Genomic DNA, 72089 nt, shown 5'->3' on the forward strand with positions numbered 1-72089 from the left:
TATTTAGTCAACTCTTCTCAAAATGTTTTTGAGACATCTAGCAGTTTCCATGCGTGCTCTTGGAACTTCTGTTTTGTAGTTGATGGCTGAGATTTTTCCTGTTGGCTACATGATCTCCATTCTCTCAGCTTTTCCAATATTTGCACAAACCACTAATCTTCCTAAAGGAAAACCCTTCATTCTCAGAATGAATAAAAGAGCTTTTGTTTCCCAACTGGACCTAACTGATACATTATCATTCCAGCATTCCCTCTCTCTTCCTCCCAACAACTTCAAAAATTCACAATAAGGAGTCTAATTTCCTGCTTATCAGAAAAGAAAACAGAGCCTCTGTGGAACACTTTGTGACATATTCTTAACCATAAATGCATCCATAGTCCATTTTAGGCATTCAGTCATGTCCTGCTCTTTGTGATCCCATAGACAGTAGCCTGTCCAGACAAGAATACTGGAGTAGGTTGCCATGCCCTCCTCCAGGGGATCTTCCCAACACAGGGATCGAACCCTGGCCTCCTGCATTGCAGGCAGATTCTTTACCGTTACCATCTGAGCCACCAGGGAAGCCCAAGAATACTGGAGTGTGTAGCCTATCCATTCTCCAGGGGATGTTCCCGACCCTGGAATCGAACTGGGGTCTCCTATGTTACAGGCAGATTCTCTACCAGCTGAGCTACCTGGGAAGCCCTATTTATTACCATAAATGTATTCACAGTCCATTTTAGCTGCTGACCTTCTGTATCAAAGGATGAGGTATTTCTTTTCCTGCTGAAGGTTAAATCTTCCATTAATCTGAGATCCTCCATATCCCTCTTTCTCTCTTCTAAATCTCTATTGTTTGTCTTTCTGCCTGGGATGTTTTATCTTTGCCTCTGTGGTTGCTTTTTTCTATCATTCAGTTCAGGTCAGCCACGCAGTCGTGTATGACTCTTTGTGACTCCATGGACTGCAGCACACCAGGCTTCCCTGTCCATCACCAACTCCTGGAGCTTGTTCACTCGTGTCCATTGAGTCGGTGACGCCATCCAACCATCTCATCCTCTGTTGTCCCCTTCTCCTCTTGCCTTCAATCTTTCCCAGCATCAGAGTCTTTTCCAATGAGTCAGTTTGTCGCATCAGGGGGACAAAGAATTGGAGTTTCAGCTTCAGCATCAGTCATTCCAATGAATATTCAGGATTGATTTCCTATAGGATTGACTGGTTGAATCTCCTTGCAGCCCAAGAGACTCTCAAGAGTCTTCTCTAACACTACAGTTCAAAAGCATCAATTCTTCAATGATCAGTTTTTTTTATAGTCCAACTCTCACATCTATACATGACTACTGGAAAAACCATAGCGTTAACTAGACAGACCTCTGTCAGCAAAGTAATGTCTCTGCTTTTTAACATGCTGTCTAGGTTGCTCATAGCTTGTCTTCCAAGGAGCAAGCGTCTTTTAATTTCGTGGCTGCAGTCACCATCTGCAGTGATTTTGGAGTTCAAGAAAATAAAGTCCCTCAATGTTTCTGTTGTTTCCCCATCTATTTGCCAGGAAGCGATGGGACTACATGCCATGATCTTAGTTTTCTGAATGTTGAGCTTTAAGCCAACTTTTGCACTCTCCTCTTTCACTTTCAAGAGACTCTTTAGTTCTTCTTCGCTTTCTGCCATAAGAGTGGTGTCATCTGCATATGTGAGGTTATTGATATTTCTCCCAACTATTTTGATTCCAGCTTGTGCTTCATCCAGTCCGACATTTCCTATGATACATTCTGCATGTAAGTTAAAGAAACAGGGTGACAATATAGAGCCTTGATGTACAACTTTCCTGATTTGGAACCAGTCTGTTGTTCCATGTCCAGTTTTAACTGTTGCTTCCTGACCTGCATACAGGTTTCTCAGGAGGCAGGTCAAGTGATTTGCTATTCCCATCTCTCTAAGAATTTTCCACAGTTTGTCATGATCCACACAGTCAAAGGCTTTGGCATAGTCAATAAGGCAGATGTTTTTCTGGAACTCTCTTGCTTTTTCGATGATCTAACAGATGTTGGCAATTGGATCTCTGGTTCCTCTGCCTTTTCTAAAACCAGCTTGAACATCTGGAAGTTCACAGTTCACATACTGCTGAAGCCTGGCTTGGAGAATTTTGAGCATTACTTTGCTAGTGTGTGAGATGAGTGTGATTGTGTGGTAGTTTGAACATTCTTTAGCATTGCCTTTCTTTGGGATTGGAATGAAAACTGACCTTTTCGTCCTGTGGCCACTGCTGACTTTTCCAAATTTTCTGGCATATTGAGTGCAGCACTTTCACAGCATCATTTTTTAGGATTTGAAATAGCTCAACCGGAATTCCATCACCTCCACGAATTTTCTTTGTAGTGCTATTTCCTAAGGCCCACTTGACTTCTCATTCCACGATGTTTGGCTCTAGGTGAATGTTCACACCATCGTGGTTATCTGGGTCATGAAGATCTTTTTTGTGTAGTTCTTCTGTGTATTCTTGCCACCTCTTCTTAATATCTTCTGCTTCTGTTAGGTCCATATCATTTCTGTCCTTAATTGTGCCCACCTTTGCATGAAATGTTCCTTTGGTATCTCTAATTTTCTTGAAGCGATCTCTAGTCTTTCCCATTCTATTGCTTTCCTCTATTTCTTTTCACTAATCACTGAGGAAGGCTTTCTTATTTATCCTTGCTTTTCTTTGGAACTCTGCATTCAAATGGGTATATCTCCTTTTTGCCTTTGCCTTTAGCTTCACTGTTTTCTTAGTTATTTATAAAGCCTCCTCAGACAACCATTTTGCCTTCTTACATTGTTTTTTTCTTGGGGATGGTCTTGATCATTGTGTCTTATACAATATCACAAACCTCCATCCATAGTTCTTCAGGCACTCTGTCTATCAGGTCTAATCCCTGAATCTATTTGTCACTTCCACTGTATAATTGTAAGGGATTTGATTTAGGTCATACCTGAATGATCTAGTCATTTTCCCTACTTTCTTCAATTTAAGTCTGAATTTGGAAATAAGGAGTTCATGGTCTGAGCCACAGTCAGCTCCCGGTCTTGTTTTTGCTGACTGTATAGAGCTTCTCCAACTTTGGCTGCAAAGAATATAATCCATCTGATTTGGGTGTTGACCATCTGGTGATGTCCATGTGTAGATTCTTCTCTTGTGTTCTTGGAAGAGGGTGCTTGCTTTCACGTTCTCTTGGCAAAATTCTGTTAGCCTTTCACCTGCTTCATTTTCTACTTGAAGGCCAAATTTTTATATCACACGAACATATAAATGTATCTCTATATTAAATACAAGCCCACAGACAACACACCACAGGCATCAAGTTGGCTAAATAATGCTATGAAAACAACCCCAAATCTTCAAAGTCTTAAACAAGAATGACTTTGCATCCATGCTGCATGTCTTAAAATCTCTGCTCATCCTCCTCTTTCAAAGATGGGGTGTGACAGAGGCATTTTTGTTTTAACAAATGGTTTCAGGGTTTAAAATTGCAGACAAAGAGAGTCTGAAGATCCCAGCATGAATTCTAAATGATTCTGCACAGAAGTCACTTGTCACTTCTTTTTTATTTTATGACCAAAGAAGTCACATAGCCATGTCTATATTGGGGGGAATAAGACAGAGGCTGGAATGAGAGACATTCTCAAATGACTGGTGAATGACCTTTCATAAATACACACATCTTTCTCAGCCCTACACAGGTGTCTGTTACATTTTGTAGTCAAATTGCTTCAGTGGTCAGTAGACTTCTGGTACACTGACACCCAGTTAGACCAGCAAGACAGGGCATTTGACTACTTCTCATGGTTTACAACTACATCTGTTTCCTTCCCAACAGATGACTATCCAGTGTTTCTGGAGACCAAATTCTAATTGTTGATAATTTCCTTTGGGAATTGTTAATTTCCATTGTGTTCTGGAATCCAGTGATGCTGCTGAGAAATCTGATGCTATTCTTCTTGATCTGTTGTATACAGTGTTTTTCTCTGCATTTTTAAAGGTCACTATCTTTATTCTAAGTGTCCTCATATTTGGGGATATAGGTTTTACTTTTATAGTTTTTTTTTTTTTTGAATGATGTGGGTCTTGTTTTAAATTTATTGTTTGGGGCACTTAGTGGCTCTTTTCACGTTGGGTTTTTTAAAATTATTGGATAATTTTCTTCTCTCTGTTTTCTTAGTTCTCTGGTTGTCTGGAATTCCTATTAATCTGAGAATGATGCTTTAATTTAATTCTCTTTCTTCTTTTATAACTTCAACTCAGTCTTTTTATTCAGTTGTCTGAGAACGTTTCCTTTATCTTTTAGCACTTCTGTGAAGATTTAATATCCTTCATATTCTTCAGTTTCAAGATTATTTATTCTATTAATGCTCCTTTTATAGCATTTGTTCTGACTTTATGACTGCACTCTTTTCTTTTACATTTTGGAGTATATTAATGGGTACATTAGTGATTCTAGTGAAGTTTTCTTTTCCTCTCTAGATTCTCTCTTTCATCTAATTTCTTTTTTTTACCTTCTGAACATTTTCTTTGCTTTCTGACCTTTATATTAGTGGCTTTATTTTAATCTTGGTTGTTAATTCCTTTAAAAGGGAAATGTTAAAATGTGTTTTAGGAAGTTATGTATGCACAGGCAGGTCTTTTGCCAAGAGGTAGATTTCCTCATGGAATGCTTAGGTAGGAATCTTAGGATTTTATCAGGAAAATGGCTGACTGTAAGTAATGACATGTTTTTGTTTTTTTCTTGTGGTCATCATTTCACCATGAGAAGTAGTCAAATGCCCTGTCTTGCTGGTCTAACTGGGTGTCAGCGTTCCAGAAGTCTACTTTAATCATTTATTGCTGCATGACCAATTAGCCACCATATCTGTGACTTAACAACCTTCATTATCTCATAGTTTGTGTGGTCAGGAATGTGGGTGCAATTGAGCTGGGACTTCTGGCTCCAGATCCCTCACAAGTAGGATCAGCAGTCATCCAGGTTTGCCCAGCATTGTCCAGGCATTAGCTGTAAAAGTCCTGAATCCCAGGAACCCCTCAGTCCTGGGGAAAACAGGACATCTGGTTACCTTACGAGTCTGTGGTCATCTTACAGCACGACTGGGGAGTTCTACTGGTAGCTCACTCACATGGCTGTTGGTGGGATTCAGCCCCTTACAAGCTGCTGGACAGAGGACTCCCTTAATTTCTAAGTGGACCTCTCCATGGAGCTTGCTTCAAAGACTGAGTGAACAGGAAGTCAAGAAAGTGTCTGCTGGAGTCTCAGCAAGACACACTCACAGTTCTGGTCACTTAATGATGGAAATGACTTCTCATCACTTCAGTGCAGTTCAGTCGCTCAGTCGTGTCCGACTCTTTGCGACCCCATGAACTGCAGCATGCCAGGCCTCCTTGTCCATCACCAACTCCCAAAGTTCACTCAGATTCACATCCATCGAGTTAGTGATGCCATCCAGCCATCTCATCCTCTGTCATCCCCTTCTCCTTCTGCCCCCAATCCCTCCCAGCATCAGAGTCTTTTCCAATGCGTCAACTCTTCGCATAAGCTGGCCAAAGTACTAAGCTTTAGCATCAGTCCTTCCAAAGAAATCCCAGGGCTGACCTCCTTCAGAATGGACTGGCTGAATCTGCTTGCAGTCCAAGGGACTCTCAAGAGTCTTCTCCAACACCACAGTTCAAAAGCATCAATTATTTGGTGCTCAGCTTTCTTCACAGTCCAAATCTCACATCCAACATGACTACTGGAAAAACCATAGCCTTGATTAGACAGACCTTAGTTGGCAAAGTAATATCTCTGCTTTTAAATATGCTGTCTAGGTTGGTCACAACTTGTCTTCCAAAGAGTAAGCATCTTTTAATTTCATGGCTGCAGTCACCATCTGCAGTGATTTTGGAGCCCCCCAAAATAAAGTCTGTTTTCACTGTTTCCACATCTATTTCCCATGAAGTGATGGGACTACATGCCATGATCTTCGTTTTCTGAATGTTGAGCTTTAGGCCAACTTTTTCACTCTCCACTTTCACTTTCATCAAGAGGCTTTTTAGTTCCTCTTCACTTTCTGCCATAAGGGTGCTGTCATCTGCATATCTGAGGTTATTGATATTTCTCCTGGCAATCTTGATTCCAGCTTGTGTTTCTTCCAGTCCAGCGTTTCTCATGACGTACTCTGCATATAAGTTAAATAAGCAGGGTGACAATATACAGCCTTGATGCACTCCTTTTCCTATTTGGAACCAGTCTGTTGTTCCATGTCCAGTTCTAACTGTTGTTTCCGGACCTGCATACAGATTTCTCAAGAGGCAGGTTAGGTGGTCTGGTATTCCCATCTCTTTCAGAATTTTCCAGTTTATTGTGATCCACACAGTCAAAGGCTTTGGCATAGTCAATAAAGCCGAAATAGATGTTTTTCTGGAACTCTCTAGCTTTTTCCATGATCCAGCGGATGTTGGCAATTTGATCTCTGGTTCCTCTGCCTTTTCTAAAACCAGCTTGAACATCTGGAAGTTCACGGTTCACATATTGTTGAAGCCTGGCTTGGAGAATTTTGAGCATTACTTTACTAGCATGTGAGATTATTGCAATTGTGTGGTAGTTTGAGCATTCTTTGGCATTGCCATTCTTTGGGATTGGAATGAAAACTGACCTTTTCCAGTCCTGTGGCCACTGCTGAGTTTTCCAAACTTGCTGGCATATTGAGTGCAGCACTTTCACAGCAACATCTTTCAGAATTTGAACTAGCTCTACTGGAATTCCATCACTTTCACTAGCTTTGTTCATAGTGATGCTTTCTGAGGCCCTCTTGACTTCACATTCCAGAATGTCTGGCTCTAGATGAGTGATCACACCATCGTGATTTTCCGGGTCATGAAGATATTTTTTGTACAGTTCTTCCATGTATTCTTGCCACCTCTTCTTAATATCTTCTGCTTCTGTTAGGTCCAGACCATTTCTGTCTTTTATTGAGCCCATTTTTGCATGAAATGTTCCCTTGGTATCTCTAATTTTCTTGAAGAGATCTCTAGTCTTTCCCATTCTATTATTTTCCTCTATTTCTTTGCACTGATCGCTGAAGAAGGCTTTCTTATCTCTTCTTGCTATTCTTTGGAACTCTGCATTCAGATGCTTATATCTTTCCTTTTCTCCTTTGCTTTTGGCTTCTCTTCTTTTCACAGCTATTTATAAGGCCTCCCCAGACAACCATTTTGGTTTTTTGCATTTCTTTTCCCTGGGGATGGTCTTGATCTCTGTCTCCTGTACAATGTCACGAACCTCATTCCATAATTCATCAGGCACTTTATCTATCAGATCTAGGCCCTTAAATCTATTTCTCACTTCCACTGTATAATCATAAAGGATCTGATTTAGGTCATACCTGAATGGTCTAGTGGTTTTCCCTACTTTCTTCAATTTAATTCTGAATTTGGCAATAAGGAGTTCATGATCCAAGCCACAGTCATCTCCCAGTCTTGTTTTTGCTGACTGTATAGAGCTTGTCCATTTTTGGCTGCAAAGAATATAATCAATCTGATTTCGGTGTTGACCATCTGGTGATGTCCATGTGTAGAGTCTTCTCTTGTGTTGTTGGAAGAGGGTGTTTGCTATGACCAGTGCATTTTCTTGGCAAAACTTGATTTGTCTTTGCTCTGCTTCATTATGTATTCCAAGGCCAAATTTACCTGTTACTCCAGGTGTTTTTTGACTTCCTACTTTTGCATTCCAGTCCCCTGTAATGAAAAGGACATCTTTTTTGGGTGTTAGTTCTACAAGGTCTTATAGGTCTTTATAGAACCATTCAACTTCAGCTTCTTCAGCGTTACTGGTTGGGGCATAGACTTGGATTCCAGTGATATTGAATGGTTTGCCTTGGAAACGAACAGAGATCATTCTGTAGTTTTGGAGATTGCATCCAAGTGTTGCATTTTGGACTCTTTTGCTGACCATGATGGCTACTCTGTTTTTTCTGAGGGATTCCTGCCCACAGTAGTAGATATAATGGTCATCTGACAGAATGTGGTCCACTGGAGAAGGGGATGGCAAACCACTTCAGTATTCTTGCCTTGAGAACCCGATGAACAGTATGAAAAGGCAAAATGATAGGATACTGAGTGAGGAACTCCCCAGGTCAGTAGATGTCCAATATGCTACTGGAGATCAGTGGAGAAATAACTCCAGAAAGAAAGAAGGGATGGAGCCAAAGCAAAAACAATACCCAGCTGTGGATGTGACTGGTGATAGAAACAAAGTCTGATGCTGTAAAGAGCAATATTGCATAGGAACCTGGCATGTCAGGTCCATGAATCAAGGCAAATTGGAAGTGGTCAAACAAGAGATGGCAAGAGTGAACGTTGACATTCTAGGAATCAGCAAACTAAAATGGACTGGAATGGGTGAATTTAACTCAGATGACCATTATATCTCATCACTTAGCCACATTTTATTCATTAGAAGTAAGTCTCCAGGCCCAGCCCACATGTGACAGGCTAGGATCTAGGACCCTTTGTTGCAGTGCTTGTACCTGGACAAACATCTATTCCAGCCACAAAATACACAGACACTATCAGTTCAGTTCAGTTGCTCAGTCAAGTCCAACTCTTTGCAACCCCATGAATCGCAGCACGCCAGGCCTCCCTGTCCATCACCTACTCCCAGAGTTCACCCAGACTCACGTCCATCGAGTCAATGATGCCATCCTCCCATCTCATCCTCGGTCATCGCCTTCTCCTCCTGCCCCCAGTCCCTCCCAGCATCAGAGTCTTTTCCAATGAGTCAACTCTTCTCATGAGGTGGCCAAAGTACTGGAGTTTCAGCTTTGGCATCATTCCTTCCAAAGAAATCCCAGGGCTGATCTCCTTCAGAATGGACTGGTTGGACCTCCTTGCAGTCCAAGGGACTCTCAAGACACTATAGAGGACTAAAAATAACTGTTCACTTGTGCAGTTCTGGCAAATTATGAACAATGAGATGTAAAAGACCAAAAACCCAACTGCCACTTCTGGGGAGCCAGGACCAAAATCGGAATACTGTGCATGCCCCCTCCATTCAACACCACTGAAGGGGTGGGCAAACCATGTAAGCCACTCCTCCAGCCCATCGGCTGAACTCACCTCTACCCCATCCTATATAAGAAACTAGCTAGTCCCCTTTTCCCTGGTGGCTCAGACGGTAAAGAATTTGCCCTCAATGTAGGAGACCTGGGTTCGGTATCTGGGATGGGAAGATCCACTGGAGAAGAGAATGGCTACTCACTCCAATATTCTGGCCTGGAGAATTCCATGGACAGAGGAGCCTGGCAGGCTATAGTCCATAGGGTCATAAAGAATCAGACAGGACTGAGCGACTTTCACTGCACTGAACTGCAGCCCCACCTTGGAGAGCAAACAAGTGAACCTGTTACTTGTTTTTGCTCCCTTCTGCTGCAGCAGGAGTCTCAGTAAGGCCTTTTCCGAATCTCTTGTCTGTCTTTGTATCAATTTCTGTTGATTAAGGAGGCCAAGAATGCTGGCTGGAAACATACATACAAGGGAGGAAGGGACCCACGAGGGCTTGGGTACTAGCAGGGGAGAATATTGTATGCTACACCAAAAGCTGCCTGCTGCAGAATCTATCTAATGAGGGAATGGAACAGTGCAGGGAGACTGCTACTTAATTCATATGAATTCAATCTGTCCCCCAAACAGTATCTCTAATTCCACTCCTTTTGCAGAGAGTGAAATACCCATATTCTGCAGAGGTCAGGAATGTGGTGTCATTGGCTGTGCAGGGTGTAGCATGAGATATAGGGGTAAAATGCATCTTATACAGATTTCAAAACAATCCTCCTGTTCATTGTTTCAACAGTGATCCTAACCTCTAATTTGCTTCATCCTTCAACTCTTGGGTCTTTCCAGGGTTCTGAAACACAAGATGGCCTGCCTAATCCCATTACCTATTCAGATTTCCTGTATAAGATATGTCAGTTTTCTCTCATCCAACTGCTTTATATTTGCATACATGTAATCCCATTCATGGGGAAACAGTGGAAACAGTGTCAGACTTTATTTTTTGGGCTCCAAAATCACTGCAGATGGTGACTGCAGCCATGAAATTAAAAGACACTTGCCCCTTGGAAGGAAAGTTATGACCAACCTAGATAGCATATTCAAAAGCAGAGACATTACTTTGCTGACTAAGGTCTATCTAGTCAAGGCTATGGTTTTTCCTGTGGTCATGTATGGATGTGAGAGTTGGACTGTGAAGAAGGCTGAGCACCGAAGAATTGATGCTTTTGAACTGTGGTGTTGGAGAAGACTCTTGAGAGTCCCTTGGACTGCCAGGAGGTCCAACCAGTCCATTCTGAAGGAGATCAGCCCTGGAATTTCTTTGGAAGGACTGATGCTGAAGCTGAAACTCCAGTACTTTGGCCACCTCATGTGAAGAGTTTACTCATTGGAAAAGACTCTGATGCTGGGAGGGATTGGGGGCAGGAGGAGAAGGGGATGACAGAGGATGAGATGGCTGGATGGCATCACTGACTCGATGGACGTGAATCTGAGTGAACTTCGGGAGTTGGTGATGGACAGGGAGGCCTGGCGTGCTGCAATTCATGGGGTCGCAAAGAGTTGGACATGACTGAGCAACTGAACTGAACTGAACTGAATCCCATTCTTTGCTTTCTATTGTTATTTATATTGGGCTTCCCTGGTGGCTCAAATGGTAAAGAATCTGCCAGCAATGCAGGAGACCTGGGTTTGATCCGGGTTGAGAAGATCCCCTAGAGGAGGACATGGCAACCCACTCCAATATTCTTGCCTGGAGAATCCCCATGGACAGAGGAGCCTGGCGGGTTACAGTCCATGAGGTCGCAAGGAGTTGGACATGACCGAGCGACTAAGCACAGCACAATCCTGTTTTTTGCCCTCTATTCCTTTCTATCTTAGTAACTTTGTTCTTGCAACTTTATACTTTTTATAAAACATCTTTAAAAAACTAAATATTTTTCATACTTTTTTCTTGGTATGCCATGCAGCTTTTGGAATCTTTGTTTCCTGACTAAGGATCTGTGGCCTCTGCATTGGAAGCACAAAGTCTTAACCACTGGACCACCAGGGAAGTTCCAATAATGATGTTTTAAGAGGAGATAGGCAAATACTTGTTCAGTCCTCTAGGTTAAATCAGAACGCCTATGATTTTCTTAAAAATCTCTGTGAGGCATCCTCTTCCCCCACCTCTCATGGTCATAGTTTTATTCATGAATCTTCAGTGCCTGGTCTAGTCACTAACACATAACAGATATTTTAAAATTAATAACTGGATGAAGCTAAATCAGCATGACCCTCTTGAGCATAATGTGACCCAAATTAATCAAGAAGAAATTTTGATGTAATGAAAAAACAACCTAGCAAACCAGTAAATGTCACCAACATATTGTCCTCAAGTCTTAAGAAGAAAAATGAGCAGGACATGAGAAATGCTGTAGAATGTTAGATCTGAGAAATCACAGACATTTGTTTTATTCACTATTGGATCCACTTATCAAGAACATTGACTGCCACACAGTAGTGAAAGTGAACGTTGCTCAGTCCTGTCTGACTCTTTGTGACCCCATGGACTATTAATTCTCCAGGCCAGAATACTGGAGTGGGTAGCCTTTCCCTTCTCCAGATCTTCCCAACCCAGGGATCAAACCCAGGCCTTCAGCACTGCAGGTGGATTCTTTACCAGCTGAGCCATACAGTAGGTGCTCAATAAATGTCCATTTTTTTGTGTGTATGGCTATGTAGTGACAGGAGTACACCATAAAACCAAGAGACTTGAATATAGAGTAAAAACAGCTGGGTTACTTCAAGCAAGGTACTCATCCCACTTAGCCTATCTTTTTTTTTTTTTAACTCTAAAGCAATGACTGTGATATTTGCCCAAAGATATTCACCATTTAAAGTATGAAATAGTGTCACAATTTTTGAATGTAATTGTTCCTCTGTGGACATTCTGAAATAAACTATGTCACTGAATATATACAAATTCAAGTGCCTAACTGGAATTTGTGAATGCATACAAATTTAATGAATTGCCAAATTCCATTTGAGCAATATGTTCTGATAACTTCTAACATAACCCTCAGATATTTGAATGCACTTCTGAATCTAATTTTGAGTCTTAAAATATTTTTTCCTTCCTAATGAATGGAAGATTTACTTCAAAAATTTGATACTACTAAATAGAAATTCCAAATACTTCAGATTGTGTTTAAGTCAGACATGGACAGCAAACTTTTTCTCTTTGAGGACTGAGTACATGTGCAGATGAGGAGAAGCAGTCATCATTCATAAGGATTTTACTGATAACATGCCACGAAGCAATGAGAGAGGCCCTCAAGTTGGCGAGGAGGCTACAGAGAAATTTATTCTTCCTCTGGAATAAACTATGTTTTCTAGTCATTAGAGCAAATCATCTCTTGTTACCCATCTAGGAGACTTGGTTCTCCCTATACCCAAGACCCTGATGCAATTCCTCTGCCCGGCTTCCATCCCTCCACACTGACCACTTGCTGACCTCAGCCATATAAGTCAAAGTTGGAGCTAATAAAAGTTGACAGATATCTAACCTCTTAATTGAATCTCTAAGCTTTTATTGACTTTCTCCCCTTCATCCCTCCACCTTTCTTCTTTCTATTTCTCTTATTTCAGAATGAAGTTTTCTTTTTATTAATTTATTTTTTATTAGTGAATACACAATACTTAGTTGTCTGACATCTCCAAAGTGGTAGTGACTGCACTATACATTAGCTTGAATGTTCATTCCCAGCTTCATAGGCCGGGAGAGAAATGGATGCACTTCGGCTAAACCAGGAAAGCTGATTGCTACCTGAAGAACTAATTCATCTTCATAGCAGATGGATGTCAAGGATATTCAAGAGGAGATACACCCAAGGTCATGCCAATTAGTTGTGGAGAAGAGCTTGACTAGAAGGTAATTTGAGATATAAACAGCCTTCATTTACCGGACCCAGATTCATAATGAACACCTTACGTAGGTGAAAGGCTTTGGAAAGACGTCCACCCTCTTCAAGGGTGTGAGGGCACCTGGCGATGAGGTCTTCATGAAATGACATGTCATCTGGAGGAATTATCAACACAGAGGGAACATAGGGATGTGACACTCTCTCTTTAACTCCTTTGCTGCTGGTTTTTTTTTTTTTTTTTTTTGTGCTTTTACTTGCTTTGTCAGATTCACCTTGGTGGCAAAAGCCAGGTGTTAATTTTCCCTAGTGCTCCAAAAGGAAACCACGCATGATGAAATGAAAGGTGTGAAACAGTTAGAATATATTTAGCCCCAACATTGGGAGGATGCTGAGGTCTGGAGGAAGTTGTGTGCACTACCACTTCAACAATCACTTTTTAAACTCGGACACCGGTATCCGGAATTCAGGCTTCCCTGGTGGCTTCGCAGCAAAGAATCTGCCGCCAATGCAAGTGACCCGTGTTTGATCCCAGTTCCATCTGTGTTCGATCTCCAAGGAAGATCCCTTGAATAAGGAAATGGCAACCCATTCCAGTGTTCTTCCCCGATAAATCCCATGGACAGAGGAGACTGGTGGGCTATACAGTACATGGGGTCACAAAGAGTCAGACTTGACTGAGCGACTAAACAACAACATTCCAGAGTTCACAGGCAACATCCCACAGATATGAATTCTCATCTCACAGAATGCAGCTAGCTGCACAGATCCTTAGTTCATACGATCTAACTTTTGGAAACTTTGATCCACTTTGTCAGATAGCTAGTTTCCAACCATTAGTGGTGAGTTCAGTTCAGTTCAGCCACTCAGTCGTGTCTTACCTTTGTGATACCATGGACTGCAGCACGTCAGGCCTCCCTGTCCGTAACCAGCTCCCAAACTTGCTCAAACTCATGTCCATCCAGTTGGTGATGCCATCCAACCATCTCCTCCTCTGTCATCCTCTTCTCCTGCCTTCAATATTTCCCAGGCTCAGGGTCTTTTCCAGTCAGTCAGTTTTTCACATTGGGTGGCCAAAATATGGGAGTTTGTTTCAGCATCAGTCCTTCTAATGAATATTCAGGACTGATTTCTTTTAGGATTGACTGGTTGGATCTCCTTGAAGTCCAAGGGACTCTCAAGAGTCTTATCCAACACCACAGTTCAAAAGCATCAAGTCTTCAGCGCTCAGCTTTCTTTATAGTCTAACTCTCACATCCATACATGACTACTGGAAAAACCATAGCTTTGACTAGATGGACCTTTGCTGGCAGAGTAATGTGTCTGCTTTTTAATGTGCTGTCTAGGCTGGTCATAGCTTTTCTTCCAAGGAGCAAGCCTCTTGTAATTTCATGGCTGCAGTCACCATCTGTAGTGATTTGGGAGCCCCAGAAATAAAGTCTCTTGCAGTTTCCATTGTTTCCCTATCTATTTGCCACGAAGTGATGGGACCAGATGCCATGATCTTCGTTTTCTGAATGTTAAGTTTTAAGCCAACTTTTTCAGTCTCTTCTTTCACTTTCATCAAGAGGCTCTTTAGTTCTTCTTCACTTTCTGCCATAAGGGTGGTGTCATCTGTATATCTGAGGTTATTGATATTTCTCCCAGCAATCTTGATTCCAGCTTGTGCTTCATCCAGCCTGGCATTTCACTTGATGTACTCTGCATATAAGTTAAATAAGCAGGTGATCCTATGCAGCCTTCACGTACTCCTTTCCCAATTTGGAACCAGTCTGTTGTTCCATGTCCGGTTGTAACTGTTGCCTCTTGACCTGCATACAGATTTCTCAGGAGGCAGGTCAGGTGGTTTGGTATTCCCATCTCTTGAAGACTTTTCCACAATTTATTGTGATCCACACAGTCAAAGGCTTTGGCATAGTCAATAAAGCAGAAGATGTTTTTCTGGAACTCTCTTGCTTTTGCGATGATTCAATTTATGTTGGCAATTTGATCTCTGGTTCCTCTGCCTTTTCTAAATCCAGCTTGAACATCTGGAAATTCACAGTTCACAGTACTGTTGAAGCCTACCTTGGAGAATTTTGAGCATTACTTTGCTACTGTCTGAGATGAGTGCAATTGTGTGGTAGTTTGAACATCCTTTGGCATTGTCTTTCTTTGGGATTGGAATTAAAACTGACCTTTTCCAGTCCTGGTGAGTAGTGGCATATGTTTGACATCAATAGGATGTGCGATCACTTTTATTTAGGCTAGAAATATCGTGTGGTGATGCTGCTCAGTGGCTTTACTGATGGTCAGGTTTGATATCCAAGTCTGTGCCAGATGGGGAAGTATATTCATGACCAGGTTGAAGGCCTTGAGTGTCCTTGATTTCCCTGGTATCATCCCAGAGCAAGTGTGAAACTTTGTCCAGGAAAGAAGATCACAGAATGTAGAACTTATCAGAGTAACTCTTCAAGCCCAGGAATGTAAAGTTTTACAAGAGCAACATTATCAGCAAGAACCTTTGTCATCGCCACCTTTTATAGACAACTCCCTGCTGTGTCTATAGCCCAACTCGTGGTTAGGTTTCTCCATGTTGCTGGGAGCTCTGAGGCTAATTTGATATTTTAAAAACTCTGTCACCATTGTTCTTATTTAATAAGTAACTAATCAGTTCTGCAGTCTGTTGTGCCCTGCTGTTGCTAGCAAAGCTAAAATTGGACACTTTGATTAATTTTTCTGTTTTTGAGCAATATGTTCTGATAACTTCTAATGTATTGACCCTATATTTGAATGCATGTTCTGAGTCTAATGCTGTGCCTTGTGGCAGGTGTTCAGTTATGGAGACAATACATTTCCAGGATGAAAATGTCATCGGTGTAGAACAAGCATGTAAAAACCTTTGCAAAGCCCAGAGAATGGATATCCAGACCATATGACGTTGAGCATATTTCTCTGAATAAATGTCCCAATAATAAAACATGCGATAGAATTTCAGGAAGACTTTCCAGAAGCAATATTGTTACAAATTCAATATTGCTTCTGTTTTATTTATTTATTTATTTATTTATTTATTTTTGGCCATGAGGCATGTAGAATCTTAGCACCCCAACCAGGGATCAAACTTGCACTCTTTGCATTACAAAATGAAGTCTTAGCCACTGGACTCCCACAAAAATCCCTATCCATTGATTCTTTTTTATACACATTATGACAAGATGCCCTGTCATAATCCTATTATACCCCTGTTTTCCAGACTACCCAAAGTAAACAGGAAAATATATATTTAATTGGTGTGGGATTATAACATAGTCATATTGAAAATAATAATCAATTCTAATTTTCAAAAATATTAGCCATGATTGTTTTAGGCATCCAACTACAGTCTTTAAACGTATTTCATTTGTGAACATATAATATGCATTCAAACATATGAAATTCCTGCATTGCATAAAATTCTATTTTACAGAGTAACAACAACAACTATAATGATATAGATAATAATAATAACGATGGATAAGATCTGTTTAGCACTTATGGCATTTAAGCCTCTCCTGCAAAGTTCTGCAGGGCTGGCTGGATGGTCCATTGGTTTGCTCAAAATATCTGGTTGTTATATTCTCTATGGAATAGCATTGACTTTACCCTTTAATGAGGTGAGAACACACGATGGTGCTCTGTTGCACTAAATGGAGGAACACACATTTTTGTCTAGGTTGCCCTTATTAGAAGAAAGATCACTGTGAGAAACTATTTCAGTCTCTCAGCCTCGTGAATGAGAGACACTGAAATTGGGAAGAGATACATCTCAGATAACAGAAGAGTTTGGGCTTATGTGAGTCTGTAGAAAGATGCTCTGAAATATGAGGTAGCACCAACTTTCACGTAGAGTGTCCTTCAGTTATTATAAATCAGTCACGAGCTCCAGAGAAATGACATATACTTCTAGACTGAAAATATATATACACACACACAAGGGAGTAAATAAGTAAGAAATACTGGGTGAGATAAACAGACTTTTACTGCAGAACTTCTCATAGCTTTTAAGGTAGTATTGTGAATCTTCAAAAAGTTGACAGATAATTAACTTTATTCTTTTATTTTTTGAAAAAATTAATATTTATTGGAGTGTAGTTGATTTGGGGCTTCACTGGTAGCTCAGATGGTAAGGAATACGTCTGCAATACAGGAGACCCCAGTTCAACTCCTGGGTCAGGAAGATCCCCTGGAGCAGGGATAGACTACCCACTCCAGTATTCTGGGGCTTCCCTGGTGGCTCAGTTGGTAAAGAATCCACCTGCAATGTGGGAGACCTGGGTTCTATCCCTGGGTTGGGACGATACCGTGGAGGAGGGATGGCAACCCATTCCCGTATTCTTGCCTGGAGAGGCCCCATGGACAGAGGAGCCTAGCAGGCTGCAGTCCATGAGGTCACGAAGAGTTGGACAGGACTGAGTGACTAAGCACAGGACAGCACAAAGTTGATTTACAATGTTCTGTTAGTTTTAGGTGTACAGCAAAGTGAATTGGTTATATATATACACATACCCACTCTTTTGCAGATTATTTTCCCATATAGGTCATTACATAATATTGAGTAGTTTCCTGTGTTATAAAGTAGGTCCTTTTAGTTACAGTTTTGTTTCAAACCAGCTTCTTTCTTTATCTCTCTCTCTATGTGGCAGAATGACTAATTTTCTGAAAATTTTACTCTGGAAAATAATATTTTATACCATTTGAGTATTATTCAGAATTAAACATATGATCAGTTCAGTTCAGTTCAGTCGCTCAGTCGTCTCCAATTCTTTGCGACCCCATGAATCACAGCATGCCAGGCCTCCCTGTCCATCCATCACCAACTCCCGAAGTTCACTCAAACTCATGTCCATCGAGTTGGTGATGCCATCGAGCCATCTCATCCTCGGTCATCCCCTTCTCCTCCTGTCAACAATCCCTCCCAGCATCAGAGTCTTTTCCAATGAGTCAACTCTTTGCATGAGATGGCCAAAGTACTGGAGTTTCAGCTTTAGCATCATTCCTTCCAATGAATACCCAGGGCTGATCTCCTTCAGAATGGACTGGTTGGATCTCCTTGCAGTCTAAGGGACTCTCAAGAGTCTTCTCCAACACTACAGTTCAAAAGCATCAATTCTTTGGTACTCAGCTTTCTTCACAGTCCAACTCTCACATCCAGAAACATATGATAGGACTTACTAAACATCTACTGATTTATTTATTTAGAATGATACAGCACCTTGTTAAAAAAAATTAAATAGCTGAAAATGAATGACAGTGTAAAAGATATTCTTCCTAATGAAATGAGGCACTAGGTCTAGAAAAGAAAAAAAGAGACAACATAAACCCTACCATTATTTTGCTCATAGAAATAATCTTCAGCTCATTATCTTGGAGATTGTTATTAAGTCCATGTGTAATGGATTATACAAAAGAGATTTATCCATTTTTAAACAACAAGAGAATATTACTTATTCTTAGAAAGGTAATATGATATTAGTCATTTTTGTTGTTCAGTTGCTAAGTCGTGTCCAACTCTTTGCCCACCCCCCCCACCGCCGCCATGGACTGAGGCACGCCAGGCTTCCCTGTTCTTCACTATCTCCTGAGGTTTGTGCAAACTCATGTCCATTGAGTCTGTGATGCCATCCAGCCCCTACTTAAAATTATAAGATCAGAGCTAAAATGCCAGCACTACCAGTGATCGTGCAGGTGATCTGGCAAAACAGTATTACATATTATACAGGATTGATACAAAAATTAAATGAGATGATAAGTTCTTAGGAAACCTTAAAACACCAGAACAAGATTTCTCAAACTGAGGTTCATGGGCATACATTCAAGGACCCACTCTGAGTTTTGTTTATTTCAATAATAATCTTAAAAAATTTACTTTTATAGAATTTGCAAAATTTACCCAACAAAACTACTTTACAATGGTAATTTTCTATCAAAAGACATTTTCAAAGTGCAAGTTTTTATGTTTTAAGTTTATGTTTCTCACACTGAAATCTGTGGCTGTATTCTTGAGGTCTGTGAAAAATAACTTTCTTTAAAATGACTCTTGGAATACACAATTTTGAGAATCACTGCCCTGTAATTAATACATATGTTACAGATACTGATTAAATTTTTAAGAGCACTAGATAAAGAAGCTTATAATCAAGGAAAATGGACCACCTTCCTCTATATCTCTTAAACAACGTCAAGAAGATCTTGCTTAGAAATTTTACTCTATGACGTGATGAAATTCACATGATTGTTAAACATGCAACATCAATAAATTATTCAATATTCAGAAGAAAGATATATGATAGGTCTGTAACACAATAAGCTGCAATGCTTAGGGTGTGGCATTTTAATTTAGAAATAAGTATTGAGGATGTTAAGTATATGATGTGACTTCATATCATCCCCAATGAGACAGTTCACTTTTCTCTCTCTCTCTCTTTTTTTTTTTTTACAAATTTGAAGAAATTGCCACAGTATGGCAATGTCATCTTACATTGAATATCTAGGATTTCTGTTTTAAAGCCCTGGCAAATACTTGCAGTTTGCCCATCCCCAGATGGGACTTCCTCTTCAAAAAATACACAGGCAGAGTTCCAAGGATAGTGGCCGACAGAGTGCTCAGCATTCCTGGCACTGAGACATCAATGCAGCAAAGCCCACTCCAGGTGGGCTCCTGTGTTTCCTCTGCTTTGACATTGCAGGTCTCTCTACAGCAGGTGTGCTCCCTACAGCACAGAGTCTCTCAATAGGAGAGATGGGATTCAGAGAGGGCCCACGTCAACAACTTGCACAGGTGTGAGTGCCCTGGAAAACAAACAACAGCCTGGAGGATCTTCTAGAAGCTTCCATAATTCTGGCAGCAAAAGCAAGAATTCTTATACTATTAATAGTTGAAAGTGAAATTGTCACGCACCACTTCTGGTCTGAAGCTTTGGCTATCTTATGAATGGACTCTGTGATTCTGATATATACATGTATATTTTCTCTTTCTTGTTAAGTTCCCCTGAACTGTGTAAGAACAAGTTATGAAAAATTAAGAGAGCTAAAAATTTCTAGTTAATGAGAAGTCTTTTCTTTGAAAGTGAAGTACACAAGGCTCTCAGGGACAGCATGTACTCAGAGTGGGTAAAACAACTGAATAAATTCAACTATAAGCTAGATTTGGACACTTTCTCTTGTTTCCATGCTATTATTGATACCATTTTCCTGTTACAATTTTAGTGAGCCTATTGGGTTTGTTTTTTCTGTGAGGGTATAGAGATTAAAGGCCCTCTGTCAGGGAAGAAGGAGAAGGCAATGGCACCCCACTCCAGTACTTGCCTGGAAAATCCCATGGTTGGAGGGGCCTGGTAGGCTGCAGTCCATGGGGTTGCTAAGAGTCAGACATGACTGAGCGACTTCCCTTTCACTTTTCATTTTCATGCATTGGAGAAGGAAATGGCAACCTGCTCCAGTGTTCTTGCCTGGAGCATCCCAGGGATGGGGGAGCCTGGTGGGCTGCTGTCTATGGGGTCGCACAGAGTCAGACATGACTGAAGTGACTTAGCAGCAGTAGTAGTTAGGGAAGAATGGGCTTCCCATGTGGCCTTAGAGGTAAAGAACCTTCCTGCCAGTGCAGGAGACTTAAGAGACCCGGGTTCAATCCCTGGGTTGAGAAGATCCCCTGGAGGAGGGCATGGCAACCCATTCCAGTATTCTTGTCTGGAGAATACCATGGACAAAGGAGCCTAGAGGTCTACGGACCATATAATTGCAAAGAGCTGGACACAACTGAAGTGATTTGGCACGCAGCGCACAAAGGAAGAATAGCTGATATTGTAATTGATTTTGGACTCAATTCATTTTGAAAAGATAACTTTGATTAAATATACTATTGCAGGCACAAAACTAATTGTTGTTGCTGTTCAGTTGCTAAGCCTCATCCGACTCTTTGCATCCCATGAACTGCAGTGCACCAGGCTCCTCTCTCTTTCACTGTCTCCTGGAGTTTGCTCAGTTTCATGTCCATTGAATCAGTGATGCTGTCCATCTTCTCATCCTCTGCTGTCCCCTTTTCCTGTTGCTTTCAATCTTTCCCCCAAATAAGGTCTTTTCGAATAAGTCAGCTCTTCATATCAAGTGACCAAAGTATTGGAGCTTCAGCTTCAGCATCACTCCTTCCAGTGAATATTCAAGATTGATTTCCTTTAGGATTGACTGATTTGATCTCCTTGCAGTCCAAGGGACTCTCAAGAGTCTTCTCCAGCATCACAATTCAAAAGCATTTGATCTCCTTGCAGTCCAAGGGACTCTCAAGAGTCTTCTCCAGCAACACAATTCAAAAGCATCAATTCTTTGGCACTTAGCTTTCTTTATGGTCCAACTCTCACATCTGTATATGACTACTGGAAAAACCATAGCTTTGACCAAAATTAATAATTGTGGCTAAATATTTCTGAGCACCCTCTACCAGTGTTGGTGCAAGTACTTCAGATTTTATTCATACAATAAGCTTTGTTTCTACATTTAAAAATTCTGTTATTTTTATGTAAGAAGGTGTCAGATCTGGAGCTTGGTCTTGAATAGTCAGATTTCCATTGGTTTTAAGGACCAACACTCTACACACAAATGGACAGACTTTTTAAAAACCAGTTTACTTCCTTTTTTCTAGTATTTTAACAGGAGGTGAATCAGATGAGAACAAGCATTGCACTAAGAAACTGAGATAAAGAGGACATGGATTTGAGTTTAACAGTACCATTCATAACTGTATGACTTGGGGAAGTCACTTGACCCTTTGAGCTCCATTGTTCTAATTGAAATGAGAGAGCTGGGTTAAATCTGGGAAGACAAATGCACAGCAAACATGATGCTAATTTAGTCTATGTTCTTGTTATAAATCATTATCCACTCTTCTACTGACTTTGAACATAAGATTGTAACCTTCTCAGCTCAAGTTTCCATATAATCGTATTTGATTGATTGGCACTGGTGTGTGAGATAAAACCCAGCTTTCATCCTGGATGATATGATATATATGCTTTCTTCCTGTTCTAATATTAAATGGTTCTTTACACTTAATAACATAATTATACAATGGGGAGGATGTTTGTGGTTTAAAATGGAGACAAGCAGAGAGCTCTACTGATGGATTGACAATAGAGAGAATTGTGAAGACACCATCTGAGTCTTGAAAAACATGTTCAAGGCTGACTCATGCCTATGTCTTGAGCAGTAGGACGCCTTCCCCAGTGAGAAAATTTACTTCCCCATCTAGTCCCTACTCACTGTCTCAGCATGAAGCCAGAGCACTGAACTTATTACCAGTACAATGAATTATTTCATTTAATCATAAGCTTGGATCTTGCTGTTGCACCTTCTCTCTAATTGTTTCATTTCCTGTACATGTGAATTAGTCCTTATCCACAATCTGACATTTTCTTTCAGATCACATGGTATCAAAGAGTAGGAACGTTATCCTGTATTATATTTAAACAGCCACATGCATTTGGATTCCTAATAAAGAGAATTCAACAATAGTATAAGAAAGAAAGCAAAGGAATAAGGGGAAGGAGAAGAAAATTTCTGATAGTCACGTAATTCAAGGCACTTTTTAGTTTAATCCACTGGAGAAATTCCATGTGATTAAAAGCTTAATGGCTTTAACATTCAAAAATGAGAATTATATGTGCTCTTATTGTTTTCTCTTTATTAGAACCTGTGTGTGTGTGTGTGTGTGTGCTCAGTCACTTCAGTCATGTTTGACCCTTTGTGACCCCCAGGCTCCTCTGTCCATGGGATTCTCCAGGCAAAACTACTGGAGTCCATTGCCATGCCCTCCTCCAAGGTATCTTCCCAAGCCAGGGATTGAACCTGCAACTCCTGCATCTCTTGTATTGCATTCTTTACCACTGAGTCACCCTTTCTGATTAATCTCTCTAATTCCTTGCAGCTGATTTTTTTTTAAGTGCCTGTATCTTGGGTAGATCTCTCTCTGCTGAGAAAGTCAAGGAATAATCAGGATGAGGAATAGGGAAAAGTGGGGTTTTATAAGACTGCTCAGACATGCCTTGAACTTATGGAGGCCAGAGGTTTCAGGGTTTGGGGATAGCTTGTTTCTGAATGTATCATCTTCAGGTCCCAAAGCAATGAGGTGAATCTAGATTTAGAAGTTCAAGGTCCTGGCATAACTCATCACGTCAATCAAATAAAAGCCAGATAATACATTTTTTTTTTCAGAAAAGCTAAGAAAAGCAAATATTAAAAAGAAAAGATAACACATTTCTCCTTTGGGGTATGGTGAAATAGTTGTATCAGGTAAACCCTTCAGTACAGAACAGTTTTTTAAAAGTTGGATTTGAAGGACTAGAGAGAGGAACATGGTACAAAGAAAAAAATTCTTCACTCCTACTTGGGGTTTTCCAATGCATGGCATGCGACATAGAGGGAAAATAGGACACAGTAGACAAAGCCTTTTGGAAATAGCATGGGAGAGAAAAAACAAACTATTAAGGATTATGGCTAACAAATTACCCAAGGTTTGGGAGGCCAAGAACATGGAAAAAAGGACACAAGAAAAATGTGGGATAAACATTCTACCTGACTTGTTCTCAAAACTTTGCTGTATCCTGTGTTACACAGGATCAAGAGAAAACTAAAAAGAAAGTGGTTACCAAGACTGTAACAGCTAACCAGAGGTTTTGGCAATATAACAGAGCAGAGCAATCTAAAGTTGTAATTCAGGATCCTTTGAAGGGAAGATGGTCTTTGGAAATATCTCTAGCTTTGATTTTAGAAGTGTGAAGCATTAAAATTAATGCTCAGAATTAAAGGCAAATTATAAATAAGTCTACCATTAAGTCTGAAATTCATCATTTTATCATCTCTGTCCCTTGATAAATAAACTTGATGTGCTCCTTATCAAACTGCTAGTTAGAAGAAAACAAAATTTTCCCAGGAGGAAGACAAATCATACAAAGACTATACAGTTTTTCATAAATAATGTTCATTATTCAAATAAAAATTATCAGGAATACTAAGATACAGAAATAAGCAACTGATAAGTAGTAGAAATAGAAAAAAAGTAATATTTGAAGATAATGATCAGAATTCTTAAACACAGGATATATTTGACACAGAGTTTAAAATAACTACTTTTAAAACATTCAAATTAATGAAAAGATATAGAATTCCTCCAGGGAGCCATTTATAGACTGGTATAATGAAATTCAAATTAGAAACAAAAATATAGTTACTAAAATAATACTTTAATTGATAAATAAACCAGTATGTTAGACAATATAAAAGAGAAGACTGTTAAAGTGGAAGATATAAAGGATTAACAGAAAATCTTCGGACAAAAGCACATGAGGCAGATGAAAATATGAGACACAAAAGTTTAACATATATCTAATTGAAACACCAAAAAGCAAAAGGATACAATATTTGAAGAAATGGTGACTGAGAATTTTCCAAAACTTATAAGAGAATAAAAGCCTATTTTAAAGAACTCTATAGATTTCATATACAAAAATTACAAATAAAACCACACCTAGGCATTTTGTTGTTAGGCTGACAAATACCAAAGACAGATAAAACATATAGAAAGCATTTACAGAAAAAGAGGTACATTAACCTCATGTGACAGTAGGACCATAGTTACCATTTAATCAGAAATGTCATAAACATATACTTCCAGTATGAAAAACTAATAATGGTTGACCTACAAGTCTACATCAAGGAAGAATATCTTTCAGTAGTAAAAGATGTATTTCTGTGCTTGATATGATGGAGTAAAAATTGGTTGGCACAAAATTGGTTTCCTTATTATAAACAAATATAAAATTATAAACTGGACAAAATGTATGAGGACTATTTAAAATTATTTGACAGCACAAACCACATTTGACAACACAAATAAATGTAATCCTTGAGAAAAAGAAAATTCATGAGTTGAGCTCATGTTTACAATGATTCTACTTGAGCTGTTTTGAAACTATAGCAAAGTGAGCTGGAATGAATCATTCTGCTCTTAAAAGGTGAGGGAGCAGAAAACAAAATTTGTAGCAAGTGACAAGACTGGGGCTTTCAAGGTGGCTCACTGCTAACTTGGAAACTTTCTGAAGAGAAGTTTATTCTAGGAATGGAGAGCATCAAAAATAAATCTAATTCACTATATTAACATAACAAAAAGAGAAATTAAATAATCATATTGATAGATGATTAAAAGTCACTTGATAAAATTCAACACCTACATGAACTTTCAGCAAAGAATGGGAAAGAACATTCTCAGACTGAGAAAGAATTACTCTGATAAGCTTTTAGCTAATATTGTACATTAGTGGTGAATGATTAAATCACTTCTAGCTAAGATTAAGTAGAAAAACAGCCAGTATGCTTCCATATTTCTATTAAGTATTATCTGGGATAATGCAATAAAGCAAAAAAAAAAAAAAAAAAAAAAAAGGTATAAATACCAGAAGAAAAAAAAAAAAGAAACAACTTTGAAAAATAACAAAGTTGGAGAACTTACAGTACCTGACTTCAAGACACTATGATACTGGTGTACCAATAGCATAGAATTCAATGTTCAGAAATAGACCCACACATATATAACCAATTAATCTTTGACAAGATGCAAACTTAATTCAGATAAGAAAGAGCAGCCTTTTTAACAAAAGGTGCTAGAGTAATTATATATCCATATGTAAATGTATGAGGTTTGATTCATATCTCACACCATCTATAAAAATTAACTCAAAACAGATTATAGATATAAATGCAAAATCTACAACTCTTAAGCATCTCAAAGAAAAAGAAGAAAATCATTATGACCTTAAGGTAGCCAAAGAATTCTTACTTAAACATCAAAAATATAATTCGTAAAGGAATTTATACATTGGATTTTGTCAAAATTAAGAATTCTCCTCTTTGAATCACAAAGGATATGAGTATAAAAAGAGAAAAACTACAGCTTGGAAGAAAATATTTGCATTCACAAAAACAATAAATGCATTGATGCAAATTAAGTAACTATTTCTTAAAATTCAATAATGAGAATACTCAATACAAATAGCAGAGTATTTGAACAGACACATTACAGAAGATATGTAGATTATAAATTAGTATGTGTAAATATCCTCAGGGCTTCCCCTGTGGCTCAGATGGTAAAGAATATGCCTGCCATGTGGGTGACCAGGGTTCTATTGCTGGATTGGGAAGATCCCAGGGATAATGTAATATATATGCTTCCCCGCTATTCTCTCAATTTGTCCCACTCTCTTCTTCCCCAACTGTGCATTAGTTGGTTCTCTATGTCTGCATCTCCATTGCTGCCCTGCAAATATGTTTATCAGTACCTTTTATCCAGATTCCATACACGTGTGTTAATATAGTTTTTGTCTTTCTCTAACTTACTTACTTCATTTTGTATAATAGGCTCTAGGTTCATCCACCTCACTAGGATTGACTCAAATGTGTTCTTTTTTATACCTGAGTAATATTCCATTGTATATATGTACCACAACACAATGTTGTAGAGCAACTGTCCTCCAATAATTGTATTTTGTCCTATATTTCTCAATATTGTATAATTATAATCTTTGATAATTTAAAAAAGAAAAAAATTAAGGAAAAAAGCTAATAACTCACTGGAGCAATGTTAAATAAGACAAAAATTATTCCCAGAATGTTAAAAATTATAATGTTAACCAACATATTTGCAAATTATATTGTCTTAGCTTGGTCACTGTTGCGAAGTTATAATAGACTTAAAAAATGGACAGAAAGAGTACACAATGGGCAATTTCATTCATGTAAACTAATAGAAAATGTAAACAATCCTATAAGGGCTTCCCTGGTGTCTCAATAGTAAAGAATCCAGCTGCAAGGCAGGAAAGTCAGGTTCAGTCCCTAGGTTGAAAAGATCCAATGGAAAAGGAAATGGTAACCCACTCTAGGATTCTTGCCCCAGTCAGTCAGTTCAGTTGGTCAGTCATGTCCAACTCTTTGCGACCCTATGGACTGCATCACACCAGGCTTCCCTGTCCATCACCAACTCCCGGAGTTTACTCAAACTCATGTCCATTGAGTCGGTGATGCCATGCAACCATCTCATCCTCTGTCGATTCTTGCCTGGAGACTTCCATGGACAGAGGAACCTGGTGGGTTACAGACCATGGGGTCACAAAGAGTCATACATGACTTGGTGACTAAACCACCACCACAACAAACAAATCTATAGTCACAGAAAGCAGATTAGTAGCTGTCTGGAGATGTGGAGTTATGAGGAAGGACAGGAAAGAAAGATTACAAAGGGAGTCAAGGAAACCTCAAGGGGAGATGAATATCTCATTATCTTGAAAATGATGACACATGTACCCCAATGTTCATCGCAGCACTGTTTATAACAGCCAGGACATGGAAGCAACCTAGATGTCCATCAGCAGATGAATGGATAAGAAAGCTGTGGTACATATACACAATGGAGTATTACTCAGCCATGAAAAAGAATACATTTGAATCAGTTCTAATGAGGTGGATGAAACTGGAGCTGATTATGCAGAGTGAAGTAAGCCAGAAAGAAAAACACCAATACAGTATACTAACATATATATATATATATATATATATGGAATTTAGAAAGATGGTAATGATAACCCTGTATGTGAGACAGCAAAAGAGACACAGATGTATAGAACAGTCTTTTGGACTCTGTGGGAGAGGGAGAGGACGGGATGATTTGGGAGAATGGCATTGAAACATGTATAATATCATATAAGAAATGAATCGCCAGTCTAGGTTCGATGCAGGATACAGGATGCTTGGGGCTGGTGCACTGGGATGACCCAGAGGGATGGTATGGGGAGGGAGGTGGGAGTGGGGTTCAGGATTGGGAACATGTGTACACCCATGGTGGATTCATGTTGATGTATGGCAAAACTAATTCAATATTGTAAAGTAAAATAAAGTAAAAAAATAAATAAATAAAAATTAATTAAAAAAAAAGAAAATAATGATGGTTTCAAGGGAGTTTGTATACGTTTGCTCCAACTTATCAAACTGTACAATTTAAGCTTGAATATTTTTTACGTATCAGTTATATTTCAATGTGCTGTGTGTTTAGTTGCTCAATCATGTCCGACTCTTTGAGGTCGGTCATCGATCGCATGGTCGGACACAACTGAATGACTAAGTACACAGCACACTGAAATAACAAGTTGCAAAGAGTTGGACTGCAGCCTGCCAGTCTCCTCTGTCCATGGGTATTCTCCAGACAAGAATACTAGAGTGGGTTGCCATACCCTCCTCCAGAGGATACTCCTAAACAAGGCATTGAACCCAGGTCTCCCACACTGTGGGCAGATTCTTTACCTAATAAACCAGTAGGGAAGCCCAATAAAGTTGCTTTAAGAGAAAAAGGAAAACAATGATCATAAATATATGGGTTTATTAGGATTGCAGGCTGGGAGTATTTGTACCAAGTAAACTCAGGCAACTGAATAAGTATCTCTGAATGGCCATAAATTGAAGTATCAGTTTTATGACTGATACAAAGAAACAGAGACCAGGGCACATAATTTTTTATCATCTTTAATGGTCCTTTTAATAACCTTTAATACTAATTTTAAGCTGTTCAGTAAAGTTTGGGGGCAGAGTAAAGGGATGCTGGGGAAAAATGGAACTTGCTTCTAATTCCACATTTTTCTTATTTCCATTATCGAGCCACCACACTGATTCACTGATCTCATTTTCCACATTTAATTACACAGAAAATGTGAAAAAGTACTCAAGGGACAAGTTTTTCCTTCAACTTCCATATCATTTATTCATTAGATTAACTTAGAATAAATAAGGAAAATCTAGCTGGTGGATTTGAGAAGAACACATCAGTAAATTTAGACCCTATTGTGAGTGAACCAAAACAAATCAATGTGTGACTATACATGCTTCCTTTGCTCCATGTGTAAATTCACCAAAAAGATTATATTCAGAATTTATAATGAATTGGATTGACGAAATAAAAATAAACACCAGATTAGAGGCATTTTGAGGTCTAAGTATACCATATCAGTTGACTGCTCTTATTAATACTTTATGAATATCAACTTGTAGCCTCATTCTATTTGGAGTACCTCCTAGCACTCCACGGGGCTGGCTGCTCTAATCCATGGTATTTCACACCATGGGTGGACTCAGTCGATTGGAAAAATCTTTCTCTGTTGTCAACATTCTTATACTCTTTCAACTTTCAAAATCTCAACAAAAACCTCTATTTGTATAATAGAAGTGAGTAGGGAGAATGTATTTTTGTCCAGGTTTATGGTGACATGGTCACTTCCAAGGATGAAGAATACAGGACACAGGAGGTGCCTTTTTTTTTCTACTACATGCTTCATATTAATAAAGAAGCAGGAATACAATTCACAGAATAGAAAGCCCCTCCCTGAACTGGGCATGAGACCTAAAAAGTAACTTAAGCCTCTTTCTGGCCCCTTTTCAGTCACTGATCTTTCAGAGATCTCTCATCCTAAAAATGTGGAATCTGTCCTGTTCTCTCCTAGAGGGAAAACTAATAATCTTCTTTTATTTATTTGGTTTTCTAAGTGTCTTAAAGAAACTGAACACACTTGCAAATGGTTAAACTCCTACTGAGACTAAAATACCATTTCCATAGTTTATTAAGCATGATAATATCACACAGGTTTTATTCTCAATTCCTTTGAAGAGAGTCTAACCCCACCTCACTCCCGCATTTTTCCTTTATAATGCACAAATATCCCTATTATTTCTTTCTTAGGAGGGGGAAATAGTAAAAATATGACTCACAGCCAAGTTAGAGACTTATGAAATGAAGATAATGAAATAGTTATAAGAACAGTTTCTTTCAACTGGGCTGCCCCTTACAGAATAGAAGGCTAGAGCAAGTGAATTTAAGCTAAACATATAGCGTAAGTAAAGTGATAAAACAACTCTAGCGATCACCAATGAAACTTGTTTAAAGCTGATATTTCAGTATAATATTTACAAATTGATTCAGATGGAAATGAACTGCCAGTCCACAAACCTGTGCTGGTGGAATGTGCTCCACCATGTATGGAAATGTCATCGAGCTTGGAAGACAGCCCCAAACATGCACCACCGTCTATCTTAGAGACAACCCCCATCTTCTATCGTGATTCATCTGTAAGTTTAGCAGGTGCCAATTTCAGGGATTAGATCTGATAGACAGGGTGCCTGAAGAACTATGGATGGAGGTTCAAGATATTATATGGGAGGCAATGATCAAGACCATCCTCAAGAAACAGAAATGCAAAAAGGCAAAACGGTTGTCTGATGAGGCCTTACAAGTACCTGAGAAAAGAAGAGAAGCTAAGGCAAAGGGGAAAAGGAAAGATATACCCATTTGAATGCAGAGTTCCAAAGAATAGCAAGGAGAGATAAGAAAGCCTGCCTCAGCGATCAATGCAAAGAAATAGAGGAAAACACAGAATGGGAAAGACTAGAGATTTCTCCAAGAAAATTAGAGATATAAAAGGAACATTTCACGCAAAGATGAGCACAATAAAGGACAGAAACGGTAGGGACCTAACAGAAGCAGAAGATATCAAGAAGAGGTGGCAAGAATACATGGAAGAACTATTCAAAAAAGATCCTCACAACCCAGATAACCACGATGGTGTAATCACTCACTTAGAGCCAGACCTCGTGGAATGCGAAGTCAAGTGGGTCTTAGGAAGCATCACTACGAACAAAGCTAGTGGAGGTGATAGAATTCCAGTTGAGCTATTTCAAATCCTAAAAGATGATGCTGTGAAAGTGCTGCACTCAATATTCAAGCAAATTTGGAAAACTCAGCAGTGGCCACAGGACTGGAAAAGGTCAGTTTTCATTTCAATCCCAAAGAAAGGCAATGCCAAAGAATGCTCAAACTACTGCCACAATCACACTCATCTTACATGCTAGCAAAATAATGCTCAAAATTCTCCAAGGCAGACTTCAACAGTATGTGAACCATGAACTTCCAGATGTTCAAGCTGGGTTTAGAAAAGGCAGAGGAACCAGAGATCAAATTGCCAACATCTTTTACTGCTATGCTAAGTCACTTCAGTCATGTCCGACTCTGTGCGACCCCATAGATGGCAGCCCACCAGGCTCCACTGTCCCTGGGATTCTCCAGGCAAGAACACTGGAGCAGGTTGCCATTTCCTTCTCCAATGCATGAAAGTGAAAAGTGAAAGTGAAGTCGCTCAGTCGTGTCTGACTCTGAGCGACCCCATGGACTGCAATTTACCAGGCTCCTCTGTCCATGGGATTTTCCAGGCAAGAGTACTGGAGTGGGGTGCCATTGCCTTCTCCTTTAGATCACTGAAAAAGCAAGAGAGTTTCAGAAAAGAGAGTTCCATTTACTTCGGCTTTATTGACTATGCCAAAACCTTTGATTGTGGATCACAACAAACTGTGGAAAATTCTTAAAGAGATGGGACTATCAAACACCTGAATTGCCTCCTGAGAAACCTGTATGCAGGTCAAGAAGCAACAGTTAGAACTGGACATGAAACAACAGACTGGTTCCAAATTGGGAAAGAAGTAAGTCAAGGCTATATATAGTCACCCTGCTTATTGAACTTATATGTAGAGTACATCAAGTGAAATGCCAGGCTGGATGAAGCACAAGCTGGAATCAAGATTGCTGGGAGAAATATTGATAACTTTATATATGCAGATGACACCACCCTTATGGCAGAAAGTGAAGAACTAAAGAGACTCTTGATGAAAGTGGAATGAGGAGAGTGAAAAAGTTGGCTTAAAACTCAACATTCAGAAAACTAAGATCATGGCATCTGGTCCCATCACTTCATGGCAAATAGATGGGGGAGCAACAGAAACAGTGAGAGACTTTATCTTCTTGGTCTCCCACGTCACTGCAGATGGTTACTGCGGCCATGAAATTACAAGAGGCTTGCTGTTTGGAAGAAAAGCTATGACCAACCTAGACAGCACATTAAAAAGCAGACACATTACTTTACTGACAAAGGTCCTTCTAGTCAAAGCTATGGTTTTTCCAGTAGTTGTGTATGGATGTGAGATTTGGGTGATAAAGAAAGCTGATCGCTGAAGAATTGATGCTTTTGAACTGTGGTGCTGGAGAAGACTCTTGGGAGTCCCTTGGACTGCAAGGAGATCAAACCAGTCTATCCTAAGGGAAATCAGTCCTGAATATTCATTGGAAGGATTGATGCTGAAGCTGAAACTCCAATACTTTGGCCACCTGATGCAAAGAACCGACTCATTAGAAAATACCCTGATGCTGTGAAAGATTGAAGGCAGGAGGAGAAGAGGATGACAGAGGATGAGATGGTTGGATGGCATCAACGATGAGATGGACATGAGTTTGAGTAGGTTCCAGGAATTGGTGTTGGACAGGGAAGCCTGGTGTGCTGTAGTCCATGCGGTTGCAAAGACTTAGACACAACTGAGCAACTGAATTGAACTGAATTTCAATGGAGCTCTCTGAAATATCAAACCATTTTATTTGATTATTTTTATTTTGTTTGTACTTCCCTTTTTTGAACAAAAAGGGAAATGTTCCCCTTTTTTCTTTGTACCCTATGCTGTTCTCGACTCTGCAGCTTATGTTTAAGGTGACCTTCAATTTTTCAGAAGAAACAAAGCAGCACTCTGTGATATTCAACAATTCTAGTATATTAATCTTTCTATGTCCTCTTTGTCCATGGGTGAAGACTTGTAGAAGGTCATCATGAGGGTGGTCCCTACATGCCAGCTTATGGGAAGGTTATGTTTTCAGAGTTGGGTGAGTTATTTCTTTCCTTTTCTTTTCTTTTTGGTCCCCTCGGTAATGAAGATCATTCATTGCCAGCTGCTCAAGAAACTCAGGGGTTTTAAAATGTTGGAAATCTAGATTCCCAAAGAGGAAACTTATGGAGGGGAAAGACAAGGAGCTAGTTCACCCGCCACAGTTTAGCATCAGAGGGAGTCTCTTTTATTGGTCCATAGAGAAAGAAAGATACCATTTTCCTGTCCTTGGGCCATTGGTGCTGATGCTCTTAGTTCAGCTGTGCAGCTGTAACAGATCACCTGGGACACCAGGTGCCTCCCACTCATGGATTTGGACATAAAAGGCAGGGCTCACAGAGAAAGATGAAACCCTGAGATGCTGTTTCTTCAAGAAAGCCCCAAGACAATGCTGAACAAAGTGAGGCTGAGATGGCTTCACATTACATGCTACAAATGTTTGCTCAAATAGAACTGAGGCCCCAGCCTTACATGTTCTACCATGGAGGCCATACATTTCTCTCTCAAACAAGTCTGATTTCTTAAAAGAAATAAAGCAAAGTACTGCTCTTAGGTGGCGCTAGTGGTAAAGAATCTGCCTGCCAGTGCAGGAGATATAAGGGAGGTGAGTTTGATACCTGGGTCAGGAAGATAACCTGGAGGAGGTCATAGCAACCCACTCCAGTATTTCAAAACTTCTGTCAAGGAATCTGGTGGGCTACCGTCCACAGGGTCCCAAAGAGTCAGATGCGATTTAGCATGGATGCACTTAGGGACAGTAACTGGCAGCATAAATGTTCTTGGCTCTAGGGACAGAGATACCAAAATTCAAATTCCACCATGCTCATGCTATATTCCATCTCTGCTCTTGGACTGCTAAACCATATGAGTGTCTCTCTTCTCCTTTGTAACATTTGTAGAGCAAAAATTGGGCAGTAGTTATGTGAAGAAAATGAGCTATTGATAAAAAAAGGCCCTTCTACAGAATGTGTCATTGGCAGTAGCTTCTAAGTAACTGTTAACTCTCTGCCTTCCTGGATAAGTCACTTTTCCTTCCCTTTTCTTTTTAAAATGAAAACTTCTGCTTTAATTATAACTTGGAGACTCTCTGGATTTAAAATCAAGCAAGAGTATAAATCCTTTGTCATCAGTCTCATTCCCAGCATGCCACACTCTTCCCAGAGTGTCTAACTATAACCAAGGTCTGAAGTTAGGACACTCTCCCAAGGAGAGATTAAACACTGCATTCATTATGGCAGCTGGAAGGCTGCATTATTGCTCTTCCAAAAGGGAGAGATTTATGGCTGTACTTAATGAATGCTAATAGTTTTCTTATCAGTGGGTAGCAATACAAACATTTTTGTGTATGGTAAGGTTAAAGTAAACCTTCAGAGTAGCTTTACAAAACTTGAAAGCTAGTGATTAGTTCTTGACAAGCTTGGCTAATAACAGGAGCTCCTGGAAAGCTATATAGGTCTAGCTTAGCCAGAATACATTATTCTTCAGTGTTTTACAGTTTCACATCTGTCCTTTAGGAACTGGGTTGTCACATAAATGCATGAGGCTTTTGTGCTTTTCTTAAACCTCAAGGCAGTTGCACTCTAACCAATGTTATCTGGTTGCTGAGTAAAGAAAAGCCAAAAAAAAAAAAAAGCTTTCCTAATCAGTTAACCCCTCTGCCTCCACAAAAAAGAAAGAGAGAGAAAGTATTCCCATAACCCAATTTTGTATTGTAAATAGATACAATTTCAACTAATAATTTCTGGGTCTCTACTATTTATGGGAAATGTTAGACTCTTTCACATATATATGCCATTTAATTCTTCTAATATTCCTTTTGAGGTTTGGTTGCTGAGGAAACTGGAACTTTTGAGAGAGTGTGTGAATTGTCCAAGGTCATGTTTTTAAACCTATATCTGACTCCAAGTCCAATGCACTCAGCCCAGGCTGTACATAGTACATTTCAAGAGCAGTCAGCCTGCTTCTTCAAGGTGTCCATGAACAGTAATGATAAAACGAGGCTAGCGTGCTCAAATGCAAACATTTCCAAGAGGAGATGGTTTCTAAGAGCCTATATCCTTCAGGTTTCTGAAGCTGAAAGTGTGCTTTCTCAAAACTAAAAATGAGTGTTTTTATATGGATAAACAAAGTCATATCAATCAATTTATACAAATTATATACTAAAACAGATTTTAAATACTATCCTCTAATATGTAGTTATAATAATAGAAGCTCAACAAAATTACATTTAATAATTAGCCTCAGCCTTGCTCAGTCTATCTGATGCCTCCTACAGAGACTATGATTCAACCCAATAAAAGTCAGATATTTCATGTCAGAAAGCCCATTACTTCTAAAATCACCTTGAGTAGGCTCACTCCAAGTTTTATAGCTTTTTCTTCTCCTTCTCTTTCAAGAAAGAAATTAATAGAGGAAAATTATATATTATATATATAAATACATTATATATTTATTTATATATATTATATATAAAAATGCATTATATATATAAATACATTATACATTTATTTATATTATATATATATGCATTTTATATATATAAATACATTATATATATATATATATATATATATATATATATATATATATATATATATATATATATGCTAGTGTGAAGAAGCTTTGGTTTCCAAAGGTGTTCCTACCTTCAGAAATGGTTTAATTTTGAGGAAGTTACTTAATTTCTCTGATCATGGTTCCTTTATTTTTCAAGTTAGTGTGAATGATGGCATCTAATTCCTAGGGCTGGATTCTGGAACAGCATTGGTCAAACTTCCATTTACGGACTGAAAACCCTCTGCCAACATCACACAATTAACAATTTTTCCCTTCTTGTGAAGGGACAAATGAAATTAACAAATCATGGCTGATTTCTATTATATTAAAGTGAGTCACACCAAGGATTGTGTGCAGCTTTTCCTGGAAGATAAATTCCACACTCTGTAACAGTTGGAATATGCAGTCCCTCCTTAGTGCTTAATGTTGCTACTTAGTAACCAGGGAGTCTGCTGACTGACTTCCCTGAGATAAAGGTAAAGGGGTCAGGATGGACTCCTCAAGACCACCGATCATTTCTGTGTCCAGGCAGAGAATAATAGAAGTCAGTCTGTCTCAGTCATCTAGTGTGGACAAATTTCTGTGCCACACCCCTTTCATCCCAAAGGGTGGTCTGAAACTGCTTAGATATTTGAAAAAGAACAAATCTCACAAGCAGAGTGGTTGAAATCAATGTGGGTAAAATCTAAATGTAATTTAATCCTATTTTGTGTAGACAACACAGGACCCCAAGAAAAAGACTTTGGCTTGTCTTGATTCTGAGTCCTGAAACATCTGTCTTGCTTATTTTAAAATAGCAAGCATACAAGACTCCTCTCGAATCATAGCATACACTGAGAACAGAAGACATGTGTGAAGTTCCTAATGAAAGTCCATGATTGGACATTAAGGGAAAGTTAGATACTTACTGCATGCTCAGTGGCTGTCATGCCTGACTCTTTGCAACTCCATGGACTGTAGCCCACCAGGCTCCTCTGCCCATGGGATTCTCCAGGCAAGAATACTGGAGTGGGTTGCCATTCCCTCCTCCAAGGGCTCTTCCCTACCCAGGGATTGAGTGTATATCTCCTGTGTCTCCTGCACTGGCAGGCAGAATCTTTACCACTGATCCTTCTGGGAAGCCAATATTTATTTGACTTCACTGGGCATTAATTGCAGCACACTGGGTCTAGTTCTCTGACCAGGGATCCAAACCTGGCCCCTTGTCTTGGGAACACAAAGTCTTAGCCACCAGACCACCAGGAAGTTCCTAGATGCTTTCTACACCTTGGTTATTTACTAAGATGCACCAAGTGACCCTCAGCACAGCCAGGAACCATCTAAATGACCAACCATTCTTAAAAGGGGCCATCACTGTGCCAGTCCTTAGCAGGAAGGGAATTTAGCTTGCTTTAACCCAGCCCAGCAGATCCACTACTAACTGGATGAATCAATTTAAAGAGCTGGCATTTGTGGGGTTGACTTGCTGAAACTGCATTTATCACTGTGACCACTGAGGGGAGGGGGAGGGCTCTACGATGAACTCAGTAAATCAAGAGCATCTAAAAACACCTTAACTATCTCCCCAGGAGACACTGGCCCTAAAGGATCTGACAGGACCCTCTGATTTACCTAATTCATTCTCTTCTTGCTATTCTTTCTCACAGATCCAAATACATAGTGGCATGTGGCTGTTCATGACCATATGTGAATATCTTCAGTGTCTATTTATGCAGTAGAACACAAACCCAAAAAGGAGACCTTGCCTTGGGGAATGCCATAGATGTCAACCACCGCTCCAACTGACTTTGCCACTTTAAATAGCTCTCCACCTTCTTTGAGCTGTTGATAGAGGCAGTTTGGTTAAAGTCATAGGATAGGTGAGGCTTCCAAGAATGTAATCTGCCCTGTAAACCAGTCGATGTAGAAAATAAAAAAAAAAGAGAAAGAAATTTCTGCTAGTAGATGTCAGAGTCAAGGTGTAAGTTCATCCATTAGAAAAAGTTTGTGTTTTGCAATCTTCCTTTTCTACTTAAAAGATATGAAGTCATATCTTGAACTCAACTCCACTCTGTCTTTTCTCCCTTAATGAATCAACCCCTGTATTATTCTTGGAGGTGGAGTCATTTGGGAAGGGGAGGAAATTTATCCTTGTATGTGTCAAAGTTTGTCAAATATCTCAAAGTCTCTGAGAATGAGGATGGCAGACACCCATTAATTCAAGACAAATATAGAAACCTGACAATAAAGCCTCTTGAGTTGCAAATCTTTCACCTTCCTAATCTGCCAAAACTCAAATTTTGGAAGCCTGAAATACTGAGGACATGACAATGACAATACAGTTTCTGGCTGCAAAAGAAAATCAGCTTCACCACCACTGTCTCCTTCACATCCTTAACCCCCCACCTCTTCTCTTGTTCAACTTAATCCTCCAGAAAACAAAGCAGGGTCAGCAGAATGTGCTTGGGTTAGATTGTCCAATTTGCTGAAGCCTCCAAGGTAGAAATTGTGTCCAGATTAAGATCTCCATCCCAGATTCTCCATCTCACTGCCATGGTGCTTCCTGTCTTTGCTGGGCCACGCTCACGGAGCCCCTTCAAAGAGGGCAGCATTACCAGGCTGCTGAGGACAGATAAATGCCTGTTGTTTTACACAGGCTGGGTGGGGGAGCGGGTGTAAACCTCTTTGCTCTGCACAAAGGCGGCCTGATAATGACAAATTGCCTTGTCAACCACAAGAGATACTTAGTTATTAATGGAAATAATAGCAGATTATATCAGCTTTGCACACTATAATCAAAAAGGAAGATCAAAGGGAACTAATGTTACAAACAGTTACCAGTGAAGACATGCTAATGAGATAAAAACCACTTTCATCTCCCCCTTCCCAAATGCACCAGTGGCATCATCATTGATAATAAACATCATCATTTAAACTTGGACAATATTTTTAACACCCAAAGTCCAGCCACACCAGGGATGCTTTCCTCTATTCGATAAAATTGTTTTCAATGTTTTAAAAAAACAAAACCCAAACACTTGATTGCATTCTGCTTGTGTTATAGGAATACATATTTGTGAACCATCTAGCTGATCTCAACTGGTTCAGACTAAACTCCCATCGCCATTGACTGTGGCTGCAAATATTTGAACATAGGGCCATTTGGTTCTTTAATAATCGAGTTAGGATATATAACTCTTCTCTGATGTGTCATTTAGGAGAATATTGCTATACAGTAGAATACTTTTCATATTTACCCAATCTTCCCTACCATTAAGTCAGCCCTTTGTTTTTTTGAAGCACTTTACAAATATTAGTGTGTGTCAAGGCCATTCTCAGAAGGTACACAGGTGTTTCTATCATCTTTTCTCCTATACAGAAAATGACAAAAAGAGATCACTGACCATGGATCGTTTTATTCTTACAAAAATCTTGATTTGAAGTTTCACATTCAGAGTAGTGAAATGGCATCATTCCACACTAAGCACACGATATTTGGATGATAATTTATATGTCTTACCAAGGACATTTAATAATCTTGAGCTTCTTTATGAAAAATGAGGTAAGAATGCCTAACGTCGGTGGAAAACGTAAGAACTCATTCACATAAAATTTCTTAGTAGGGATCATAGAGTAACTTTAAAGTAAAGTGATGTGTTAGTTACTAAGTCATGTCTGACCCTTTGAGACCCCATGAACTGTAGCCCACCAGGCTCCTCTGTCCATGGGATTCTCCAGGCAAGAATACTGGAGTGGGTTAGCCATTCCTTTCTCCAGGAGGTCTTCGCAACTTTACCTTCCAACAAATAAACCAAAGCCTGGAGAGCTTATGGGTTTTTACCCCCAGCTGCATCATTTGATTATTTTATAATTAGGAAATATATCCATTTAATATAAAAATATTCATTTAGAAAAACTAGTGACATTGATTCTTATCCTTCCTTCCTCAGAATATAGACAAATTAAAAGATTTCACCTTGCCAAGTGTGCAACATACTATGAAAATAAAAAGTCATGATGCAATATTGTATACCAATCCTAATAAGAACCATATCCCCAAAGTAACTTATTTTTACTTTCAATGAAAAGCAGGGTAGAAAACATCTCCAGGAGAAAACCAGGAATATTTTTGAAAGATAGAGATAAAAAGATTCTCACTGAAGGACAAAATCAGAGTGGAAGGAAGGAATTTCAGAGCAGTAAATAAAAACAGATGGCTACAGAGCTGAAAGCTATTCTTCCAAGCAGAGTTCCAGGGATGCTCCAACATCTACATGGCAGGTGTGGGGAACATGACTGGGCTCTGGGTCAGAAAAAGATTAATTATAAAGATTCCACTATATGAAATATTTGGGCCACATGTCTTCTCTTCTCCTTCTTCTATAATTTCTGTTCATGCAGTGAGATAAACAATCCACTTGCCCTGAAGAATAAAGCAGATATATCAAAAGAATGTGAGGACTTATTCAAAAGCCAAATACAGGATAAGTTGAGAATCAAAATAAATCATTACTGAAACAGATTGTAATCTGTCAAATAAACTAGGAACCCACGAGCCCATACTGATACAAATAAACAAATAAATAAATGAGAAAGGAAAAGCCTATCACAGTGTAAAGTGTCAAGTAATATAGTTGATAAATGTAAATACTAATTAACATTAGAGTATAAAAACCTTGCAGACACCATCTTGAACATGTGATAAAACATAGTGTCACCAGTAACAAAATGAGGAGTTATTAAGTATCTTCCAATGAGAGGAACCAGCATCCCCTGCTGTGATAGTGTTCCCAAAGTTCTATAACCAGAAGCTGGTCATCGGGAACCTCACAAGTTTAACTGAGAGATGTTCTGCCAAATAACTTCTCTATATTTTTCAATAGCAAGGTCATTGAAAAAAAGAAAAGACAAAGTATTTTCTAAATTGAAGTCTATCCAAGACCTTTGATGACTAAATGCTACATGGGATTTTAGAAAGAATCATCAATCTATAAAGAATATTTTGGGAATAAGCAATGAACTTTGAATAGGCCTTTGAATTAGAAGGTAATATTATCTCAATGTTGATGTTCTGATTTTGAAAGTTATATTGTGGCTTTCTAGAGGTGTATCCTTTTTTTTTTCATTTAAAATTTTTATTTTATCTTGGAGTATAGTTGATTAACAATGTTTTAGTTTCAAGTGTACAGCAAAGTGGTTGTACATATATATGTATCTATTCTTTTTCAAGTTTCTTTTCCCATTTAGATTATTAGCGAATATTGAGCAGAGTTTTAGGAATAAACACTAAAGTACTGAGAGATAATGAGAACTCATATCTGTAACTTGTTCTCAAATGGCCAGGCATAAAATAATAGAAATACGTAAAAATAAATAGAGTAATAAAATAAATGCCGACATATTAACATTGCTGAACCTGGGTATTAAGGACTGAGCTGTGCACCTCTGAAATGGAAATGTTGAAATCGGAAGCTTCAGTACCTCAGAATGTGACAGGTATATGGAGACAGGTCCTTTAAAAAAGCGATTAAGATTACACAAGGTCATATGGGTGGGTCCTTATCAAATCTGACTGGTGTCCTTATAAGAGGAACTTGTAAAAATTCACCAGGGCGGTATTTGATAGCAGAAAGATTATGTAAGGACATCGTGGGAAGGTGGCAATCTTCAAACCAAGGAGAAAAGATTCAGAAGAAATCAAACCTGCTGACAACTTGATCTTACACTTTTCATCTCTACAACCATGAGAAAACAAGTTTCTAATGTTTTGCCACCCATTTGTGACAACTTGTTATAGCAGCACTTTCAGACTCATATAATAGAGTATATAGGCAATCTTTGTTCCATTCTTACAACTTTTACATAAGCTTGAAATTAATTTTTCAATTTTAAAATAGAAAGGTAAAAATTAAAGAAAAACGGTACACATCTGTATAGTCTAACACAGAAACAAAAATATTGAAAGGGTAGTATTAAATTTTATAAATTAATTAATTTATTTTAATTGGAGGCTAATTACTTTACAATATTGTGGTGGTTTTTGCCATACATTGACATGGATTAGCCATGGGTGTACACGTGTCCCCATCCTGAAATCCTCTCCAACCTCCCTCCCCATCCCATCCCTCTAGGTTGTCCCAGTGCACTGGCTTTAAGTGCCTTGTTTCATGCATCGAATTTGGACTGGTCATCTACTTCACATATGGTAATATACATGTTTCAATGCTATTCTCTCAAATCATCCCACCCTCGCCTTCTCCCACAGAGTCCAAAAGTCTGTTCTTTATATCTGTGTCTCTTTTGCATATAGGGTCATTGTTACCATCTTTCTAAATTCCATAAATATATGTTAATATATTGTATTGGTATTTTTCCTTCTGACTTACTTCTCTCTGTATAATAGGCTCCAGTTTCATCCACTTCATCAGAACTGACTCAAATGTGTTCTTTTTAATAGCTGAGTAATATTCCATTGTGTTTTCTCATCCATTTGTCTGCCAATGGACATCTAGGTTGCTTTCATGTCCAAGCTATTGTAAACAGTGCTGTGGTGAACATTGGGGTACGCGTGCCTCTTTCAATTCTGGTTTCCTTGGAGTGTATCCCCAGCAGTGGGATTGCTGGGTTGTATGGCAGTTCTATTTTCAGTTTTTTGAGGAATCTCCACACTGTTCTCCATAGTGGCTGTACTAGCTTACATTCCCACCAACAGTGTAAGAGGGATCCCTATTTTCCACACCCTCTCCAGCATTTATTGTCTGTAGACTTTTTGAGAGCAGTCATTCTGATCAGTGTCAGAATGGTACCACACTGTGGTTTTGATTTGCATTTCTCTGATAATGAGTGATGTTGAGCATCTTTTCATGTGTTTTTAAGCCATCTGTATGGCTTCTTTGAAGAGATGCCTGTTTAGTTCTTTGGCCCATTTTTTGATTGGGTTGTTTATTTTTCTCGTATTGAGGTGCATGAGCTGCTTGTATATTTTTGTGATTAATTCTTTGTCAGTTGCTTCATTTTCTATTATTTTCTCCCATTCTGAATGCTATCTTTTCACCTTGGTTATAGTTTCCTTCATTGTGCAAAAACTTTTAAGTTTAATCAGGTCTCATTTGTTTATTTTTGCTTTTATTTCCATTACTCTGGAAGGTGGGTCATAGAGGATCTTGCTGTGTTTTATGTGAGAGGGTGTTCTGTCTATGTTTTCCTCTAGAAGTTTTATAGTTTCTGGTCTTACAATTAGATCTTTAATCCATTTTGAGTTTATTTTTGTGCATGGTGTTAAACACTTCAGTATTCTGGCCTGGAGAATTCCACAGACTGTATAGTTCATGGGGTCACAAATAGTTGGACACAACTGAATAACTTTCACTCACTCATGTGGTGTTAAAAAGTGTTCTAGTTTCATTCTTTTACTGATGGTTGACCAGTTTTCCCAGCAACACTTGTTAAAGAGATTGTCTTTTCTCCATTGTATATTTTTGCTTCCTTTGTCAAAGAAAAGCTGTCCATAAGTGTGTGGATTTATCTTTGGGTTTTCTATTTTGTTCCATTGATCTATATTCCTGTCCTTGCACCAGTACCGTACTGTCTTGATGACTGCAGCTTTGTAGTATAGTCTGAAGTAAGGCAGGCTGATTCCTCCAGTTCCATTCTTCTTTCTCAAGATTGCTTTGGCTATTCGAGATTTTTTGTGTTTCCATACAAACTGTGAAATTATTTGTTCTAGTTCTGTGAAAAATACCATTGGTAACTTGATAAGGATTGCTTTGAATCTATAGATTGCTTTGGATAGTATACTCATTTTTACTATATTGATTCTTCCAATCCATGAACATGGTATATTTCCCCATCTGTTTGTGTCATCTTTGATTTCTTTCATCAGTGTTTTATAGTTTTCTATATATAGGTCTTTTGTTTATTTAGGTAGATTTACTTCTAAGTATTTTATTCTTTTCACTGCAATGGTGAATGGGATTGTTTCCTTAATTTCTCTGTTTTATCATTGCTAATGTATAGGAATGCAAGGGATTTCTATGTATTAATTTTATATCCTGCAACTTTACTATATTCATTGATTAGCTCTAGTAATTTTCTGGTGTTGTCTTTATGCTTTCCACATAGAGGATCATGTCATCTGCAAACAGTGAAAGTTTTACTTACATCTTCTTTTACAGTCTGGATTCCTTTTATTTATTTATCTTCTCTGATTCCTGTGGCTAAAACTTCCAAAACTATGTTGAATAGTAGTGGTGAGAGTGGGCAACCTTGTCTTATTCCTGACTTTAGGGGAAATATTATCAATTATTTGCCATTGAGTATAATGTTTGTTGTGGATTTATCATATATGGCTTTTATTATGTTGAGGTATGTTCTTTTTATGCCTGCTTCATGGAGAGTTTTTTCATAAATTGGTATTGAATTTTGTCAAAGGCTTTCTCTGCATCTGTTAAGATAATCACATGGTTTTTATCTTTCAATTTTTTAATGTGGTGTAACACATTTATTGATTTGTGAATGCTGAAGAATCCTTGCATCCCTGGGATAAAGCCCACTTGATCATGATGTGTGATCTTTTTCATATGTTGTTGGATTCTCTTTGCTAGAATTTTGCTGAGGACTTTTGCATCTATGTTCATCAGTGATATTGGCCTGTAGTTTTCTTTTTTTGCGGCATCTTTGTCTGGTTTCAGTATTAGGGTGATGGTGGCCTCATAGAATGAGTTTGGGAGTTAACATTCCTCAGCAATTTTTGGAAAAATTTGAGTAGAATAGGTGTTTGCTCTTTTCTAAATTTTTGGTAAAATTCACCTGTGAAGCCATCTCGTCCTGGGCTTCTGTTTGTTGGAAGATTTTTTATTACTGTTTTGATTTCCATACTTGTGATGTGTCTGTTAAGATTTTCTATTTCTTCCTGGTTCAGTCTTGGAAGGTTATACTTTTCTAAGAGTTCGTCCATTTCTTCCAAGTTGTCCATTTGATTGGCATATAGTTACTGATAGTACTCTCTTATGATCCTTTGTATTTTTGTGTTATCCATTGTGATTTCTCCATTTTCATTTCTAATTTTGTTGATTTGATTCTTCTTTCTTTTTTTTCTTGGTGAGTCTGGCTAATGGTTTGTCTGTTGTATTTATCTTGTCAAAGAACCAGCTTTTAGTTTTGTGATTTTTTGCTATGGTCTCCTTTGTTTCTTTTTCATTTATTTTTGCTTGGATTTTTATGATTTCTTTCCTTCTACTAACTCTGTACCTCAATACATAAGGCAAATGCTAACAAGTATGAAAGGAGAAATTAATAGTAACACAATAATAGTGGGAGACTTTAACCCCACTCACACTTATGGATAGATCAACCAAATAGAAAATTAGCAAGGAAACACAAGCTTTAAGTGACACAATGGACCAGTTAGACCTAATTGATATATATAGGATATTTTATCCCCAAACAATGAATTTCACCTTTTTCTCAAGTGCACACGGAACATTCTCCAGGATAGATCACATCCTGGGCCATAAATATAGCCTTGGTAGACTAAAAAAAAAAAAAAGGAAATCATTTCAAGCATCTTTTCTGATCACAATGTGGTAAGATTAGATATCAACTACAGGGAAAAAAAACTATTAAAAATACAAACATATGGAGGCTAAAATACATGCTTCTGAATAACCAAGAAATCATAGAAGAAATCAAAAAGGAAATCAAAATATGCATAAAAACAAGTGAAAATGAAAACATGGCAACCTAAAACCTGTGGGATTCAGAAAAGGTAGTGCTAAGAGCTTCATAATATTATTAAATTCTTAAAAGCAAGTCAGAAACAATATTCAATTTTTTGTTGAAATACATGATATGGGTATCTGAATAGAAAATGCCAGAATTGACATATGGTGGTTTAGTCACTAAGTATTGTCTGACTCTTTGTGACCCTGTGGACTGTAGCCTGCCAGGCTCCTCTGTCCATGGGATTGAGGCAAGAATTCAGGAGTGGGTTGCCATTTCCTTCTCCAGGATATCTTCCTGACCCAGAGATTGAACCCAGGTCTCTTGCATTGCAGGCAGATTCTTTACTGACTGAGCCACTAGGAAAGCTTGAATTGACATATAATACAGTGTAAAACAATGATGACTTCTATGAAATGAGGTTGATAAATGTTAGAGAAAAAGAGGACATTTACTTTATACCTTATATGAATTTGTGATTTTCAAAGTATTTTTACAGAGAAAGTGTATGTTATTTATAATAATAATAACAACAATAAATTCAATGAAAAATAATTCCTATATAAAAGTTAGCAATGCAGAATAAAACTCTCCTTATGTTGGTATTTGAAGTGGAGGTGGGACAAAATCTATTTTTATCCATCCACAAGCTCTAACACACTAGTGAACAGAGTCTGCTCACATTCATGGAGCAATGAGGTCCAGAGCAGAACCTATCTTAAGCAAATATATATATTTATCTATATACTTCAGAGATATTTACAGAAATTTATGGTTCCCATAACACAAGAAAAGGCTACTATGTAAAAGTAACACTGATGAAAAATAAAAAAAAAGTGTTTAAAATGTAAAATATGGTCATTTAAATTAAAAACAAAATAGTCAGTAGAAGGTTTGAAACTGAAAGTAAAAAACAAAACAAAACAAAAAAACAACTCCAGAAAGTAGTTTTTGAGATCCAAAAGTAAAAAGAAGATGGCAATTATGAAATAAAATTTAAGAGATATAGTGGGCTCCATGTAAGATCTTCAAAGTCTAAAAAGAATTCAAGAGAATAGGAGGAACAGAGGGGCAGGGAGGAAAAGACAGAGGGGGAGGAATAATGAGAAGTGGTTGAAATTCTAGGGTGGGATGATATTAGTCAATGCAAATGTAGAAAACAATTTCCTAGAGAAAAAACATCAACTTTCAAATCATTTTAATTATTTTATTTTTTATGCTTAAATATTTCAGAATTAACTATAGGCATTCTGACAAGCAGGGGCTTCCCAGGTGGCACTAGTAGTAAAGAACTTACCAGCAATGCAGGAGGAAAAGAGACGAAAGTTCAGTTCCTGGGTCAAGAAGATCCCTTGGAGATCCCTCCAAGTTCCCTTGGAGAAGGGCATGGCAACCCACTCCAGTACTCTTGCCTGGAGAATTCAATGGACAGAGGAGCCTGGTGGGCTACGGTTCATGGGGTTGCAGAGAGTGGGACATGACAGAAGTGACTTAGCACGCAAGCACTCATGCACACATTCTGACAAACTATCACCGTATATTTTAGTATGCTTCTCTAAAATAAGAGCGTTTTTCAAAATGATCAGAAAGTTGTTATTCCTAAAAATTAATAATTTCTTCATGCCATCTAACACTTATCAGTATAAAAAGTTTCTGATTGTTCCAACTTGTAAGTGTCTGTATCTATATCATCATCTATATCCACAGACAATTCTCATTTTTCAATGCAGTTATATTCCACTAAGTCACCATGAACCATGAATTAACAAACACTGAACTATTCCTAATGCAGGAGGCTCTGGTCACAACATTTCACCTCAACTGAAACCCCATTTATGTTATGTAGGTTTGTTTGTCAATGCCCCTGTAAAAGAAGCCAGTCTCATTAGCATTAAAAACCTGCTTTTCTACATAACCTTTATTATTTACAACATTTAGCAGGTATTTTTAAGAATTCCTTTGCAGATTCCTGATCACAGAACCTGCCTCTTCTGCAAGTTTAATATTTTTTATGCCACATTATCTTTTGAAAAGTGCAAGCCAGGCCACACTAGTTGAGAAGGTTTAACATTTTCCTGACCCAGGGTAACCTGACTGTAAATTACTTTGACTGTTAGCTTCACCATAATGCTGCATACTACACTTTCTTTTCAACCTACCATCACCATATGAATCCACACAAATGTATCCACTTTTCCATCTTTTCCACCACTTCACACATTATAGTTGTTATCTTATACAGATCTATGAGTTTCCTCTTCCATTTTTAGATGCATCATATTTTTAATTTATTAACATTGAACTCAGAAGCAATAGTACTGTAGTGTATACCTAAACAAAGCTCATCTAACAGACATTTTTTTCCCCTTTAAAGCATATCACAGCCTTCTTGAGTGTAGGAATACTGGGTAATAAGTACTCCAAGACTGTACTTGGAAGCCATTTTATGTATGTATGTATGTATGCAGGAGACTTAAGAGACACGGGTTTGATTCCTGAATCAGGAAGATCCCCTGGAAGAGGGCACAGCAACCCACTCTAGTATTCTCACTTGGAGAATCCCATGGACAGAGGAGCCTGGTGGATTATGGTCCATAGGGTACCAAAGAGCTGGACATGCCTGAAGCGAATTAGTCCACACACATAGATAATGTAGAGATAGGTACAGATATAGATATATATTTAAAAAAATGAGTTTGGCTCAAGCTTCCATATGAAATAACATTGAAGCTACAATTATGATACATTAGTAATGATGCTTAGAGTTCACTAGTGTGACGTCTATAACACTGAAAAAGAAAAAGAAAATGATATTGAGCATTTGATAAGCTATAAGATTTAAATGATATTGGACAACATTGACTTTTTCTGCAGTTCAAATAATGATGTTTAATTTTACATTGAATGACATTTATATAAACATGGTGTAAATACCATTTATTGACTTTTAGTGTTAAATCATTTTACAGACAAAACACAGATGCACCAACTAGAGTCTAAATGTTATAGAATAGCCAATGTAGGTTTTCTCTCATGGAAATTGGATGATGGGTGAGAGAGGTCAGTTAGAGAAAATGTTAGGGGCTCAATGCTTCTCATTTAGCCTATTTGGGAGTTAAGATAATTTATATTAGTAGAACAAGAAATGTAAGATAAACTCCATTATTGTAAAGTCTTCTATTTTCATCAAGATCAGTTTTGGTATCTGACTAATCATCTACCTGAAACAAACATGCTGATGAAAACATACTTTTAAAAATATTTTTAAATGCATCAAGGAGTAGACAAGAAAGTGAGTACTTGGAGACCAAAAAATAAATGATAGCTAGGATCTAATACAGGTAATCAGAACACTAAAGCTGGCTTTTGCCCTAAGGACATTTTAAAACAGAACATATGAGCTATGATATTCAAAACCTGGAAAGGCACAGAGAAAAATATATAGAGGCCAGGGCCAAGGAGAGAGAAGAGTATCAAAAAACATTCCCCAGAGGCTGCATACAGGCAACTCTGGGGTTTGCTGAGGCTTGTACAATTTTTAAGGGTGCATTTAAGAAAAATAATACAGCATTTCACATGTGCAAGTAAGGGGCTCTGAAGCTGCAGTTCAATAAAACTGCATATATATATATATATAAAAGCCAATAAGCTTCATAGAAGAGCTTCCTCTGACAATGCTGCAGAGTTCAGGGGAATTAATAATGAAGTGCCAGGGGACTCTGTGACAAACTGCATTTTCTTGGGAAGTCATAAAATCAAACTGGCCTCCTTAAAGCTGTGGGTGGTCAAAAAAAAGTCCAGCTGAGAATTTAAAAAGGTCTGAAGTTGGTAGTCCTTCCACTCATCTTGCAAAACCTTCAACCAGTGTTAACCACAACCAGGAGAAGATATTTAGAATTCAAAAAAAAGGAAAACCAGACTAGAATATAGAATCTATAACTCCTTAAAACAAAAAGAAAATTTAAAAAATAGGCAAAAATACCACAGAAAGGAAAGTTTAAATAGCAAAAAAACATATATCATGATTTTGGATCATTTGAATCTTTTTCATCTATAAAGCAAAGGAGTAAAAATGTATATTTTTCCAGTTATATCATTAGCAGGCTAGTGGTTGGCCCAGGAGATTTGACCAATCTATTATGGATGGTGGCAAGGATCTCTCTCTAGAACTGTGGCTCAGAATTTAGAGAAATATATGCAGCTGAGATATGAGGTTGTATCAGGACAGGACCAAATTCAACACAGTGAAATTACTGGTAAAAGTTAGGATAAGAAAACAGATATCAGAGAGTTAGGGCAACCAACAGAAAGTGCTTCAATGTGAAAGTAAATTGACTCTGCAGCCCCATGGACCCACTAGGCTCCACTGTCCGTGAAATTTTCCATGCAAGAATACTGGAGTGGGTTGCTATTTCCTCTTCCAGGGGATCTTCCCTGGCCAGGGATCAAACCCACATCTCTTGTATCTCCTGCATTAGCAGGTGGATTCTTTACCACCATGCTACCTGGGCTTCTCAAGTTGGCCCAGTAAGTCAAATACTGTTTTCTGAGGCTGGTATATAGGTATCAAACCTAACAGGATTCGTGGAAGGATCAACTATACTTAGAGGCTCAGAACTAAGGGTGGATGCAAGTGATCTTCCAGATTTTAAACAACCAATGACTCTACTTTTATTGTTGAGATTTATGAGAAAGAATGCTTAAAAAAACCATATACAAAAGAATGAAACTGGATCACTATCTTGCACCATATACAGAAATTAACTCAAAATGGATTAAAGACATAAAGGTAACACCTGAAACCATAAGACTCCTAGAATAAAATATAGGCTATAGGCTCCTTGACACTAATCTTAGCAATGACTCTTTTAAAATCAAACTCCCAAAGCAAAGACAACAAGACCAAAAATAAAAGACTGCATCAAACTAAAAACTTCTGCAGGGCAAAGAAAATTATCAACAAAATGAAAAGGCAATCTAGTAAATTGCAGAAAACATTTACACATAATATATCTGAGTATAGGCTGATATTCAAAATATGTAAAGAACTCAAGCAACTGAATAGTAAAAACAACCAACCAACCTGATTTCAAAATGTCCAGAATATAGAAAAAAACTTTTTTTTTCCCAAGAGGACATACAAATAGTCAACAGGTATATGAAAAGATGCTCAATGTCACTAATCATCAGAGAAATATAAATCAAAATCACAGTGAAATACCACTTTGTACCTGTAAAATAGCTAATGTCAAAAGATAAGAAATAGGGACTTCCCTGGTGCCCCAGTGGCTGAGACTCTGCACTCCCCCCAATGCAGGGGCCCACATTCCATCCCTTCTCAGGGAACTAGATCTCACATGCCACAGCTAAGAGTTCACATGCTGCAGCTGAAGATCTGGCATGCTTCAACAAAGACTGAAGATCCCCATGCTGCCACTAAGACCTGGCACAGCCAAATAAATAATTGCTTAAAAAAAAATTTAAAGAGAACAAGAAATAACAAGTGTTGGCAAAGATGTGGGGTGGAGAACCCTTGTGCACCGTTAATGGGAAAGTAAACTGGTGCAACCTCAATGGATGACAATATGTTGCAGTAAAACTAAAACCACCGTATGATCCAGCAATTCCACTTTTTTTCCTCTGAAGAAAATGAAAACATTAACTTGAAAACATATCCACCCCCATGTTTACTGCAGCACTATTTACAATGGCCAAGATACAGAAATAACTTGTGTTCATAGATGGATAAATGGGGTGAAAATGTGGAATATATACACAGTGGAATGTTATTAGCCATAAAAAGGAATGAAATATTGTCATTTGTGACAGCAGAGGTGAAACTTGAGGGCATTATGCTAAGTAAAATATGTCAGGCAAAGAAAGACAAATACTGCATGATCTCACTTATATATGAAATTAAAAACAACAACAATAAGAAAAACACCAAGCTCACAGACACAGAAAATAGGCTGGTGGTTGCCAGAGATGGGGGTTGGTTTGGGAGGGGGGTGTTGGTGAAATGGATACAGGGAGCCTAAGGGTACAAGCCTCCACTAGTTATAAAATAAGCAAGCCATGAGAACTCAGTGTACAGAATGGCAACTATAGCTAATAATCCTGAATCGTGTATTTGAAGGTTGCTGAGAGAGCAGAGAGTAAGCAACTACTAAAGGTCTTTGTCATAAAAAAAAAATCAACTATATATGGTGAGTGAAGTTAATTTATTGTTGTGATCATTTTACAATGCATACAAATATTGGTTCATTATGTTGTAACCTGAAACCAACAGAATGCTATATGTCAATTATATCTCAATTATTTTTTAAAAAAAAATTGAAAACAGAATGCTTTACCAAGAGGAAACTCAATTGAATAGCTATAATACAAACTGAATGACATTGAGAGTGGTCACTCAGAACTGCAAAAGCGGAACAAATGCTGGTGACTCTCCTCATTTCACGTTGACTTCTCCATTTTATGAAGCACCCCAGAGGTGAGCAAAATGTTCCATTAAAGAAGAAAATATTAGAACTTTCTTTTTAAATTTATAGCAGCCTTTTGAAAAAAAATTTTTTTCTGTTTTATAATACATTAATTTGTAACTCGATAGTAAGTATATTCATCCTTTTACTTAACAATATGAAGTACCTTCTATCTCACCATAGTGTAAAGTGTTAGTCACTTAGTCAAGTCTGACTTTGTGACCCAGTGGACTGTAGCTCACCAGTCTTCTCTGTTCATGGAGTTCTCCAGGCAAGAATACTGGAGTAGGTGGAGCCATACGAAATCCAGGGGTTGGACTGAACCCTGGTCTCCAGTATTGCAGGCAGATTTTTTTACCATCTGAGCTGCTAGGGAAGCCCCTACTTCACTATATTGAATATCAAACACTAATCTCCCATTTTAGCATTTTAGCCCTGAAGACATAGATATGAATAAAAATGTTTGCTGTCATGGAGGTTTCATGGGTGAGACAGAAAATAAACATGTAAATATATGTCAAGTGATGATAAATAATACATATACATATATATATTACATCAGAAGGAAATGGCAACTCACTCCAGTATTCTTGCCTGGAGAATCACATACACACACACATACATATATAAACAACCAATAGAAACAGTCAAACATACAAACAAACAGGATAAGGCTGCAGCCTGTCTGAAGGGCTTTGCACAAGGAAGGGAGGTGGGCAAGGCCTCTTTGAGGAGGTGACATTTGGAGGGAATCAGGCAAAGATCTAGATAGCGAACACAGTGAGTCACAGGTCTTGAGACAGAACCAGCTTGGACATTTGAGGAAAAACAAGGGAACATGTGTCCAGAGTAATCAGATGGCAAATGATAGGAGAAGGGTTCAGAGAGGGATTCGGGAGGCAGATTATATGCAGCCTGGTAGAAGCCTGCGAAGGTAATATATAGCATGGCGACTATAGTTAGTAATCCTGTATTGCATATTTAAAGTTGCTGAGAGAAGACATTAAAAGTCTTTGCCAGCCAGCCCTTCCGTAAGTAATTTGAATTTATTCTGAAGGAAGAGAAGCCATCAGAGGATCTGGACCACATGATTTGGTTTACAATTTTAAAAGATCCCTCCAGTTTCTGCGTAGAGACTAGTCTGTATGGGAAAAGAGTAAGGAAATGAGAAAGAAAGGAGTCTACTGAGAGTGTAGGCAAGAGGTGGTGACATGGACCAAGAGTAATAATGTAATTAATAAGTAAATGAACAGTACATGCTTTGAGGCTGTGTTTGTGGGTTATGTTTTGTTTTGGAGAGTTGTACTATCAGAAGGACCAGGAATCTATTCTAAAAGAAGATTTTCAGGACAGGAATGTGATTACAACACAGACTGAAATATTTCCTAATATTTTATAGAATGTCTTTGTTCTGGAGCTGTCAATTCATTCGTAGTAATAGTAATTTTAAGAAAGACATGCCTCTTTCAAAAGATACATAAAAAAATTTTCAATTGTGAAGAAAATAATGCAAACATCAGTTGGCAAAGGGCATATATTTTCATCTCAGAAGTTTAGTTTCATTTTGTTTAAATGTATGAACACTTACTGGGACGCAGTCTGTGCTCACAAAATGTTTGTTTGCATTCAGGGTGAGATGTTAGGATTCCAAGTATACTATAGAAGGAATAAGAGGTAACGTGTGTGTGTGTGTGTGTGTGTGTTTTAATTAATGAAAATGTGTGTGGAGAAAAATGTACTTTGCCTTAAAATTATCCATTGCACAAATCAGGGAATGTAGCCAGCTGTAAATCATGGGCTTTGGTCCCAGTCAGATTTGGACTGGTTTCATAGGTCAACTATTTGAGAGGTATTTGTTCCTGGGCAAGTTATTTAATGTAACCAAGCCTCACGTTTTGCTCAAGAATTGATGCTTTTGAACTGTGGTGCTGGAGAAGGTTCTTGAGAGTCCCTTAGGCATCAAGGAGATCAAACCAGTCAATCCTGCAGGAAATCAACCCTGAATACTCATTGGAAGGACTGATGCTGAAGCTCTAATACTTTGGCCACCTCATGTGAAGAGCTGACTCACTGGAAAAGACCCTGATGCTGTGAAAGATTGAAGGTTAAAGGAGAAGGGGTGACAGGGGATGAAATAGTTGGATGGCATCACCAATTCAATGGATATGAACTTGGGAAAACTCCAGGAGATACTGAGGGGCAGGAAGGGCTGGCGTGCTACAGTCCATGGGGTTGCAAAGAATCAGACATAACTTATCGACTGAACAATAATGAGTTATGCAACCTAACTGAGCTTCAGATTTTTTTTTGTTTTACTTTCATTTTAAACACTATTTTTTTAGAGCAGTTTTAAATTCACAGAAATGTTGAAGGGAAAGGCACAGAGATTTCTCATAGATGTCCCATCAAAGTGGGACATCTGTTACAGCTGAGGGTCCTACAGTGACACATTATTATCCAAAATCTTCAGTTTACATTAGAGTTTAGTCTTAGTGGATTTTTACTTTTTATGGGTTTTGACACATATATGACAGTATGGACCCATCATCATAATAGCATACCACCTCTTCATCTCTCCCTCCTCCCGAACCCCCAAAGCCACTGATCTTTTTTTCTCCACACTTTTGCATTTTTTTCAGAATGTTGATATTTGGAATCATACAATATGAAATCTTTTCAGACTAACTTCTCTCACTTAGTATATGCATTGAATTTTCCCCCATGTCTTTTCGTAGCTTGACGGTTCATTTCTTTCTAACTTTGAATAACTTTTCATCGTTGGAATACACCACTGTTTATTGACCCACTCCCTTATTGAAAGACATCTTGGTTGCTTTCATGCTTTGGCAATTCATGAATAAAACTGATGTTGTAAACATCTGTGTGCAGGCTTGTGTGTGAACACAGGTTTTCAACTCCTTTAGGTAAACTCTTGTTGAATAGTGTGTATATATATATATATATACGTGTGTGTGTGTGTGTATACATACACACACACACAATTTCAGAAGTTTCCTCATGCTCTGTTAAAACTATAATTATTTATTTATTTGGCTGTGCAGGTTCTTAGTTGTAGCATATGGGATCCAGTTCCCTGACCATGAATCGAACCCAGGCCTCTCGCACTGGGAGCATGAAGACTTTGCCACTGGACCACCAGGGGAGTCCCTCTTCACACTCTTTAAGATATTCTTCATGTCTTGGAAAGAAAGTAGGATTTGAATCCAGAGTCTGCAGTTTGAGACAGTGTTGCCTGCTCATCACCATGTTGGGAAAGTTAGTTCACTTCCCTGAGCTTTACTTTCTAAAATGAAAATAATATTTACCTGATAGTGCTCTAGTTCTCTTAAAAGGACTGAATATACTAGTACTAACATTTATTTCTGGTTAAAATGGCTGAATATCAACAATTTTATACAGTTCAGCCTGAATATAGTTAAAAGAAACTATCCCAAATTTCAAATAGAGAAAAACAAATGAGGTATAAAGGTCTTCTTTTTGGCATCAAGTTATGCTTTAATTCTCTCTCATTAATAAGTACGGTTGGAACACTTATTAGGTGCCAGATGCTGAAGCTCACTATCTCAGTGAATCCCCCAAACAACCTTACACATCAGGAATAATGAACCATCTTACAGCACAGAAGAGGAAACTGAGCAACAGATCAAAACCAAAGGACACAGCATGTACACGGTCACTCCAGAATTTTAAACCAAGGTAATCTGACACCACAGTCCAAGTTCTTAGTGATTATACCTCACTGCCTCTTCAGCCAGTTCGATTCCAAGGATGAAAAGGGCTTATTTTTAGATGCTAGGAGTCAGTTTTTTTTTAATCTAGTTCCCTGTTGCTTTTTCTGAACTGTGCCTAGAATTGAATTAAACCCAACTCATCTGGCTTCAGCCTCTCCCAGTGTACAAAACAGTATCACCTGCCATCCATCGCCACTCCTCCTCCTGTCAGCCCTGCAGATGAGCTTCGATATTCGTCACACAAATGCAGAGCGTCATTTTGGTTTCTTAACTACAATAGAACAGCCTGTCCACTTAAAAATTTCATTAGGAACTGCACCCCGAGGCTAGGATATGATGAACTCAGATGGTGCATAAACCCGTGGAGGCAGAGAAGTGCTGGGAGGAGGGAGGACCCCACTTGCTCTAGAAATGTGAGGAAGAGGGTTTAGTGACAATGGATGTCTGAAAAGCAGCATAAAGAGACTCTCATGAAGACCTAAAGCTCCCATTGCTTCAGAAGGCTGTAATTCACAAGTTCAATAACAAAGGCCACAAGGCTGAAGCTAAAAATAAGAGGAGAAAAAAAGTAAAGTTCTTTCTGGAAGATTAACTCAAGTTCAGGGATGTCGTCTGTCAGGGGGTACATGGGTGGAGAGCAAGGGAGGAGAAATATATTTTCTCATGCTTCTTGGTAACCAGCATCATTAGTGTAACAGGAGAATGGGAAACATGATGTAATTGTAGTTCACAGCACTCTTGATTGGCACAGAACACAATTAGACAGGCTAAATGGAGACTAATTTGCCATCTCTAGTCTGAACCAACTCAAAATCAATGGTCCACTGCAGATTACCCCATGGGGAACATGGAGGCAAGGGAGACTGGCAGTGGCAAAGTAGGTTGTGGGTGTCTGTGTTCCCCAGCCCACTCCTCTATCCATCAAACTGATAGGCGCATATAAACAAATAGCAGAAGCAACCACTCTGTGAATGGCTCATGATTACAGCAAAAGGCATTGTTGAGAAAGGAAATGAGGTCTGAATACGAAGAGATTGCAGTTTGTCTACCAGATGCACTATAGGGATTTGTGTGTTCTGTAGCCACTTTCTTAGGGTTTCTTTGCTTCAGCAAAGAGAACAATTCTATTGATGAGCTCACCCATCCTCCTCCACCCTATCCCACAGGTGGTTTTCAAATGTTATTACACATAAAACCACCTGGAATAAGTATCTAAATGCATATTTCCTGGCCCCAGGCTCAGAGATGCTGACTAGGTCCATTGGGGTTGAAACCTGCACAGCAGTATTTAACAAGCACTGCAGTTTTTTTGATGGATATCATTTGTGGGCCACATTTGGAAACACAACTAAGGGTAATAGATGTGTAGGCATATACATGTATGGGCTTCTCTGGTGGCTCAGTGGTAAAGAAACCACCTGCCAATACAGGAGACACAGGTTTGATCCCTGGGTTGGGAAGATACCTGGAGAAGGAAATGGCAACTCACTCCAGTTTTCTTGCCTAGGAAGTCCCATGAGCACAGGAGCCTGGCAGGCTATAGTCCATGGGTTTGCAAAAGAGTCAGACATGACTTAGCGACGAAACAACAAAATACATGTATAGAATTTACATTATTTATATTTGATCTTCTGAAGTAGGGACTGTTTAGTATTCAACATAAAAATATCACAAGAAAGCTTATCTCAGGCTCCCTACTCCCACATCTATGCCTGATTTCCACTGTTCCCAGGATGGGGGCAGGATTGACTGCCAATCACAAATGATAAATCTACATTATCAAAGGTAATTTGCTTCTTCCTTTAAGTAATTGCATTTTAGATGTTTCATTGAGAAGTAATTGACATACATAACTGTAAGTTTAAGGTGTACACCTTGATGGTTTGAGATATATATATATATATGTATCTAAACCACAATAGGTTCATTTAACTTTCATGATTACATATAGATACAATAAAAAGAAAAATAAAAAATATTCTCCTTGCAATGATTCTTAAGATTTACTCTCTTAACAACTATTCTGCACATCTTACAGTAGTTAACTATGGTCACCATTTTGTATATTACTTCCCTAGTACTTATTTATCTTATAACTGGAAGTTTGTAATTTTTGAGTTTTCTACCTCCAATTCCTCCTCCTCTCAGATTCTATAAACACTATTTACAACTGAACATTTACCATGCCCTCTTGTGCAGTAGCTAATTTCTGAATACTAACTGTTGATAGAATTAACAGGCAGATTTAGTATGATTTTTCTCTTGATACAATATTTTATGTAGTTAATTAATTGGCATCATAAAGTGAAAGGTTTTTATGTTTACTAGTCACTTTTCTGTGTTTATTTTTTAAAGGCAATTAATCATTCACTGCAGAAATACTTTTAATTAAAATGATTCCTCATTCCTAGCCTCAGAAATATATGAAACAAAAACAAAAGAAATGAGGATGAAAACTGAAAGTTTTGACAGTTCAAGTAGACATCACTCACGTTCTGTGTTAGTTTATGAATTGCTGCATGAAAATAAAGCCAGATGAGTGGTGAATATGGACCAGGTTAATAAATGCAATGATCCTATAATCTCCTAGGAAAGACATTTCTCATTTATTTTGTTTGAAAATTTAGGAAAAAATATTGTCTCTGATCACACTAAAATCCAAATATAAATATTTTTGAAAAACCAACAGTATCCCTCAGTGTAATGGCCACAATCATGCTTTTTCTTCCCCTCTTTATGTATCCAGTGCCCCCCACATGGCAAGTGCCCAATACATAAGTACAGTTATTGAGGAAATTCACTAAGTTGGTCTAAGTGAAGAAGATGCAATTTGAATCTATAAAGCAATTTTAAATCATTATAATCTTACCTTTTATTATATTTAGTATCATAAATTAGTAGACACCAAGTACAAGTTCTACAGATTATGACTATAATATAGCTTAAATGTTGATTTTAGCTACGCTGATCCTTGGAAGAAAATCTTCCCAGGATCTTCCAAGGATCCTATGGAAAAGCTATGACCAACCAAAACAGGATATTAAAAAGCAGAGACATTACTTTACCAATAAAGGTCTGTCTAGTCAAAGCTATGGATTTTCCAGTAGGCATGTATGGATATGAGAGTTGGACTATAAGGAAAGCTGAGCGCCAAAGAACTGATGCTTTTGAACTGTGGTGTTAGAGAAGACTTTTGAGAGTCCCTTGGACTGCAGGGAGATCAAACCTGTCAACCCTAAAGGAAATCACTCCTGAATATTCATTGGAAGAACTGATGCCGAAGCTGAAGCTCCAATACTTTGGCTACCTAATGCAAAGAACTGACTCATTTGAAAAGACCCTGATGCTGGGAAAGATTGAGGGCAGGAGGAAAAGGGGACAACAGAGGATGAGATGGTTGGATGGCATCACCAACTCAATGGACATGAGTTTGGTTAGACTCCGGTAGACAGGGAGGCCTGGCGTGCCATAGCCCATGGGGTCACAATGAGTCAGACATGACTGAGTGACAGAACTGACTGAAAATATTGATACTCATAGATTTGTGTACAGAGTCTCTAATGTTTGGGGGTTCTCATTCTGTCTGATATGTAAAGGACACCTCAGGACCCCTTCATCCCCCATCTGACTGGAATCTTTGCTCACGAATAAAAAGGACGGTGTCCAGGATTAGATGATGGGTAAGCTGGGAAATAGCCAGAAGTGACCAAGAAATGCAAGCCCTGTGGCATCTGAGGGGCTGGAGTGGGTATAGATTTTCAGCTTAAATGGGCCTTGCTCCAGTTAGATTACATGAAAGCAGTATCTCTAAGAATCTTGGTTCTAAATATTTAGAATTTCTTGCACTTATTACTGCATTCTGTACAGAGGGAAGAATGATGAATGACTTAGGACAGTGCAGAAAGATCAAATCTAAATGCCTACAAAAACATATTCTAACAATAGCAAGTTGATTTGCCCTAGAATTCTATATGGGATAAAAACTTAGAGGCATCACTTATCAAGGAAAGTGGGGGTGAGACAAAGTAGCAGTGACAAGAGACGTAAATTAAGAATCTACAGGAGATGCTCCAAAGCCCCCAGGTCCCTGCCTGCGTACAGCAAAGAGACACCCGCTCCTTTTATAAATCGTGTAGGAGTTGGGAAGTATTTATGGAGACCAATTAAGGGTGAATCTGGGTCTAAGGTCAGTAAACACAAAACACAGCTGTGGGCTTCTGGGAAGAAAAAAGTCATTGCATTAAAAGTATGTTCTAAATATATTCTAAATAGAGATAATACCAGTCCCCTCCCTCAACCAACTTCAGAATACTAATCACGAGGCATGTACATCCTCACTCTCTAGGCATAAGAAACAAGAAGAGATTTTCAAGAAAGCTGAAACTGTCTAAGAAATGAGCTATAGAGACTGATAGGTGAAAGACTTTGATTAACAACAACAAAAAAGTGAACACTGAGTTGTCACTGTGGTTGTTTGGTCCCTAAGTCTTGTGTGACACTTTTGTGACCCCATGGACAGCCAGGTTCCTCTGCCCACGGAATTTCCCAGGCAAGAATACTGGAGTGGGTTGCCATTTCTTTCTTCAGGGGATCTTCCCGACCCAGGAATCAAATCTGTGTCTTCTGTGTCTCCTGCATTGCCTGTGGATTCTTTACCACTGAGCCACCAGGGAAGCCCCTAATTTATGTTTTCATGTCTCATTCTCCAGTTCAGTCAGTTCAGTTCAGTTGCTCATTTGTGTTCAACTCTTTGCAACCCCATGAACTGCAGCACGCCAGGCTTCCCTGTCTATCACCAACTCTCGGAGCTTGCTCAAACTCCTGTCCTTCGAGTCTGTGATGCCATCCAACCTTCTCATCCTCTGTCATCCCCTTCTCCTCTCACCTTCAATCTTTCCCAGCATTAGGATCTTTTTCAATGAGTCAGTTCTTTGCATCAGGTAGCCAAAGTACTGGAGTTTCAGCTTCAGCATCAGTCCTTTCAATGAATATTCAGGACTAATTTCCTTTAGGATTGACTGGTTGGATCTCCTTGCAGTCCAAGGGACTTTCAAGAGTCTTCTCCAATACCACAGTTCAAAAGCATCAGTTCTTCAGTGCTCAGCTTTCTTTATAGTCCAACTTTCACTTCCATACGTGACTACTGGAAAAACCATAGCTTTGACTAGACAGACCTTTGTTGACAAAATAATGTCTCTACTTTTTAATCTGCTGTCTATGTTGTTCATAGCTTTCTCATTCTTAAATATCTATGTATCCATTCATCCATGCATCCACATAGAGTCACTAGTTAGTTGATAAACACTTCTAAGAAAAAATAACAAGGTAAACAATTAGGAAACAAACAGAAAAAATAAATTTGAAAGTAAGAGAGTTGAAACATAGAGCAGAAGAATGTTATAACAATACCAAAAAGTCTCCTAGACTAATTCTCAGGGAGATAAGAGAATTAATTGTTTCATTTCTAGGAAAGAACAAAAAGAGAGGGAAAAGCAATATACACCAAGAAGAGTATAAAAGTCAAATGAAATATTGGAAAGTAGTCTTAACAGCAGTAATGTGGATATGAAAATGAAAGGAAAGTGTTAAAAGAGAGGGGACAATAAGAGATTCTGGCCAAAACTTTTTCAAATGTGATTTCTAAAATATCAAGCAACACATTCAGGAAAATTTATAAAGCCCCAGAGGTACAAATGCAAAGAATACTACATGTAGCCATATCAGAGTAAAACTTCTGAAAACCAAGGAAAAAGAGAAAATCTTAAAAACAGCCAGAGGAAAAGGATACATTACCTTCAAAGGAGAAACTATAAGATTGACAGTTCCTTTTTGCAACAGAAAAAATGGAAATCAGAGGACAACATAATGATATTATAAATGCTAAATGTATAATTCTCAATGTGGAATTTTATACCCAGTGAAAATAAACTTCAGAAAGATGAAATAGGCTTCCCACAAAATTTTAAACTAAGAGATTTAATCACCAGCACATCCACAGAGAAATAAATTCTAATAAGGGGTTTTCATGAAGAAGAAAATATATCTCAGATGCATAGCATTAATGAAGAAGGGACAATGGTTTCTCTTTGGGTAAAAAAACAAATGGTTTTTAGCTGTTTTAAACTGTAACAAGAAATGTCCTATGAACTTTGTCCTATGAACTAAGAATTAAAACAAATGAAAACGGCATAAAAGTCAATAGGAAAAGTATTTGCATTATGGACAGTAAAAAATAAATATTAGATAGATTTGATAGGTGAAAGTGGATGCTGTAACCTTTGAAGTAATAAATATAAGAAAATTTAAAAATTATAATAAGGCAAATAGAATAATAAAAGATATACTTGATAATTCAAAAAGAATGAAATTATAGAGGGATAAGACCAGAAAAAATTAGACAAATATGAAACCAAGAAATCCACTGCAGGTACAAAAATTAGCATATCAGAAATGACATTAAATATCATGGACAAAATACTTTATTAATGTATAAAATTATTACACTAGATAACATAATGCAAGTTTTCTTACAAATGGCACATTTTAAAAATAAGGATACAGAATATTTTAAATAAAAAGCTGGAAAATATTTCATACAAACACTAAGAAAAATTAGAAAACAGGTATAATTAATTTAATATCAGAAAATTGGACTTTAAGGGAAGAAATATTACTAAACAGAAAGAAAAACATTTCATAACAAAAAGGGGTCCACTCTACCTGAAAATGTACTAATTTGCATGTATCCAAGAAGGTACTTTCAAACTGTGGTGTCGGAGAAGACTCTTGAGAGTCCCTTGGATGGCAAGGAGATTTAACCAGTCAATTCTAAAGGAAATCAGTCCTGAATATTCATTGGAAGCAGAAGTTCCATACTTTGGCCACCTGATGGGAAGAGCTGACTCATTGGAAAAGCCCCCCATGCTGAGAAAGATTGAAGGTGGGAGAAGGGGACAACAGAGAATTAGATGATTAGATGGCATTACTGACTTGATGGACATGAGTTTGAGCAAGCTTCGAGAGTTGGTAATGGACAGGGAAGCAGTCCGTGTGGTCTCAAAGAGTTGGACATGACTGAACGACTGAACTGAACTGAACTAAAAAGGTAGCCTGAGAAAGTATCACGCAAAAGTGAATGTGCAGAAAGGATAAATAAATAAATAATCATAGTTGGAGATTTTAACACATTCCTTTCAATATCTAGCAAAAAACAGATATAAAAATCAGCAAGCATAAAAGAGATTTGCACACATTATTAACAGAATTACTTTAGCTGACATGCATAGAACATTGCATCCAAAAATTGAAAAATTAATAATTTAAATGTGCTTATAGGATGTGTTCCAAAATAAATCATATACTGAGCCATAAAGCATGTCTGAAAAAGTTTCAAAGGATTGATATCATACAAAGCATATTCTCTTATCATATTCTTAAGCTAGAAGTCAGTAGCAAAAAGTTTGTCAGAAAATCCCGAAATGCTTGGATGTAAATAATGTATTTCCAAATCATAATGGAAATTAGGACGTATTTTGAACAAAATGATAATGAAAACAAAATATAGCAAAATTTTTGTAATACAGCTAAAGCTATAGTTAGAAATATATAGTCTTAAATGTATTTATTAGAAAACAGGAAATACTGAAAATCAGTGTAAACATCATGTAAACAAAGTGGAAAGAGAACAGAAAATTAAACCAGATGAAGCAGAAGAAATGAAGTAATTAAGTTAAGAGCAAAAATCTATAAAGTAAAGAACAAATATAGAATAAAAATGACATGAAAACTAAAAGTTATTCTCTGCAAAGGACAGTAAAAATGATAAGAATTTTAGAGAGATTGAACAACAAAAAAAGAGATGTCAATAAAATACATATTACTAACATGACACCACTATTGATCTACAGATATTACAAAGAAATTAAGAAGACAATCTAAATTTGTGCAAATAAATTTGAAAATTTAAAAGAAATAATTTCCTGATAAAGAGCAACTTGTCAAAGATAATGTGAGACATAGAAAAATTGGTTATTTCTTTATGCATGTAAAAACCGATCTCTAATTTAATACTCTACTACATGAAACATTTCAGGCCCAAATGGCTTCACTTGTAAATTTTTCCAAATTTTAATGGAAGAACTAATGCTCATCTTTCACAAAGTCTTCCAGAGAATAGATAGAGAACACTTCCCAATACAATTTTTAAAAGTGATTTTAGAGGGCATCAAATGACTTTCAGGGATACCAGAATTGACAGAAGGACAAAACAGAGGCATTTTATCTTATGAATATAGTTGAAAATTTTTAAACAGAATATTAATGAACCAAATTCAGGACTAAATCATAATGTCCAAGTAAAGTTTATTCCAAAGATACAAAAATTGTTTCAAGATTTAAAAAATTAATCAGTGCAATTTATCACATTAGTAGAATATAAAAGAAAACCACATGATCATCTTAATGAATACAAAGGAAGTATTTAATAGAAACCAACATCAATTAATGATTATGAAAAACTTCAATTTTTCTTTTTATTCTTAGGAATATAGGAAGAGAATTTTCTTTATATGGTAACGATTATGTTTTAAAAAACCCTAAAACAAATACTAGAGAAATCTGTAAGAAGAAGAAAAGAATGCCTGCTTATACCAATTCAATTTATTATTGTAACAATGGTTCTAGCCATTGCAAAGTACAAAAAGATAAAAAGTCTAAGCATTAGGAAAAGAAAAAAACAACAATAATTGTTATGGGCATATAGCATGATTATGCCTTGGACATTCAAAAATAATATGCAGATAGCCTTTGGAATTAAAATGTAAATTAAGCAAGGTAACAATATCAAAATATAAAGTACCAATTGTATTTTATTCCATATCAACAAGAATCAATTAGAACATAAAAAAGAAGTCATACTATTTTACAAGAGCATGAAGGAAACATCAGTTAGTAACAAGTGTAGTGAAAGTTATTGAAAACCTCTATACATAAGACTAGAAATATTACAGACAATGTTAACAATGATCTATGAAATATGGGAATAAAGTACTTATAGATTAGAAGAAATAATATTGTAAAGATGTCAATTCTTTCCAAATTGGTCTCTATATTCAAAGACATTCCAAATAAAATCAAAGGAACTATTCTAAGAAAGAGTAGTAAGCTCTATCTAAAATTTATGTGGGTAATACATGAAACTTAAATTGACATTCTTAAAGAGAAAGAATAAAATTGAAAATGTGTAGTAACAGATACTGCAATACTGTTTCTTAACAGAGCTACATTATTGGAATAAGACATTTCTCCAAAGAAGAAATGTAAATAACCTTACATGGTGAATACTTCAGAAAATACTCAACGTATTAATCATCAGTTCAGTTCAGTTCAGTTCAGTCGCTCAGTCGTGTCCGTCTCTTTGCCACCCCATGAATTGCAGCATGCCAGGCCTCCCTGTCCATCATCAACTCCCGGAGTTCACTCAGACCCACGTCCATCGAGTCAGTGATGCCATCCAGCCATCTCATTCTGTTGTCCCCTTCTCCTCCTGCCCCCAATCCCTCCCAGCATCAGAGTCTTTTCCAATGAGGTGGCCAAAGTACTGGAGTTTCAGCTTTAGCATCATTTCCTCCAAAGAAATCCCAGGGCTGATCTCCTTAAGAATGGACTGGTTGGATCTCCTTGCAGTCCAAGAGACCCTCAAGAGTCTTCTCCAACACCACAGTTCAAAACCATCAATTCTTCGGCACTCAGCCCTCTTCACAGTCCAACTCTCACATCCATACATGACCACAGGAAAAACCATAGCCTTGACTAGACAGACCTTAGTGGGCAAAGTAATGTCTCTGCTTTTGAATATGCTATCTAGGTTGGTCATAACTTTTCTTCCAAGGAGTAAGCATCTTTTAATTTCATGGCTGCAGTCACTATCTGCAGTGATTTTGGAGCCCCCCAAAATAAAGTCTGACACTGTTTCTCCATCTAATTCCCATGAAGCGATGGGACCAGATGCCATGATCTTCATTTTCTGAATGTTGAGCTTTAAGCCAACTTTTTCACTCTCCTCTTTCACTTTCATCAAGAGGCTCTTTAGTTCCTCTTCACTTTCTGCCATAAGGGGGGTGTCATCTGCATATCTGAGGTTATTGATATTTCTCCCGGCAATCCTGATTCCAGCTTGTGCTTCTTCCAGCCCAAAGTTTCTCATGATGTACTCTGCATATAAGTTAAATAAGCAGGGTGACAATATACAGCCTTGACGTACTCCTTTTCCTATTTGGAACCAGTCTGTTGTTCCATGTCCAGTTCCAACTGTTGCTTCCTGACTTGCATATAGGTTTCTCAAGAGGCAGGTTAGGTGGTCTGGTATTCCCATCTCTTTCAGAATTTTCCACAGTTTATTGTGATCCACACAGTCAAAGGCTTTGGCATAGTCAATAAAGCAGAAATAGATGTTTTTCTGGAACTCTCTTGCTTTTTCCATGATCCAGCGAATGTTGGCAATTTGATCTCTGGTTCCTCTGCCTTTTCTAAAACCAGCTTGAACATCTGGAAGTTCACGGTTCACATATTGCTGAAGCCTGGCTTGGAGAATTTTGAGCATTACTGTGATAGTGTGTGAGATGAGTGCAATTGTGTGGTAGTTTGAGCATTCTTTTGCATTGCCTTTCTTTGGAATTGGAATGAAAACTGACCTTTTCCAGTCCTGTGGCCACTGCTGACTTTTCCAAATTTTCTGGCATATTGAGGGCAGCACTTTCACAGCATCATCTTTTAGGATTTGAAACAGCTCAACCGGAATTCCATCACCTCCACTAGCTTTGTTCGTAGTGATGCTTTCTAAGGCCCACTTGACTTCACATTCCAGGATGTCTGGCTCTAAGTGAGTGATCACCCCATCGTGATTATCTGGGTCATGAAGATCTTTTTTGTACAGTTCTTCTGTGTATTCTTGCCACCTCTTAAAATCTTCTGCTTCTGTTAGGTCCATACCATTTCTGTCCTTTATTGAGCCCGTCTTTGCATGAAATGTTCCCTTGGTATCTCTGATTTTCTTGAAGAGATCTCTAGTCTTTCCCATTCTGTTGTTTTCCTCTATTTCTTTGTATTGATCACTAAGGAAGGCTTTCTTATCTCTTCTTGCTATACTTTGGAACTCTGCATTCAGAGGCTTATATCTTTCCTTTTCTCCTTTGCTTTTGGCTTCTCTTCTTTTCACAGCTATTTGTAAGGCCTCCTCAGACAGCCATTTTGCTTTTTTGCATTTCTTTTCCACGGGGATGGTCTTGATCCCTGTGTCCTGTACAATGTCACGAACCTCCGCCCATAGTTCATCAGGCACTCTATAATCATCAGGGAAATGGAAACTAAAGCCACAATAAGATATCATCTAACATCTGTATGGATGGTTTTTATAAAAGAAAAGACAACAAGTGTTGGTTAGGATATGGAGAAAAAAAGAACATTTGCACACTGTTGGTGGGATTGCAAAGTAGTTCTGCTGCTATGGAAAACAGTATGGAAGCTCCTCAAAAAATTAAGAATAGAACTATCATAGGATCCAGCAATTCCACTTCTAATGTCTATTTAAAGTAATTAAAATCAGGATCCCAAAGACATATTCCCACTCTCATATTTATCACAGCAGTTTTCACAATAGCCAATATATAGAAGCAATGTAAATGTTCATGACAAATGAAGAAATAAAGAAAATCAGAATTCTATAAGGTGTAAATAGATATTACTCCCACAGAGAGGTAAAACCAATTCTCACCCTTTTATTCTGAGGTTTTGCTTAAGGACTTGTTTCCAAAGAGTAAATACGGAAAGAAGAAAAAGTAGCTTTACAGTACAGAAATCTTACAAATTGTACCTTAGGTCCTCAAGGTTAATATCAATGATAAGTCATTACTTACATATACACTTGATATGATAGCTCAGCTGGTAAAGAACCCGCCTGCAATGCAGGAGACCTGGCTTTGATCCCTGGGTTGGGAAGATCCCCTGGAGAAAGGAAAGACCACCCATTCCAGTATTCTGGCCTGGAGAATTTCATGGACTGTATAGTCCATGGAGTTGCAAAGAGTGGGACAGGACTGACTGACTTTCACTTTCACTTTGATATGATATGTGGGAAACAGTACTTCACCTCTGTTATCCTCCTCTCTAAAATGTAGTTTAACTGTGAGATAAAACACCTGGCAAGCCCCAATAGAGGGACGTTTTACAAAACATCTGTTAGTAACCCTCAAGGTCATCACCAGTGCTTCTGAGGCCATCAAAAATAAAAAATACCTGAGACACTGTCACAGTCCAGAAAAGCTTAAAGGCACATGATAATATAATATTGTATCCTAGATGAAATCCTAGCATACAAAAATCAGGTTATGGAAGAAATTAATTAAAAATGAATAAAGTATGAGGTTTATTTAATGATAATATATCAGTGTTGGTTCATTGCTTATAATAAATATAGCCTACTCATGTAAGATGTTAATGTAAAAGAAGTCAGATATGGTGCATTCAAGAATTCTCTATACTATCCTTGAATTTTTTGCAAGTCTAAAAGAAATTCCAAATAAAAGCAATTATTTCAATTAAAAAAAATCACTAAGACATTTGATAAGTAGCAAAAATCCCCAAGGGATATAATTGCTTATATACTCAAAGAAAAATATAAGAAAACTGTATGACAGATTCAGATTTCTACTCCACTCTCCCCAAAAGAGAAAATTAGGGGAGGAAACCATCAAATAATTCATTCAAAGTGACAATTTCTAGAACTGAAGAACATTACTTCAGATTTAAAGGGACCAACAAGCAAAAAGAAAAATTAAAGGCGAAAAAAGAGAATCCCTCTTCCATGGTGGTGCAGTGGTTAAGATTTTGCCTTTCAATGCAGAGGTTACAGGTTCAATCCCTTGTCGGGGAGCTAAGATTCCCACATGAAAGTGAAAGTGTCAGTCCCTCAGTCATGTCTGATTCTTCGCAATCCCCACGCACTATAGTCTGCCAGGCTCTTCTGTCCGTGGGATTTTCCAGGCAAGAATACTAAAGTGGGTTGCCATTCCCTTCTCCGGGGAATCTTCCTGACTCAGGGGTTGAACCCAGGGTCTCCTACACTGCAGGCATATTCTTTACTGTCTGAGCAACCAGGGAAGCCCCAGAAGATCCCACATACACTGGGGCCAAACAACCAAAATATGAAACAGAAGTGATATTGTAACAAACTCAACAAGGGCTTTTAAAATGGTCCACATCAAAAAATAGAAATTTAAGAGGGGAAAAAAAAAACCAACAACACAAGGAGTAGGACTTCCCTGGTGGCCCCATGGTTAGGAATCCGAGAGCCTTTGCACTGCTGGGGGCTGGGATTCTATCTGTAATGTTCAACAAGACTGCATGGTATATCTCATTTTTAAGGTCATTAAAAACCAATATAATAAATATGGAATTAACCAAAAGTCAAAAATACTATGTTTTCTGGGTGGGAGAAATGAAAGAAAGATTTAATAGAAATACCACAATATATTTGCTGAATTAAGAGACAGCAGTATAAACATATAAGATATACATATTAGATTAAAAATAAGAAAACAGCCTAAAGTGTTGAAATTAGTTTTCTGTAGGACACAAGAAATGGGTTAAGAGTGATAAGGACACTACAAAGGCTAAAATAAAATAAAATAAATTAAAAAAAGTATGATAAGGACAGAGAACTGCTATTTTTTGTTTTTGTTGTTGTTGCTGTTATTGTTATAAACCTTCAGCATGCTTTGATTAAAAAAAAAAAAAAAACTACGCCCATGTGTTTACTAAATAAAAAATAACTAACTAAAGAATCTGCTGCAATGAACGAAACCTGGGTTCAATTTCTGGGTCGGAAGGACCCCCTGGAGAAGGGAATGGCTACCCACTCCAGTATTCTTGCCTGGAGAATTCTACGGACAGAGGAGCCTGGTGGTTATAGTCCATGAAGTCGACTATAGTTGGGCATGACTGAGGAAATAACAGACAAAATTAATACAAAACAAAAATAATATTACATTTATTGATTTCTCTATGAAAGGTTTACATATGAATTTGTCATGGCATATTAGTTGAAAAACAAGTGGAAATATTTCATTTTTATTCACAGTAAACCAGAATGTTTCCTCAGAGCTCAGATGAATGTAATTTCATATGATCACTCCAGCTAATGAACCAGTATATCTTCAATAGTCATATGGACACCATACTTTTTACTTTTTAAATGGTGAGACTGTCAGATGACATGTAAGGATTAATGATTTTTTTTTTGTACTTCTGAACATTCATTTACTTACTATTTTTAAAAATTAGACTGAGCACTTCTGCAGAATAATGGTGAGCCCTTTTTTTGAACACAATACTGTGCGTGAAATATTCTTCAAGGTTTACAGGCATTTCTATGCCTGACAGGGGCAAACTTTTGATAGAATCTACTTATTCCCTCTGAAACCTGTATTTAATCACTGAAACTCTATTTTGTCCTTAAGCATCAGATAATTGGACTCATTAAGTGGTGTATCAGAGAAGAACAAGGTTTCTAATTATGTTTACAATGAAATATATGTGTTAATAAGTAAAATGTGACAGTAGTCTATTAAAATGATTAAGAACTTCTAGAACAGAGCATGCCACATCAGGTATATTAGTATGCACCTTTACACATCAACATCACTACATGTACTGTGTTAAGGCTAGTCTTTGGGATTCAAACCAATAACCAATGGACCCAGTAAAATGTAAATATTAAAATATATGAAAGACAGAAAAGCCCAAAGATTGCTTGATGCAAACTTAAAGATGTAACATATTCTCACCTCTGAGCTTTTGACATTCATGCAGAGGAGACTTCCACACGTGGTTTTTTTAAAACAACATAAGACACCTCACATATGCAGAGCCACAGTGGAGGGATAGTCTCGTAAGCTATCCCTTAGTGGAACTGCCTGCCAGGACCAAGGTGGAGAGTTTCTGTGTACGGTCAGTAAGGAAGAAGCTTTGACTTTTTCCTTCTAAGCTGTCAGATCTTGTTTCAAGGTCATGCTTCTTCTAGAAATATGGTGTGTTAGATTTGGAAGGTTGAAGTTCAGTGTGTTTGTAGGCTAAATAAATCAGCTAAAGCTGCTGCCATCTGGGCATGAGTTTCTTTATCTACTTCATATAATTTACCTGGAAAACTTAAAAAAAATAATTAATGACACCAAACAAACTTACTTTATATTTAGCAGTGTCTACTAGCACTGTTAGGGTTTCCTTGATAGCTCAGTTGGTAAAGAATCTGCCTGCAATGCAGGAGATCCCCATTGGATTCTTGGGTTGGGAAGATCTGCTGGAGAAGGGATAGACTACCCACTCCAGTACTCCTGAGATTCCCTTGTGGCTTAGCTGATAAAGAATCCACCTGCCATGTGGGAGATCTGGGTTCGATCCCTGGGTTGGGAAGATCCCCTGGAGAAGGGAAAGGCTACCCACTCCAGTATTCTGGCCTGGAGAATTCCATAGGCTGTACAGTCCATGGGGTCACAAAGATTAGGACATGACTGAGCGACTTTCACTAGCACCGTTGCAGATATATACTTCAATTGAAATGCTTTGAATTTCATCTTTAAATGTATTTATACTATTTTCTGTTTACACACATATGTTAGAAAAAAGTACAAGAATTACAGATGGAGAATTTGAGCTTAAAACCCATTTCTACCATTTCTTGACGATATGACCTTGGGCAAATTGCTTAAATCTTAAAATAGCTATAAAAGACATTGATTTACCTAATGGCAAAAGAGAGTTTCCAATGAGAAAATATGTTTTAGAGCGTTCATAAAAGATGAAGCACTGGTAAATACTAGTTATTTTTCTTCTTTCACTGGTTAGTTCATTTTCAGCTCCGTTTACCTTCTCTCCTGCTCAGGAGGAATTCATATTCTTTCGAGCTGTCCCCGAAGGCTCATTACTGTTGGAGGCCATGTCAGTGTAGTTCCAGCTATGCGACTCCCAGCAATGTTTTCTACTTCCTATTTGTCTTTTCTCTTATTTCCTTGAGTCATATGTTTTCGTTTTCTCCTGATGGACTTCATTTCATCTATTTCTTGTCTCCTATTCACTGCTAAAAATACTCACTATTCCACCTAGATCTTTGCCACATTTATCTTATTTCCTCCAGTATTTTCCCAGCAGCACAATGAACAGACACTTTGAAAACCTAACTTGTAAAGGAATGGCTTGTGTTCAGTTAAAAGTTTTGTGGTTTGGTACTTAAAAAGAGTTCCACATCTTTCCTGGGGACTCTAAAATGTCTAACATGCTCTGCTCATGTATCATGGACCCAGTGGTCACTCATGGGGGTCACCCAAGACGGCCCCTAGCTCTTAAGGTGCTCACATTCTGTCTGGACTTTGTAGACTCCAGTTCCCTTGATATTTTCTGGACTAGATAGCTCTCTTACTTACGTGTCTTAAACATCAATGCTAAAGGTTCTGGAAATCTCTCCTGGCTCTTCCTGCTCCTGTTCACCTTTCACAGACTACCCATGCTAACTCCAGCTTATTGGAATTTAAGCTCTGACAGTTGTCTTCATTACTAGTGCCCTGTTCACAGGCACACACCTGCACACACACGTGCACACACACACACACACATAAAATGAATGACATTTATGTTAAATGACCAAGATATTATTAAATTTAACAAGTAAATAGTGAAAGGGACTAGAAAAGCTCTCTATTCCAGTTCTCTAAATCACGTTACAGATTTGTGAGGTCAGTGAGAATTCATCCATGTCTAATGGTCTCCCGAAGAGATTTCACAACCACCTCTATAATCTGTTCCAATGTTTAACAACTTTCAT

The sequence above is a fragment of the Capricornis sumatraensis genome, chromosome 8 (assembly GCF_032405125.1).
Source record: "Capricornis sumatraensis isolate serow.1 chromosome 8, serow.2, whole genome shotgun sequence".
Classification (NCBI taxonomy): domain Eukaryota; kingdom Metazoa; phylum Chordata; class Mammalia; order Artiodactyla; family Bovidae; genus Capricornis; species Capricornis sumatraensis.